This window comes from Trachypithecus francoisi, unplaced genomic scaffold, assembly GCF_009764315.1.
Source record: "Trachypithecus francoisi isolate TF-2019V2 unplaced genomic scaffold, Tfra_2.0 Lachesis_group0, whole genome shotgun sequence".
Classification (NCBI taxonomy): domain Eukaryota; kingdom Metazoa; phylum Chordata; class Mammalia; order Primates; family Cercopithecidae; genus Trachypithecus; species Trachypithecus francoisi.
The window spans coordinates 38,558,166-38,630,254 of record NW_022681453.1 but is presented as its reverse complement, the minus strand read 5'-3'; the positions used below and the strand labels follow the sequence as shown (position 1 = coordinate 38,630,254).

Genomic DNA, 72,089 nt, shown 5'->3' with positions numbered 1-72,089 from the left:
TGCTGTGATCTGCAGCTGTAAAATATCCTTAACACAATTTTTTAATAATATGATTTTATTTAAAATTGCTTGCTTCCTCTATACATGTATTTCTATTAAAAAACAAACTTATGTTTAAAAATTTTAGACTTATTTTAGAGAGATTGAGAAACAGTTCACTTATGTACTCAAAGTCAAAAATTCTAGAGCTTCAAGTTTAAAATGACAATAAAAGCAGAAAGTAAATAAAACTGAATGATTATGTAAAAAAAGAAAAACAACCCATTTACATGATAAGATGATGGTACTATAAGCAATTTTTGTCTTACATTTATCTTATTTGAATACTGTATTTTGAAGTAAAAAAATGCTAAAATGTATCAGTGTTTTATCATTTACCAAGTGTTTTAACATTTCTTTATTTTCCCAAGACACCATCAAGAGGGGTAGTGCAAAGACTATTGGTTCTGTTTTATGGTTAAGGATAATGTTCTTAGAGACTGAGGCAAAGAAAGGTGGAAAACATAGCCTTATAGCATCTCAACTTGAAGGATGACAAATACACATAAATCAACAGAAATCCAGATGGGATTGTAACTCATAATAATAGAGCTCTTTATGCTGGCAGTAGCAAAGAATCATTTCTAGCATCCAGCTTTGTTCAGCACTCCCAGAACCAGCCTCATGGAGCAGAACCCAAAAGTACTTCCACCAGCTGAACACCCCCACACCATCCTCAGAGGTCTGAGCTCCAGCACCAAGGAGTCTCTTCCCAACTTCCTGGTGTGATAACCCCAACTTCTTCCCTTTTTTCTTCTACTCTTAGGCATGATAGCTGCTTCCTGCAGTCATTAGCTTTTCATTACCTCAGTTTTCTCCTTTTGCTTTTTGAGACTTCTCATACCTGTTTAATGAGTTCTCTCCATTAAATTCTCCCTGTTGAAATAAAGTGGGTCTGTTTTCCTGTCTGGACGCTAATAGAAACATGAAAACAATATATTTTTAAAAACATTTATTTTTGTGTATATCTCTATATAGATATATACAGTTCTGTTAATCTGATAACCCAGAATGTCACATTTTTTAGTATAGCCTGACTCAAAAAATTGAACATTTATTCACACAATACTGCATTCCTGGATATTTGTTATTTGTAGCCTTTAAGGGGATGGCAGCTAGCCAATTGTTTTCCCTCCACATTTCCCAGGCTCCAGTGTTAAATGGGCACATGGCTTCTCTTCGTATGTACATTTTAGAAAATGAGGCATCCTCATCACTGAAGCTAAAACAATGGTATTACATGTAGTTTATTGTCACTCATGTAATCTTACAGTTACCTCTAATAATACTCTGCATGTGATTACATCCAGGGTACAAAGTAAATAGCTATATTTTTTTTCTAGAATAATAGAATGAATTCTGCTCATCTATTTCAAATTTAAACATATGGCATTTGGGGCCAAATTCAGAAACAAAGCCAACTATGGTTCAACTCCTTTAAGCTTCAGCTTGGTCTGTATTTTGCAGTATTTTAACTAACATCATATTTCTAAAGATTTCAAGAGGTACGTGATACTTGGATAAGACCTAGTTCTAGCAAAATAATATTCTGATGAGTTAAGTGTAAATGAATCAGAAACATACGAACTGTATTTCTCTTGAAACACACAGGGATTTAAAAGTTAATGGAAAAAGTGCTGGCAACTCACATTTAGAGCTTTTATTGAAACCAGGATGTTTGAATAAACATTAGACATTCAACTAACTGAAACTGAAAAAGGGTTCACCAATCCTTAATTATAACAGTGCTTTAAATGATGAGGAAACATGTCACATTCAAGTTTCAGACAGAAAGCTTTACTTGGCAGACATACTTCTGGTTCGAAAAACCTCTACAGTCATATTATGGCAACCAACTGAGATATTAAAACAGACAGTGAAGTTTTAAACTCAGTCTGGCAAGCACCACGAGACAATAACTACCAATTGGAAATTTAAAAAAGGAAAAAAGGAGTGGTGAGAGTGTAATGATTAAGTTTGGAAAGAAAGAGCTGGACATACAATTTAGAGAGTATGCCTTCTTAAATGGGCTAATAATGAGCCAATCACATAAGAAGCTGAAGAGTAGTGTATGTTTGGTTTCTTCTTTCTGATCAGGGGTTGTAATTTGGAGCTGCAAACCAAGAGAGCTTGTAAGTAGGAAATGGACGGACTTGTGATGGAATTTTGATTTCTCTGATGCCTAATGTTGAAGTAAGCCAGTAGTGGGACAAGTGGAACTTCTATGACAAGACAGCTTGGGACAGCATAATGCAAATTCCCAGTGGCTTAAAAATCACCTGTGGGTGCTTGTCCAGCACCCTGCTTGAAATAAATCAAAAACAAAGTTAACTGCATGATAGTTGTCAAATCTTAGCATCCATCAGCCAAACCTTAGCTTGCATCAGAATCATCTAGAAAGCTTATTAAAACATGGATCTCTGCCTGCCCCACCTGCTACCCCCTGCCAAGTTTCTGATTCAGTAGGTCTGGGGTGGGTCTTGAGAATTTGCATCTTTAATGAGCTCCCAGCTGAAGCTGATGCTGCTGTTCTGAGACATCAAGTAAGAACCACTGGTTCAAACTCATGGTTAAGGACTGTTCTAAGCCACTGCTAACTGTAGAAGCAGGTGTGCGTCTTTACATTAGCAAACTAGAAAAGGGCTTCAGGGTTACTAGGTCTGCTTTGTCCCCTAATAGACCAGACAAGCTTAAGGAATTTTCTGGAATGTAAAGAGACTAACAGCTTTACATCAAAATCAATATAAATGCTTTGTAAACTAAACACCTATTAGAAATAGCTATAAGAAAGATTTTAAAAATAAATAAACTGGGAGTCATTCTTTTCACCACATTTGACCTTCTGCTGAGGAACAATTTTCAGACAGAAGTTACTAGCCTAATGGATCAAGGTCCAAAACTGGTGTCTTTAGAATAATTTTGATGGAACTTGTTCCTTGTGAGAGACCCAGTGTACTGCACAACTTAGCCAAGCAGCATTCTTCCTCGCCTTCCATAATAGATGCATTCACATCCCTCTGGCTCCTGGTATTTCACCAAATCTCAGATCGCGTAATCTCAGAAATCCAATCCAAAACATCAAGCTTTCTGCAGGAATCATGTTATCATTTGGATATTTGTTCCCCCGTCCTCAAGTTGAAATTTGATACCCAGTGTTGGAGGTGGGTTCTAGTGGGAGGTGTTTGGGTCAGGGAAATGAATCCCTCATGAATGGCTTGGTGCTGCCCTCCAGGTAGTGAGTGAGTTTTTGCTTTACTAGGTCCCTTGAGAGCTGGTTGTTAAGAAGAGGTTAGTACCTCTCCCTTCTCTGTCTCTTGATTCCTCTCTGGCCATGCGATCTGTGCACACACCAGCTCCCCTTGACCTTCTGCCATGAGTGGAAGCAGCCTGAGGCCTTCACAAGATACCAGCACTATGCTTCTTGCACAGTCTGCAGAACAGTGAGCCAAATAAATCTCTTTTCTTTATAAATTACTCAGTCTCAGGTATTCCTTTACAGGAAGACAAACAGGCTAAGACAAATTACTTCTACAAGCTATTGCACAAGTTTTTTAATTCTGTAATTGAGTATCTGCAAGAATAAGAAACCAATTACCTTTCATGACAAAACATACTTTCATTCTGAGGGTAATAATTCATGTATAGTATTTTTGTGTGAACTTCTTTTTATTCCTCTAAGGTAAATACCTACTAAGGAATAGCTAGGTTATGTAAGTGTATATTTAACTTTACTGGAAACCACTGAACTATTTTCCAGAGTGGCTATGTAATTTGGCATTCACATCAGTAATGTTTGAAAATTCCAGTTGCTCCACATTCTCACCAGTGCTTGGTATAATTAGTATATTTAATTATAGTCTTTCCAAAAAGTGTATATTGGCATCTGACCTTGGGTTTGATTTGCATTTCCTTAATGATATTGAGCCTCTTTCATTGTGCTTATCTGCCTTCTCTGTATCCTCTTTGGTAAATTGTCCAAATTTTGCCCATTTTAAAATTTCTCACTATTGAGTTTTGAGGGGTTTTTTTAACGTTTCTTTTTTTCTTATTATACTTTATGTTCTAGGGTACATGTGCACAATGTGCAGGTTTGTTACATATGTATACATGTCCCATGTTGGTGTGCTGCATCCATTAACTCATCATTTACATTAGGTATATCTCCTAATGCTATCCCTCCCCTCTCCCCACACCCCACAATAGGCCCTGGTGTATGATGTTCCCCTTCCTGTGTCCAGGTGTTCTTATTGTTCAATTCCCACCTATGAGTGAGAACATGCAGTGTTTGGTTTTCTGTTCTTGCAATAGTTTGCTGAGAATGATGGTTTCCAGCTGCATCCATGTCCTTACAAAGGACATGAACTCATCCTTTTTTATGGCTGCATAGTATTCCATGGTGTACGTGTGCCACATTGTCTTAATCCAGTCTGTCATTGATGGACATTTGGGTTGGTTCCAAGTCTTTGCTATTGTGAATAGTGCCACAGTAAATATACGTGTACATGTGTCTTTATAACAGCATGATTCATAATCCTTTGGGTATATACCCAGTAATGGGATGGCTGGGTCAAATGGTATTTCTAGTTCTAGATCCTTGAGGAATTGCCACACTGTCTTCCACAGTGGTTGAACTAGTTTACAGTCCCACCAACAGTGTAAAAGTGTTCCTATTTCTCCACATTCTCTCCAGCACCTGTTGTTTCCTGACTTTTTAATGATTGCCATTCTAACTGGTGTGAGATGGTATCTCATTGTGGTTTTGATTTGCATTTCTCTGATGGCGAGTCATGATGAGCATTTTTTCATGTGTCTGTTGGCTGCATAAATGTCTTCTTTTGAGACGTGTCTGTTCATATACTTTGCCCACTTCTTGATGGGGTTGTTTTTTTCTTGTAAATTTGATTGAGTTCTTTGTACGTTCTGGATATTAGCCCTTTGTCAGATGAGTAGATTGCAAAAATTTTCTCCCATTCTGTAGGTTGCCTGTTCACTCTGATGGTAGTTTCTTTTGCTGTGCAAAAGCTCTTCAGTTTAATTAGAACCCATTTGTCAATTTTGGCTTTTGTTGCCATTGCTTTTGGTGTTTTAGACATGAAGTCCTTGCCCATGCCTATGTCCTGAATGGTATTGCCTAGGTTTTCTTCAAGGGTTTTTATGGTTTTAGGTCTAACATTTAAGTCTCTAATCCATCTTGAATTAATTTTTGTATAAGGTGTAAGGAAGGGATACATTTTCAGCTTTCTACTTACAGCTAGCCAGTTTTCCCAGCACCATTTATTAAATAGGGAATCCTTTCCCCATTTCTTGTTTTTGTCAGGTTTGTCAAAGATCAGATGGTTGTAGATGTGTGGTATTATTTCTGAGGGCTCTGTTCTATTCCGTTGGTCTACATCTCTGTTTTGGTACCAGTACCATGCTGTTTTGGTTACTGTAGCCTTGTAGTACAGTTTGAAGTCAGGTAGCGTGATGCCTCCAGGTTTGTTCTTTTGGCTTAGGATTGTCTTGGCAATGCGGGCTCTTTTTTGGTTCCATATGAACTTTAAAGTAGTTTTTTCCAATTATGTGAAGAAAGTCATTGGTAGCTTAATGGGGATGGCATTGAATCTATAAACTACCTTGGGCAGTATGGCCATTTTAACGATATTGATTCTTCTTATCCATGAGCATGGACTGTTCTTCCATTTGTTTGTGTCCTCTTTTATTTCATTGAGCAGTGGTTTGTAGTTCTTGAAGAGGTCCTTTACATCCCTTGTAAGTTGGAGTCCTAGGTATTTTACTCTCTTTGAAGCAATTGTGAATGGGAGTTCATTCATGATTTGGCTCTCTGCTTGTCTGTTATTGGTGTATAAGAATGCTTGTGATTTTTGCATATTGATTTTGTATCCTGAGACTTTGCTGAAGTTGCTTATCAGCTTAAGGAGATTTGGGGCTGAGACGATGGGATTTTATAAATATACAATCATGTCATCTGCAAACAGGGACAATTTGACTTCCTCTTTTCCTAATTGAATAGCCTTTATTTCTTTCTCTTGTCTGATTGCCCTGGCCAGAACTTCCAACACTATGATAAATAGGAGTGGTGAGAAAGGGCATCCCTGTCTTGTGCCAGTTTTCAAGGGAAATGTTTCCAGTTTTTGCCCATTCAGTATGATATTGGCTGTGGGTTTGTCATAAATAGCTCTTATTATTTTGAGATATGTTCCATCAATACCGAATTTATTGAGAGTTTTTAGCATGAAGTTCTGTTGAATTTTGTCAAAGGCCTTTTCTGCATCTATTGAGATAATCATGTGGTTCTTGTCTTTGGTTCTGTTTATATGCTGGATTACATTTATTGATTTGTGCATGTTGAACCAGCCTTGCATCCCAGGGATGAAGCCCACTTGATCATGGTGGATAAGCTTTTTGATGTGCTGCTGGATTCAGTTTGCCAGTATTTTATTGAGGACTTTTGCATCGATGTTCATCAGGGATATTGGTCTAAAATTCTTTTTTGTTGTATCTCTGCCAGGCTTTGGTATCAGGATGATGTTGGCCTCATAAAATGAGTTAGGGAGGATTCCTTCTTTTTCTATTGATTAGAATAATTTCAGAAGGAATGGTACCAGCTCCTCCTTGTACCTCTGGTAGAATTCGGCTGTGAATCCATCTGGTCCTGGACTTTTTTTTGGTTGGTAGGCTATTAATTATTGCCTCAATTTCAGAGCCTGTTATTGGTCTATTCAAGGATTCAAGTTCTTCCTGGTTTAGTCTTGGGAGAGCGTACGTGTCCAGGAATTTATCCATTTCTTCAAGGTTTTCTAGTTTATTTGTGCAGAGGTGTTTATAGTATTCTCTGATGGTAGTTTGTATTTCTGTCGGGTCGCTGGTGATATCCCCTTTCTCATTTTTTATTGCATCTGCTTGATTCTTCTCCCTTTTCTTCTTTATTAATCTGGCTAGTGGTCTATCAATTTTGTTGATCTTTTCAAAAAACCAGCTTCTGGATTCATTGATTTTTTGAAGGGTTTTTTGTGTCTCTATCTTCTTCAGTTCTGCTCTGATCTTAGTTATTTCTTGCCTTCTGCTAGTTTTTGAATGTGTTTGCTCTTGCTTCTCTAGTTCTTTTAATTGTGATGTTAGGGTGTCAATTTTAGATCTTTCCTGCTTTCTGTTGTGGGCATTTAGTGCTATAAATTTCCCTCTACACACTGCTTTCAATGTGTCCCAGAGATTCTGGTATGTTGTATCTTCATTCTCATTGGTTTCAAAAAACATCTTTATTTCTGCCTTCATTTCGTTATGTACCCAGTAGTCATTCAGGAGCAGGTTGTTCAGTTTCCATGTAGTTGAGTAGCTTTGAGTGAGTTTCTTAATCCTGAGTTCTAGTTTGATTGCACTGTGGTCTGAGAGACAGTTTGTTATAATTTCTGTTCTTTTACATTTGCTGAGGAGTGCTTTACTTCCAAGTATGTGGTCAGTTTTGGAATAAGTGTGATGTGGTGCTGAGAAGAATGTATATTCTGTTGATTTGGGGTGGAGAGTTCTGTAGATGTCTATTAGATCAACTTGGTGCAGAGTTGAGTTCAATTCCTGGATATCCTTGTTAACTTTCTGTCTCGTTGATCTGTCTAATGTTGACAGTGGGGTATTAAAGTCTCCCATTATCATTTTGTGGGAGTCTAAGTCTCTTTGTAAGTCTCTAAGGACTTGCTTTTTGAATCTGGATGTTCCTGTATTGGGTGCATATATATTTAGAATAGTTAGCTCTTCTTGCTGAATTGATTCCTTTACCATTATGTAATGGCCTTCTTTGTCTCTTTTGATCTTTGTTGGTTTAAAGTCTGTTTTATCAGAGAGTAGGATTGTAACCCCTGCCTTTTTTTGTTTTCCACTTGCTTGGTAGATCTGCCTCCATCCCTTTATTTTGAGCCTATGTGTGTCTCTGCACATGAGATGGGTCTCCTGAATACAGCAAAGTGATGCATCTTGACTCTTTATCCAATTTGCCAGTCTGTGTCTTTTAATTGGAGCATTTAGCCCATTTACATTTAAGGTTAATATTGTTATGTGTGAACTTGATCCCGTCATTATGATGTAAGCTGATTATTTTGCTCATTAGTCAATGCAGTTTCTTCCTAGCACCGATGGTCTTTACATTTTGGCATGTTTTTGCAGTAGCTGGTACCAGTTGTTCCTTTCCATGTTTAGTGCTGCCTTCAGGAGCTCTTGTAGGGCAGGCGTGGTGGTGACAAAATCTCTCAGCATTTGCTTGTCTGTAAAGGATTTTATTTCTCCTTCACTTATGAAACTTAGTTTCGCTGGATATGAAATTCTGGGTTGAGAATTCTTTTCCTTTAGAATGTTGAATATTGGCCCCCACTCTCTTCTGGCTTATAGAGTTCCTGCCCAGAGATCCACTGTTAGTCTGATGGGCTTCCCTTTGTGGGTAACCCGACCTTTCTCTCTGGCTACCCTTAACATTTTTTCCTTCATTTCAACTTTGGTGAATCTGACAATTACGTGTCTTGGAGTTGCTCTTCTCGAGGAGTATCTTTATGGCATTCTCTGTATTTTCTGAATTTGAATGTTGGCCTGCCTTGCTAGGTTGGGGAAGTTCTCCTGGATAATATCCCGCGGAGTGTTTTCCAACTTGGTTCCATTCTCTCCGTCACTTTCAGGTACACCAATCAGATGTAGATTTGGCCTTTTCACATAGTCCCATGTTTCTTGGAGGCTTTGTTCATTTCTTTTTACTCTTTTTTTCCTCTAAACTTCTCTTCTCACTTCATTTCATTCATTTGATCTTCAGTCACTGATACCCTTTCTTCCAGTTGATCAAGTTGGTTACTGAAGCTTGTGCATTTGTCATGTAGTTCTTGTGTCATGGTTTTTATCTCTATCAAGTCATTTAAGGACTTCTCTACCTTGGTTATTCTAGTTAGCCATTCATCAAATCTTTTTTCAAGATTTTTAGTTTCTTTGCGCTGGGTTCGTAGTTCCTCCTTTAGCTCAGAGAAATTTGATTGTCTGAAGCCTTCTTCTCTCAACTTGTCAAAGTCATTCTCCATCCAGCTTTGTTCTGCTGCTGACGAGAAGCTGCGTTCTTTTGGAGGGGGAGAGGCGCTCTGATTTTTAGAATTTCCAGCTTCTCTGCACTGCTTTTTCCCCATCTTTGTGGTTTTACCTACCTTTGGTCTTTGATAATGGTGACATACAGATGGGGTTTTGGTGTGGATGTCCTTTCTGTATGCTATTTTTCCTTCTACCAGTCAGGACCCTCAGCTGCAGGTCTGTTGGAGTTTGCTGGAGGTCCACTCCAGACTCTGTTTGCCTGGGTATCAGCAACGGAGGCTGCAGAAGAGTGAATATTACTGAACAGCAAATGTTGTCTGATTGTTCCTCTGGAAGCTTCATCTCAGAGGTGTACCTGGCCGTGTGAGGTGTGAGGTGTCAGTCTGTCCCTAGTGGGGGATGTGTCCCAGTTAGGCTACTCAGGAGTCAGGGACCCACTTGAGCAGACAGTCTGTCCGTTCTCAGATCTCAAACTCTGTGCTGGGAGAACCACCACTCTCTTCAAAGCTGTCAGACAGGGACATTTACATCTGTAGAGGTTTCTGCTGCCTTTTCTTTGGCTATGCCCTGTCCCCAGAGGTGGAGTCTACAGAGGCAGGCAGGCCTCCTTGAGCTGTGGTGGGCTCCACCCAGTTCGAGCTTCCCGACTGCTTTATTTACCTACGTAAGCCTCAGCAATGGCGGGCGCCCCTCCCCCAGCCTTGCTGCCACCTTGCAGTTAAATCTCAGACTGCTGTGCTAGCAATGAGGGAGGCTCCGTGGGCGTAGGACCCTCCAAGCCAGGCGTGGGATATAATCTCCTGATGTGCCGTTTGCTAAGACCCTTGGTAAAGCGCAGTATTAGGGTGGGAGTGACCTGATTTTCCAGGTGTTGTGTGTCATGGTTTCCCTTGGCTAGGAAAGAGAATTCCCTTCCCCCTTGCACTTCCCTGGTGAGGCGATGCCTCGCCCTGCTTCGGCTCTCACTCATTGGGCTGCACCCAATGTCCTGTGCCCACTGTTCAACACGCCCCAGTGAGATGAACCCGGTACCTCAGTTGGAAATGCAGAAATCACCCGTCTTCTGTGTCTCTCACGCTGGGAGCTGGAGACCTGTTCCTATTCGGCCATCTTGGTGCCACACTGAGGGTTTTTTATAAATTCAGGTTATAAGTCCTTTGTTGGAAATGCAATTTTTAATTATTTTTATCCCAGGCTGCAGTTTGATTTTCATTTTCTTAACAATGTGTTTTGAAGAGCATAAGATTTTAATTTTGATGATGCTCAATATAAAATTATTTTCTTTTAGGGACTGATTATCTGTTGGTGCCATACCTAAGAATTCTTCACTTAACCACAGATCACAAAGTTTTCCTCCATGTTTTCTTCTAAAAGTTTTATAATTTTATGCTTAGATGAAAGATCTGTTTTGAGTTAATGTTTATATAAGGTGTGAGACTAGGTCAAGGTTTATTTTCTTGCATATGGATGTTCCATTGTTCCAAGACTATTTGTTGAAAAGACTATCCTTTCTCCAAATAATTGCTTCATCTATTAAAAAACTCAGTTGGTATACTCATGTGGGTCTATTTCTGGACCGTATTCCAGTCATCTACGAGTGATCCCTTGACAATAACACACAGTCTTGACGACTGTAGCTATACAGTAAGTCCAAAAATTGAGTAGAGCGATTCTTCTCGATTTATTCATTTTTCAAAATTGATTTTGACCATTGTAAACCTCGTCTTTTCATAAAAATTTTAGAATCAGATATTCTATTCTTAAAAAAAAAAATTATTCTTGAATTTCAAATGAAATTGTATTAAATCTATAGATCAATTAGGAAAGAACTGGTATCTTCCCTATGTATAGATCTTCCAATTCATGAACACCAGATGTATCTCCATTTATTTAGTTCATTTTTTATTTCTTTCATCAGTGTTTTATAATTTTCAGCAAATAGATTTCAAGGATGTTTTGTCAGATTTGTAACCAAGTACTTCATTTTGCAGCAGCTATCGTAAATAGTAATTTTTCAAATTTTGGTTTCCTATTTTTCAATGATAGTATCTAGAAATACTATTAATTTTTGTGTTGATTGTGGATCCTGTCTTTGATAGACTCATTCATTTCTGAGAATATCTTAAATATTCCTTGGGATTTTGTACATAAATAATTATATCATCTATGAATAGGTGACGGTTTTATTTCTTCTTTTCCAATATGAGTGCCTTTTATTTCTTTTTTCTAGCTTGGTTTTACTGGCTTTTCCTAGCTTGGTTTGCAGTGTGATGTTGAATAAGAGTGAGGAAAGTGTACATCTTTGCTTTGTCCCCCGTCTTAAACGGACAACATTCCTCTATAAGACCACCTGTTAAGTATGTTTTTAGCTGTAGGTTTTTTAAAAAATAGATTTTCTTTATCAGGTTGAAGAAATTTTCTCACATTTCTAGTTTGCTGGGAGATTTTGTCATTAATAGTTTTGAAATTTGTGGAATCATTTGTCTGCATCAATTGATATATTCATGTGGATTTTCTTATTTAGGCTATTAATTTAGTGGATTACATTGATTGGCTTTTAAATATTGAACCAGCCTTGCAGTACTAGAATAAATCCCACTTGGTCATGGTGTATTAATTTTTATAAACTGCTGGATATGATTAGCTAGTATTTTCTGAGGATTTTTGTGTCTATGTTCATGACAGATATTTGCCTATTGTTTTCTATTTTTGTACTGTCTTTGATTTTAACATTGGGGTATTCTGGTGTCACAAAACATGTTGGGAGGTATTTTCTCCTCTTCTCAAGATTAGGTATAATTAGGATTATTTCTCCTCTAAATGTTTAGTGGAATTATCCAGTGAAATTATTTGGGTCTGAAGAGTTCTTTTTCAGAAAGTTTTTAGCTATCAATTCAATATCTTTAATAGTAGAAGATTATTGAAATTACTCACTTTGTACTGGGTGAGCTTTGGCAGTTTATAGTTTTTGGGGAAAAGGTAAATTATTTTGCTGAATTGGTATGCTTTGTTTGTAGTAATCCTTTATTATCCTTTTAATGTCTATAGTGATGCTCTCTATTTTACTCCTGGTGTTAAGAATTTGTGTCTTTTCTCTTTTTTTGTCAATTTTGTTACAGGATTATCAATTTTATTGATAGTTTCAAGGAATCCACTTTTAGTTTCATTTGATATTTTTATTTTTAAATTTTATTTCTTTTTTAAAATTTCATTGATTTCTCATATCTTTATTATTTCCTTATTCGTGCTTATTTTGGTTAACATTTCTCTTTTTTTTTTTTCTAGTTTCTTAAGGTGGAAGGTAAGATAACTTCTTTGAGATCTTTCTTCTTTTCTAACATAGCAGCTAATGCTATAAATTTTCATTTAAGTACTGTTTTAACTACAACTCACAAATTTTGTTATGTTTTGTTTTTATTTTTGTTTAGTTCATAATATATTCCAAATTCCCCGAGATTTCCTCTTTGGCCCATGGATTATCTGGAAGTGTGTTGCTTAATTTCCAAGCGTTTGGAGTTTTTTCTGTTATCTTTCTCTTATTGATTTCTGGTTTTATACATTGTATTCAGAGAGCATTTTTAATGATTTCAACTATTTTAAATGTGCTAAGATTTGTTTTATGTCCCAGGATATGATCTGTCCTGAAGATGCTCTACATACTTTGAAAAGGCTATTATTCCATTGGTTTTTGATGGAGGGTTTTAAAAACATCAATATGTTTCCAGTTGGTTAATGGTGTTGTTCAGTTCTGCAGCCTTACTGATTTGCTGTCTGCTAGGTCTGCCAATTACTTAAAGAGGAGATTTAAAATCTCCAGCTACAATTGTGGACTTGTCTGTCACCTTTCATTTCTGTCAGTTTTTGTTTCAGGAATTTTGAAATTCTGTTGTTAAGTGAATTCAGCATGTGAGGGCATCTGGAGGATAATAAGAGCACTGGATTTTCTGTGACCTGAGATTTTCTATGGCTGTAGCAGTCCTGGGTAAGAATGAAGAAGAAGGGAGCAAAGCAGGAGGTAAAGGGAGAAAGATAGGTAACAGATTCTAAACATACTTGTGTGGCCCCAAGAATTAGTTGGTGGGCAACAGGGAGCAAAAAGAGACATTTAAGCAGACAGTAACTGTATTAGTCTGTTTTCATACTGCTGATAAAGACTTACCCGAGACTGGGCAATTTACAAAAGAAAGAGGTTAAGTGGACTTACAGTTCCACATAGCTGGGGAGGTCTCACAATCATGGCTGAGGCAAGAAGGAGCAAGTCACATCTTACATGGATGGCAGCAGGCGAAGAGAGAGCTTGTACATGGAAACTCCCATTTTAAAAACCATTTAGATCTTGTGAGACCCATTCATTATCACAGGAACAGCAGGGGAAAGACCTATCCCCGTGATTCAGTCATCTCCCACTGTGTCCCTCCCACAACACATGGGAATTATGGGAGCTACAAGATGAGATTTGGGTGGGGACACAGAGCCAAACCATATCAGTAACATAATCAGAATTTTATTTCTTAAGTATATTTTGGAGGACATTGTAGATAAAGTTCAGGATTCCACAGGGGGAGACATGAACTTGAAATACATAAATACATAATTCTAATGAATGGACTTGGGAATCTGATGACAGCAGCATTGGAAGGGGTGAATTTTATTAATTTAGATGAGAAAAGCATCCAGAAAGAAATATACCTTATATATACACACTAGCACTGGGACCTACTGTAGTTTTTCTTTGTATGGGTAAAGAGGGGAGAGAGAATTATTTTATATATAGCAGTTCAGCATACTCATTATAAAGTTAACATTAAAAGTTTGATGGAAAGGCCAATTTGCCAATTTGCTGCCTGTCCCTGTGAATGGCCTTATTAATAAATAATGCATATTGTTTAATGAAAAAAAAGTCAAGGTAAAAATATAAAACATTTAAATGGGATGTCTTTACAAAAGGTCATTGCCCTTTCCAAATATTTTTTGATGAGTTCTTCTACCAAGGAAAGCTGTTTTTAAATGCATAGTTAGCATACAATGCATACTCCAGCAGCTTAAGAATATCTAAGTGTACTTTGATAGGAATCCAATGTTGTCTTCAAAAATGTTTTCCAAGAGTCATAATGATGGTCTGCCACTTGTGTACTTATAAAGGTCTACAAATAATAATAAACAATAACTTCTCACAAAATAAGAGATTTATCATATGCTGTCCTGACAGGACAGCAGAAAGCAGTTGCTACATCAAAGGAATGTTGAGAGGAGTTGAAAAGAAATTATTTACAAAGATGTGGTCAGGATTCAGGGAAATCAACAAAGAACGGTGAGACACACCAATGCTAGTAACTGCAGGGAGCACACTCTTGGACTTGAAGGACTACAGGGAAGGAATGATTTCCAAAGTAGCTGTAGTTGAAGAAGAGAACACCCTCTACTCTCTCACCCAGCAAACTTCTGGGGTGTTACTTCACTCTCCTTCCACCCTCTTACTCTCTGCTGGCAACCCCCACTGGCCAAACCCAACAGGATGAGATGCATTGACCCACAAAGGTGAACCTCCTGGAGCCAGGAACAGGGTAGAGAAGAATAGAGAGTAGATTGGCAGGGTGAGGGATGGCCAGACAACTGAAAGCATTGAGAATGGGTACATGAAAAAAACCATTCTTACTGGGCATTTCATAATTGAAATAATTCCACCTCCACTGCCCATCACACACACATATACCCTGATTCTTCTTGTGGAGAAGATGGTTATAAGTCTCATGTGTGCTTTTTTTTTTTTTTTTTTTTTTTTTACTAAAATTCAAGCCTTTGATTCTCCTAGTGCCAGTTGAAAGACTGATGTTGTACATTATAATTCCAAGCCCAGATGTTTCATCATATGGAGAAATTATGTTACCTTCTAACAAGTATAGTTACAAGAACTATACTTGCATTTGACCATTATTTTAACTGATTGGGCTTGGAGTTGGGAAAGCAAATGGTCAAGCAACAAGTCTAAAATTCTGAAATCCCATAAATACATCTGACCATGCATCCCTGAAATAAGCTAAATGTCTCAATGATTTAAAGTGCTTCAGGCTTTAAGTGGTTCATTCAGAAGGCAAACTGAGATCATTCTGAGTCCTTGTCTTTTTTTTATCATCACTTGATCACAATCCCTCTAATGAGATGAAAGGCTTCTTCTCTGTGAAATAGGGACTCAAGTATGCTTAGAGCAATTGAATTATGTTTCTTTTGTACAGGTGCTTCACAGATTTGCCACCTTTTATATCCCTCAGGATTTGGCTGGGGCAGGAGCTCACTGGTCTTATTCACTCTGAAACCCTGAGAATGAGCACAGTGCTTCCCACACAACAGATACCAAGAAGAAATTTTTTGATTGATGAAATTAATACATTTATTTTTTAATCAGATTTTTTCCCATAGGTTATTGGGGAACTGGTGGTGTTTGGTTACACGAGTAAGTTCTTTAGTGGTGATTTGTGAGATTTTAGTGCACCCATCACCCAAGCAGTATACACTGCACCCAATTTGTAGTCTTTTATCCTTCACCCCTTTCCCACCCTTTTTCCCTGAGTCCCCAAAGTCCATTGTGTCATTCTTATGCTTTTGCATCCTCATAGTTTAGCTCCCACTTATGAATGAGAACGTATGATATTTGGTTTTCCATTCCTGAGTTACTTCACTTAGAATGATAGTCTCCAGTCTCATCCAGGTCACTGCAAATGCCGTTAATTCATTCCTTTTTATGTCTGAGTAGTATTCCATCATATATATATACACCACAGTTTCTTTATCCACTCGTTGATTGATGGCCATTTGGGTTGGTTCCACGTTTTTGCAATTGTGAATTGTGCTGCTACAAACATGCATATGCAAGTATCTTTTTCGTATAATGACTTCTTTTCTTCTGGGTAGATGCCCAGTAGTGGGATTGCTGGATCAAATGGTATTTCTACTTTTAGTTCTTTAGGGAACCTCCACACTGTTTTCCATAGTGGTTGTACTGGTTTACATTCCCGCTAGCAGTGTAGAAGTGTTGCCTATTCACAGCATCCACACCAACATCTATTATTTTTTCATTTTTTTATTATGGCCATTCTTGCAGGAGTAAGGTGGTATCACCTTGTGGTTTTGATTTGCATTTCCCTGATCATTAGTGATGTTGAGCATTTTTTCATATGTTTACTTTTTTAATAGTTTAACAAATAAACTAGACAGGCAACATATCACTAGGAAGGACATCTTACTCTAATGCAGAACTTATCCTGTGTCCTGGCTCTATCTTTTTAGCTGTGTATTGTCTTCAGGGAGGTCACTTAACATCTCTGAGTTTCAGTGTCTTCAGCTATGAAATAAGGGGAAAAAAACAGAAAACAATCCTACACAAGGTTGACAAAAGATCATGGGAAATAATATGTTTGAAACTGTTTGGGAAACATAAGGCATTTAAAAACATACACTATTTTTACTACTGAAATTGGTTACTGTGATGGTTAACTTTATGTGTCAACTTGACTGAACTAATAAGGGATGAATGGTGGCAGGTAAGCATTATTTCTGGGGGTATCTATGAGAGTGTTTTCAGAAGAGATTAGCATTTGAATCACTAGAATGAGTAAAGATCACTTATCAACATGGGTGGGCATCATCCAATCTGTTGAGGGCCCAAATAGAACACAAAGCTGGGGGAAAGGCAAATTTGCTGTCTTTGTTAGAGCTGGGACATTCATCTTCTCCTGCCCTTGGACATTGGTACTCTGGGACCTCAGACCCTCAGGCTCAAACTGGGACTTATACCATTGACTTCCTTGGGCCTACAGCTTGCAGATGGCAGGTCATGGGACTCCTCAGCCTCATGATTGTGTGAGCCAATTTTCATAATAAATATTTTATATATACATATATCTTATTAGTTCTTTTTCTCTGAAGAACCCTAATACAGATTTTTGTATCAAGAAGTGGGCATGTTGCTGTAACAAATGCCTAGAAATGTGGAAGCAGCTTTGGAATTGGGTAATGAGTATAGGCTGGAAGAGTTTCAAGGTTCATGCTAGAAAAAAAATTAAAAATAAAAAAATTTTAAAAAGCCTACATTGCCATGAATGTCCCATGAAAGGCAATTCTGATGAGGTCCCAGAGAGAAAGGAGGAAAGTTTGCTGTAGAGAAAACCTCAGTCTTCTTAGAGAATTCCCAAGTAGTCATGAACAGAACGTTGGTTGAAATACGGACAATAAAGGCCATTCCGATGAGGACTCAGATGGAAATGAGGAATGTGTTATTGGGCAATGGAGGAAAGGCAATTCTCATTATAAACTGGAAGACAACTTGGTTGAATTGTGTTCATGTTCTAGTGTTTTGTGGAAGGTAGAATTTGTGAGCAATGAAATTGTACATTTGGTTGAGGAAATCTTGTTTTTGTAGATCACAGAACTTTATTAAGATAGAATCACTGCTAATTACATAGAAGTTACTTGTCTAAGCCAAAATCCATGAGGTTCATATAAACTTACAGTTACACAAATTAGAAGCAAATGGCATATTCAAAACCATAAGGAAAGATCCTTATGCTGAGGTGATGAAGGCTGAAGTAAATATGTCTGCACATTTATTTCAAGCTATTAAAGGGTTTGTGGGTCACTCAGTGGTCCCTTGCATGCAAAAAGTCCAAGAGCTCCTCCATACCATCCTCTTCTTTGTGACTGAAAGGATACACACTCATCACAGAGCTCAAGCCACTCCTGGCTTTTACACATTTCTCCAGCTGCTTGCATTGCTCTCTTTCTGTTGTTAGGGGATTCAGTAATTCCTCCTCTTGCTCTTCCTCCTCCATGAGATCTTCGGACCTGGTCAGCATCTTTCACTCATCTTCCAGTTCCACGTCTGGCTATGGTTTTGAATTCAACACACTCAACCTGCAACAGCGGCACCTAATCCACTTCAGAATCAAGAAGGACTTGTCAGCTGAGGAAAGTTTTAAGCAGTGTTGAAAGTGCAGTTGGCTTCTCTTGACTGCTTCTTGTGAAGTGTGAGCAGAGAGAAATGACTTACAGAACAATTATTAATCAAAAGGGAAGCAGAACTTAAAGATTTAGACAATTCTCAGCCTATCCATATTAGAAAAAAAATGAGAAAGCCTGTATGGAAAAGAACACAAAGGGTGTGACCAAATCTGATAAAGAAATTAGCACGGATCGGCGATCTCAATGGGAACCAGGTGCTATTCATCACGACAACGGGGAGATTAGTCAGTCATCTAAATAGAAGTCCAAATAAGATGTATTGCACACTCTATCGTCCAATACAATGGAAGAATGACCGCAAAGACATTTTGGAGAACATCAAGGCTATACTTACAATCACAGGACAAGAATTCAAATGCACAGGGGGGCGAGCAATTTCAAATGAGGGGCCACTACTGTTTAGCACATCACATCACGGGCTTCCTTATCCCAAACTCCATAACCATGCTCCTCAATCACTCCATGTGCTGCACCCAGCAAAGCTGTAGAGGCATGGCTGCTTCCACCTAGATTTCAAATTATGCCCCAAACAGCCACAGGACCCAGACAGAGGGCTGTCTGTGGGGAAAAGCCATTGCAAGGAGCCCCAACAAGGACAATGCCCAGCAAAGCCACAGGGTAGGTATACTCAGAGTCATGGGCATAGGGCTGCAACCACAGTGGGTCCTGAAGACAGTACCACTGTCCCAGTGGTTCTGGAGTGCAGAGTATTAAGCCAAAGAAAATTATTCTCAAGACTTAAGGTTTGGTTGGGTGTGGTAGCTCATACCTATAATCCCAACACCTTAGGAGGCCAAGGTGGGAGGATAACTTGAGGCCAGGAGTTCAAGACCAGCCTGGACAATATAGCAACACTCTATCTCTACAAAAAATTTAAAAGTTAGTGGTGTCATGTGTCTGTAGTCCTAGCTACTCAGATTTTATTTTTCTTACTAAGTCTCTGATATCCAGCATAGATTTTATACTTATAGAACATCTGGAATAGCACATTTCAAGTGTGGTAGTGACTACTGTATTGAACAGCGTAGTTCTGTAATGAAGATATATCAAAATGCATTAATATACACAATTTCAAATAAGGCAGGAGGGTCACTTGAGCCTAGGAATTTGAAGTTATAGTGAGCTATGATTGCACCACTTCACTCCAGCCTGGGTGACAGTGTGAGACCCTGTCTCTAAAAAATTTTTTCAATTAAAAAGACTCTAGGTTTAATGTTGTTTGCTCTCTCACCATTATATTTTGGAAGCACATCATATGTTTGATTTCACAGATTCACAGCCAAAGAGCAATATGATTCAGAATGAGACTTACCTTGAGTCTCACTCATATCTAATTTAGATGATATTTAGATAAGACTTTGGACTTTAAACATTTAAGTTGATGCTAGAATAAGATAAGACTTTGGGGGCTATTGATATGACCTGAATGTATCTTGTGTGTGAGAAAGACATGTATTTGGGGGGAACAAGAGCAGAATGCAATGAACTAAATTTTTATTTCCCCCTGTGATTTCATATATTAAAATTCTAGCCACCTAGGTGATAGTATTAAAACGTAGGGCCTTTGCTAAGTGATTAGAACATAAGATCAAAGCCCTCATGAATGGGATTACAAAAAAGACTCTAGAGACATCTCTCACCCCTTCTGCCATGTGAGGTTACAGGGAAAAAACAGCTACCTAAGAAGTGGGTCTCTGAATCTGCCAGTGCCTTGATCTTGGACTTCCCAGCCTGCAGAACTGTGAGAAACCAATTTCTGTTGTTTATACATTACCCAGTTTTATGACATCTTTGTTATAGCAGCCAGCACAGACTAAGATAGTTACCAAACAAACAAACAAAAAATGGGGATTTCATTTAATACAGATTTTAAAGTGCCAATGAAAATGTTATTTCTCCTATAGAGAACACAAAACAAACAACTTTTTGTGACAAACTACAGCCAGCATGCTTTTGCATTTGAATCTCATTCCCAAAACAAATGTCTTGTATCTATTAAAATTAATAGTGCATGTCTTTTATTCAGTAACTCCTCTTCTGAGACTCTATATTTCTTAGAAATAAATATTTATAAGGATAGCCATGCTTATAATGATAATAGCAACTCAGAACAACATGAATGTATATTAGCAAGCTATATATTAAAAAGTTGTGACATATCTGCACTACAGAACTACAGTGCCCAATACAGTAGTCACTAGTCACATCTGAAATGTAGCTATCCCAGATGTGCTAGAAGTGCAAAATCTATACTGGAGATTAGAGACTTATGGTAAAAAAAAAAGTGTGCAAAAAAATTTCAATAATATTTTATATTAAGCACATGCTGAAATGATAATGCTCTAGTTAACTAAAACAAAAATGTTAAAATTAAAATTAATTATTCCTATTTATTTTACTTTTTTAAAACTGTGGCCATTAGCAAACTTAGAATTACACTTGTGGTTTGCATTGTATTTCTATTGGACAGTGCAAGTGTAGACTGGGAATTGGCAAATGTTTTCTGTAAAGAGCCAGAAAGGAAATATTTTAGGTTTTGCAATATTCCTGTTGCAGCTACTCGAGTCAGTTGAGACAGTATGTAAAAAAATGAGCATGATTGTGTCCCAATAAGACTTTTTGTATGGACACTGTGATTTCAATTTCATATAATTTTCACATCAAGAAATACTATTCTTCTAATTTTCCCCCAATCATTCAAAAATGTAAACACCATTCTTAGGTCATAATATACAAAAATAGGCAACAGGACAAACTCAGTCCATAAGCCATAGTTTGCTAACCCCTGCTATAAACTATCAAGGAGTTATTTTAAAATAAATTAGACCTATCTGTACTATACATACTTTCTCTAAACAATATATTGCTGAGTAGTATGTAGAGCATTATTTTGCATTTGTAAAAAAGGCAAAATTATTAAGTTTATATGTTTACCTAATTCTATATGACCAAAGGGCTATGGAAGGATACACACCAAACTGTTTATCTAACCTGTTACCAATGGACATAAGATGGGAGACAAAAAATAAAAATTTGTAGCTTTTGTTTTTTTGTCTATGGGTTTCCTGGATCACAGCAATTATGTATGGCTCATAATACTGTGATGAAATAAAAGGTACATAAATTTCAAAAAAGCTGTATCATGTACACATAAAGACTTACTGAAATATTGATATTATTGTTTATTTCCTTTGAATATGATTTTTGTGATCATAACTATAAAAACTAATGAGAAAAACTTAGATCAAAACAAAATTTCAATGACATAAAATGTCTTAAGTTGAAGATATTTTTTGTTACCCTTCAAATTCTACACTTTGCATTAGTAAGCATAAATAGTTAAACCTTATCTGAGCTCTTGATAAAATACAATATTCTCCTAAGCTATTTTTATTTCAGAAAATACTTAATACATGTCTCTACTTTCAGTTTATACCAGCTGTCTATTACTGCATGGCCAATTACTCCCCCAAAATTTAAAGGCCTGAAGCAAAAAGTAAACATTTACTATCTCACACAATTTCTGTACATCAAGAATTCAGGAGCCGTTCAGCTGTTGGTTCTGGCTCACAGTCTCTCAAGAGGCACAGACAAGCTGTCAGCCAGGGCTGCAATCATTTGAAGGCTTGACTGGGGCCAGAGGATTCATTTCCAAGTAGTTCACTCAGATGGCTATTGGCAAAGGCCTCAGTTCCTTGACACATGGACCCCTCCATAGATCCACTCAGTGTACTCATGTCATAGCAGCTGGCTTCCCCCACGATGAGGGTACAAAAGAGAGGAAGGTAGAAGCAAGCTATAATGCCTTTCATAGCCTAGACTTGGGAGTCACACATCCACAATAACTTTCTGGTGAACAGCTCAGTTCTATTCAGCGTGGGAGGGGACTACGCGAGGGTGTGAATACCAGGAAGCAAGAATCATTGGGCACCATCTTGGAAGCTGGCTACTGCACACGTTCCCCAGACATATTCACCAAGATAGCTATGGGCATGGCCTTAAATCTAACAATTAACCATATTTTACAAATAAAAATCTGATTAAAATATTCCAATTTGGTGTGGAGATGTATTGCAGGAAAAAACCTTTACATTATATTGAAAGTATATTTAAACTACAACTCAACTATAACAACTGACAAATCAGTGCAAAAACAAAAAACAAAACACTTAGAGAACACAGGGTATTTTATAAAAGCAAATTACCTAGCTGCATAAGCCACATGCTCAAGTGATTAAACACAAGAAGCAAAGCATTAGATGGAGAAAAATGGTATAGTAAAAATGAACTGTTTTAACTTATTAGTTTCTTGACAAAGTGTATACATAACATAGAAAGTACAGAACTTCATTTGGTAAAATATCAGGTTATTACATAACATATAGAATCTATTTTTGGAAAAGGAATTTTAGGTATGGAAAAAAGACTAGAAGGATATGCACTGATACTAACCGTGGGTGTCTCTGGACATTTAGATTGAACAGGATTGCTTTCCTTTGGCTTATGTATTTTTATCTGGGATGTCCACAGCAAATATGAATCAGTCACTTTAATGAGAAAAAGACTTATGCAAAAATGCCCATTGTCTGTTTTCTTCTGGCTTGCATTAAGGTATTTCTGTTCCCTAAATTGCCTTTCGAAGAATTTTGAGATTCATAAGTCATTCTTACAAACCCAAAAAGGGTAAGTAACCCATTCTAATGTTTATTCCTGAGGCATAAGAAGCTAATTGTGAATAGGTGAAATAATAGATAAATTTCATTTACATTAACTTACTTTTATGCTCAATAAGGTCAAAGGTACAGATTTTGTCTCTTTCTGGTCCATAAAATATAGATTGCTATTTTCAAAGTACATCAACAGTGGTAATAGCTATTCCCATTAGTCAGTCATATAATCTTATGAAATACTGACATGATAAAACAATGCAACTGAGAAAAAACCAATAGAGCACACATTTTATTGACAAATAAATGCACAGGCTTAAACACCACCTTTATACCTGATTGACATGTTATCAGAAAAATAAAGATTTAAGCTGGCCAAGATCAATGATTTCAAAATGATTCTTTAGTGCAGATAAAAATACAAATTCAATTCAATTCTAATTCATATTTGGGTTCATGCCACTTTGACAGTTACATTTTATGGCAAAATGTACTTTAATTTTATTCAAACCTTTTTCCAGCATTTCTTAGAGATTCACTTTTTAATTTATGATACTTCCTTGCCCAATTCAAGCTTCATTCACTTTTAGATACTTTGGAAAGATAAATAACTGACACACACTGCCATTCATGAGTAATGTACCGCCTGTATCCTAAGAAAATAAAATAGGTGGCCAAAGAGATATATTTGTTTTAGAAATAAATATGTATCATATGTATAAGTAATAAAATAACAAGGAATTAGAAATATGTCATAAAAATGCTTTTCTATTTTATTGAGATTAAATTATACACTGTCATATATTGTTAGGTCATATACATTTAAAGAATGAAATACCTTATTATGTCTTAAGCTAAATATAACTATGCTTGTATGTAAAGCATGCAAGTTAAGTCATATGTTTACATTTTATTAGTTTGTTACTTTCAGTATATATCCATTGGGAAATATTTTATTTGGTTGGCAAATATTGTATCATTGCAACTGCAGTCAACAAAAACACTTGAAATGCAAGGACACCTCCATGTAGTACTTAAAACTTTTTTCCAATTCATAGGTAATGATGAGTACTTTTTATTAAAAAAAAAAAAGTAAAAAAATTTATTTATTGAGTATTTTCTACATATCAGGAACACTACTGGGCACACACTTCTTCACATACATCATTTTTAATCTTTTTTTTTTTTGAGATGGAGTCTCGCCCTGTCACCCAGGCTGGAGTGCAATGGCACAATCTCAGTTCACTGCAACCTCCGCCTCCCGGATTCAAACAATTCTCCTGCCTCAGCCTCCCAAGTAGCTGGGATTACAGGCACCCGCCACCATGCCCAGCTAATTGTGTGTGTGTGTGTGTGTGTGTGTGTTTGTGTGTATTTTTAGTAGAGACGAGGTTTCACCATGTTGGCCAGACTGTTCTTGAACTCCTGGCCTCGTGATCGGCCCACCTCAGCCTCACAAAGTGCTGGGTGTGAGCCCCTGCACCTGGCCCATTTCATTTAATCTTACAACCACCTAGCAAGGTAGGAAAATACTATCTTCACTTTACAGATGAGGAAACTCACATTGGTCTGAACCCAAAGCCTGGATTCCTACCTGCTATATCTCAGAAAATCAATTAACATGTGGATCATATATTTATGACTGAGTAAGGAAAAAACAACTGTTTTTCCTCTCTTTACTCACACTCCCTCAGTACACATCAATTCTTTGACAGACACCAACTGCCTAAAATTTAACTCAATTGTGCCCTACAACTTAAGTCAATTTTGAGACTATCTATATGGAGACAGTGTCAGACCCCACAGGTTAAAAGCTCAGTCCCACAAGACTGCCCTCACTTCAGATACCAGTCACAAGCTCCAGACTGTGACCTGTGCTTCTAACTGGTCAGCTATAAATTGAAGGATTCCCAAAACCTCCCCTTGGGCTCAATCATTTGTCAGAATGGCTCATTGAACTCTGGGAAACATGTTACTTACATTTATGATCTATTATAAAAGGATGCAACTCAGAAACAGCCAAACAGAAGGGATACTTAGGGCAAGACATGGCAGACGGGGGCAGAGTGTCCATACCTTCTCCAGCAGGTCATTCTGCATGTGTTCAGCAGCTCGGAAGCTCTCTGAACCCTGTCAATTCTTCCTTATGCAGGTGCGATTGATTAAATCATCAGCCATTGGTAATCAACTCAACCTTCAGTCAGGAAGTGGGGCTGAAAGTTACAACTTTCTTTTTTTTTTTTTTTTGAGACGGAGTCTCGCTCTGTCGCCCAGGCTGGAGTGCAGTGGCCGGATCTCAGCTCACTGCAAGCTCCGCCTCCCGGGTTTATGCCATTCTCTCGCCTCAGCCTCCCGAGTAGCTGGGACTACAGGCGCCCGCCATCTCGCCCGGCTAATTTTTTGTATATTTTTTTTTTTAGTAGAGACGGGGTTTCACCGTGTTAGCCAGGATGGTCTCGATCTACTGACCTCGTGATCCGCCCGTCTCGGCCTCCCAAAGTGCTGGGATTACAGGCTTGAGCCACCGCGCCTGGCCACAACTTTCTAATCACATGATTGGTTCCCCTAGAAACCAGCCTCTACTTTGAGGCTATCTAGGGGCCACCGGTCATTAGTCATCTCATCAGCACGTAAAAGGACATATCACTTCAGAGATTCCAGAGGTTGTAGAAGCTGTGTACTAGAAAATGGGGGTTGGGAGGATATATTTCTTATAATATAATATTATAATCACAATATCACAGTGCCCTATATACTTGTTTCTCTCACTTATTCACAGGTGAGACCATTAACAGACACCATTCACCTGGTAGCAAACTCTCATGCCTAAGTCAGCGACGGGAATGTACATTTGCCTTTATAAGATCTGCCTTACAAAGCTCATCTTTAAAGAAATTTCAAACATTGCACATTGTCAACTGAAGAATGACAAGGTTCATACATTGTTGTTTTTCTTTGTTTGTTTGTTTTAGAGACAGGGTCTCATCATGTTGCCCAGGCTGATCTCGAACTCCTGAGCTCAAGGGATCCACCTGCCTTGGCCTCTGAAAGTGCTGGGATTATAGGCATGAGCCACCACACCCAACCCAAGGTTCCTATATTTGGAAAGAAGAGTTTTATTTCTCATAAAGGGTTGCAGCCTGCAGGATGACCATTCTGACAGGCTGGAAAATGTAGCTTCCCACCAGAAGCCAAAAACACGCACCTTGAGGTTGGGAAGAATAAGACAAGGATATATGTTGATAGGAGTGGCCAAATACACATATCCCACAGATTATAGGAGGAGCTGTGAACATTTGTGAAGGGGAGGCATGGGCATGTGTAGTAGGCTAACATGTACATAACATGTAGCTCATGTTCACTTTGGGGTGGAGACTTAACATTTAAATGTATTACAATTAGGCCCTATAAAGCCAAATGTGAAGCAGAGGACACAAAGGCCCTCTGTGCATAGCCTTCAAAGACTGTCCAGAACCACCCCATGGTCAACGGTCTTTTATCGGGAAGAAATGCTGGTTGGCTGCTGTATTGAAGTCACAAAAAGGAGGGGCAGCATCAGGCAGTTGGTTGATATCAGTGTAGGACCCAGTCTTTCAAAAGGACTGGTTTTGTTTAACCCTTAGGGAAGAAAGCCTAATGGTGTTTAGTGAGGGAGGGGATATAATGAGGTGTGTCTGACTTCCCACCCTGCCATGGCTAAGAACTCAGTTTTTAAGATTTCTCTAGGGTCCCCTTGGCCAAGAGAGGGTCCTTTCAGTTCGCTGGGAAGCTCGGAATTTTATTTTTATTTCTCAATGTCATCTCCTATTTATTCTCTAGATCTGATTATAGGTAGGCTACTTGTAAGCATGGTCAAGAATTACAAATCCTGTTTTTGTCAGGTTTGTCAAAGATCAGATGGCTGTAGATGTGTGGTATTATTTCTGAGGACTCTGTTCTGTTCCACTGGTCTATTTCTCTGTTGTGGTACCAGTACCATGCTGTTTTGGTTACTGTAGCCTTGTAGGATAGTTTGAAGTCAGGTAGCGTGACGCCTCCAGCTTTGTCCTTTTGACCTAGGATTGTCTTGGCAATGCGGGCTCTTTTTTGGTTCCATATGAACTTTAAAGCAGTTTTTTCCAATTCTGTGAAGAAACTCATTGGTAGCTTGATGGGGATGGCATTGAATCTATAAATCACCTGGGCAGTATGGCCATTTTCACGATATTGATTCTTCCTATCCATGAGCATGGTATGTTCTTCCATTTGTTTGTGTCCTCTTTGATTTCACTGAGCAGTGGTTTGTAGTTCTCCTTGAAGAGGTCCTTTACATCCCTTGTAAGCTGGATTCCTAGGTATTTTATTCTCTTTGAAGCAATGTGAGTGGAAGTTCATTCCTGACTTGGCTCTCTGCTTGTCTGTTACTGGTGTATAAGAATGCTTGTGATTTTTGCACATTAATTTTGTATCCTGAGACTTTGCTGAAGTTGCTTATCAGCTTAAGGAGATTTTGGGCTGAGACGATGGGTTTTTCTAAATATACAATCATGTCATCTGCAAACAGGGACATGGTGCTGGGAAAATTGGCTAGCCACAAGTAGAAAGCTGAAACTGGATCCTTTCCTTACCCCTTATACGAAAATTAATTCAAGATGGATTAGAGACTTAAATGTTAGACCTAATACCATAAAAACCCTAGAAGAAAATCTAGGTAGTACCATTCAGGACATAGGCATGGGCAAGGACTTCATGTCTAAAACACCAAAAGCAACGGCAGCAAAAGCCAAAATTGACAAATGGGATCTCATTAAACTAAAGAGCTTTTGCACAGCAAAAGAAACTACCATCAGAGTGAACAGGCAACCTACAGAATGGGAGAAATTTTTGCAACCTACTCATCTGACAAAGGGCTAATATCCAGAATCTACAAAGAACTCAAACAAATAACAAGAAAAAACAAAAACCCCATCAAAAAGTGGGGAAAGGATATGAACAGACATTTCTCAAAAGAAGACATCCATACAGCCAACAGACACATGAAAAAATGCTCGTCATCACTCGCCATCAGAGAAATGCAAATCAAAACCACAATGAGATACCATCTCACACCACTTAGAATGGCAATCATTAAGAAGTCAGGAAACAATAGATGTTGGAGAGGATGTGGAGAAATAGGAACACTTTTACACTGTTGGTGGGATTGTAAACTAGTTCAACCATTATGGAAAACAGTATGGCGATTCCTCAAGGATCTAGAACTAGATGTACCATATGACCCAGCCATCCCACTACTGGGTTATACCCAAAGGATTATAATTACTCTACTACAAAGACACATGCACACGTATGTTTATTGCGGCACTATTCACAATAGCAAAGACTTGGAATCAACCCAAATGTCCATCTGTGACAGACTGGATTAAGAAAATGTGGCACATATACACCATGGAATACTATGCAGCCATCAAAAAGGATGAGTTTGCGTCCTTTGTAGGGACATGGATGCAGCTGGAACCATCATTCTTAGCAAACTATCACAAGAAGAGAAAACCAAACACCGCATGTTCTCACTCATAGGGGGAACTAAACAATGAGATCACTTGGACTCGGGAAGGGGAACATCACACACTGGGGCCTATCATGGGGAGGGGGGAGGAGGGAGGGATTGCATTGGGGAGTTATACATGATATAAACGTTATGCACATGTACCCTAGAACTTAAAGTATAATAAAAAATAAAAAAAAAATAAAAAAAATAAAAAAAAAAAAAAGAATTACAAATCCTGACCGTGCATAGCGTCTCATGCCTGTAATCCCAACACTTCGGGAGGCTGAGGTGGGTGGATCAATTGGGCTCAGGAGTTTGAGACCAGCAATTTAGTGAGACCCTACCTCTACTAAAAATAAAATCAAAAAACTTAGCTGGGTGTGGTGGGGTATGCCTATAGTCCCAGGTCCTCGGGAGGCAGAGGTGGGAGAATCATTTTGAGGAGGTTGAGGCTGCAATGAGCCATGATCATGCCACTGTGCTCCAGCAACAGAGCGAGACCCTCTCTCTAATTTTTTTAATTGCAAATTCTATTGCCTTGCATTAACCAAACCCCGTTCTTCCTGTTCATGATTGGAGTAAGATAAATAAGAGAAGGAAATAATGGATATGAAGGTGACTTCCCAGTATTCACCCTGCCCCAGACAACTGGTTGAGCTAATCATGTTCATTTCATAGTCTAGTAAATAAGAATTTTCAGCTGACAATGAGATAGCAGGGAAAACCTCATGGGGTGGGGGGTTGCTTCTAAGCAAATTTCCTACTCCTAAGAGAGAACCACAGAAGACTCTTTCTTCTAGACATAATTGTGACTGTATAGGAAACTTGCAACTTTCAAAAGCATCCTGCTTTTAGACTAAAATAATGCTATCCTGAGAATGCTCTATGAATTCAGAGTCTGATTTCCTCAATGGTATCGCTGAGCCACTCAGAATACCAGACATAAAGCTCGTCTGACTTCTGGGCTGTTAAGTGAGATAATATATCTTCTATCTTTAAAATTGCCTTGAGTTAAGTTTCTGTTACTTGCAGTCAAAAGACCCTATTTTATACCAGTGGTAACCAAACAATGGTTATATACTTACTTGGGCAGTCAATATCATTCTTAACTGACCAGAGTTTCATTTAATATAGTTGAGTAATAAACTATCCCCAAACCTAGTGGCATAAAACAACCAGTTATTGTACTCACAGGTTCTGTAGGTCAGGAACTTGGACAGAGCACAGAGAGAATAGCATGTCTATGCTCCATGATATCTGAGGTCTGAGATGGAGGCCTAAAAATCTTTGAAGTCTTTAGAGTCCTTGAAGACTGAGGGTTCGATCATCTAAAAGTTCATCTACCCACATGGTTTTGTTAGCTATTGGCTGAGAACCTAGTTGAAGGTGTTGGCTAGAACATGTTCACCTAGCTTCTCCATGTGGCCTGGGCTTCCTCAAAACATGATAACTGGGTTTGGTTCCACAGGTCTACATCCCAAGAGGGAGTGAGAGCCAAGCAGAAGCCACATCACCTTTGATGTGCTAACTTCAGAAGTCACCCAGTGCCACCTCCATTGCATTCTATAGTTCAGGACGGTTACCAAGTTACATCCAGTTTCAAGCAGAGGGAACAAAGAAATGTCATTATCACGTTGTAAGAATAGCATACAGCATGGGATGTATATTTGTATGGCCAACTTTGGAAATGCCATCTGCCACAGTTTGCTTCTGGCCACAGTAATTCACAACCCTAGCACATGCAAAATATACCATTCCTCTCTTGAAACCCTCAAGTCTTATTGCAGAATCAGCTCAAAGTCCACGATCTTGTTGCCACAATCACCTCAGGTTCAGGTACAGATGTGGCTCTTCAGATGCAATTCTTTGACTTATAGCTGCTCAACTATATTCCTCTCCATCTTAAGACTGTTAATCAATGAGACAATTTATCTATTCCAGAAACATTCAACATTTAATGGTGGGATGGCCATAGACTCCCTGCTAAGAACAGCCCTCCTCATAAAGAGGGGGCATGGGAGACAGACTGTCATCACTGTTTCACCACAGTTCTAAAATTCAAACAGGTGTATACTGCCATTCCATTGATTAGAGGGGCTCTTACCACACACACACAAAGGGTTACTTCTCTGTAACATAATGGATGTGTTAATTTGCTAGAGTATAGTAACCATTTCTCTATGTATAAAGTATATCAAAACATCATGTTGTCCAGCTTAAATATGTAACATTAAATAAATAATGTTTTAAAGTAAAATAAAATAAAGTCTAATCATTTTCAAAGTGGCAGAACAAAGACCCCATCTCTTGATGGAACAGTGTCCATATCATATTTTAAAAAGAGAATGTGGGATGGAATATATAGCTATAGCTATAGATTCATTCATTATGGAAAATACAATCTGCTGCAACTAGCTCAGAGATATGTTTAATTAGGGTGAGTTTCATATCTATAGACTATAATCTATAAGCAGTCCTAGGATCATTGCATAAAATGCACTCGCTGGATGAAAGATCTGAGTCTGACCACCAACTGGGTCATCAAGAATAAGATTCAATCCCTTTGTAGGCCTCATTACTCCTATTTATGAAAGATACATTTAAAACAGGCCATCCCTAAGGTTGTTTCCATGTCAAAAATATACTATCACTCATTGATTTTAAAAGATGCTCAGATGTTTTCCACCAATTGCTGTTTATCTGATGTTTACTTAATTTTGCTTAAACATCAGTATCCTCATCTGGGAAATGAATACAATCATAACAATGTTTATGTTTTAAGGTCATTATGGAAATGAAATGATATATGTCAAAAAGCTTAAAATGAAACCTGGAACACAGTAAGTACTTAATAAATGTCCATTATTTAACAGAAAATTCAGTCACATTTGATAACCACACAGTTTGACCACTTGGAAAGCTTATCAGTTACAAAAGAGGTTACTTTTATCAAAATGTTAAATCAGTAGATAGAGACACAGGCCAGATACATATAATCCCAGTATCCAATAAATGTGAAAAGAAATTGCTCTTTTCTGTTATTTTTAATAGAAAATATTTATTGGTGCCAGACCGGGTGTTACAGATTTATATGCATTTGATGCTTACATAAACCTTATAAGGCAGTTTTTAGAATTGAAAATTACTATATTTACCTACCCCATGAAATATTACTTTCTACACTGCTATAAATTCTCTACATTTTTAATACTTTTCACTTTCCTGCACTACCAGATATACCAGGCGAAAATATTTGAGAGATACTGAGGGTTATTAATAGACGGCCGGGCGCGGTGGCTCAAGCCTGTAATCCCAGCACTTTGGGAGGCCGAGACGGGCGGATCACGAGGTCAGGAGATCGAGACCATCCTGGCTAACACAGTGAAACCCCGTCTCTACTAAAAATACAAAAAACTAGCCGGGCGAGGTGGCGGGCGCCTGTAGTCCCAGCTACTCGGGAGGCTGAGGCAGGAGAATGGTGTAAACCCGGGAGGCGAAGCTTGCAGTGAGCTGAGATCCGGCCACTGCACTCCAGTCCGGGCGACAGAGCGAGACTCCGCCTCAAAAAAAAAAAAAAAATAAATAAATAAATAAATAAATAAATAGACATCATTAGTAATAAACCACAATGTTAATTTCATGTCCCAAATGCTTCTTATCTTGCTCCTAATTGAAAAGAATTCCTTGTCTGGACCTCTCAGCCTCATGTCACCCCCAAAGCATAGCCAAGGATTGACTGGTTCCCTTTCTTAAAGAGTCAGACAATCGAAAGATGAATAAGAAAGGGCAACCTTTCAAATAAGAGTTTCTAAAATAAGAGAAAAAAATTCCTGAAAGAGGAGAGATAGGGAAATCTCCCCTAATCATATGATGTCTTTATTCCAATCATGAGAGTCCCTATTTCAATTGTTGTCTTTTGAATTATCAGGCTACCTTTTAAAATATGAAATGGTTTAAAATACTCAACTTGCCCTGGTACTTTTCAGAGCTAATATTTGTTGGGAATCTCCAAGAAGGGTCTGTGAAGTATATATTTAACCTTGAAACTCATTTTTATTTTTCTTATTGGACTAGTATTTATTGGAACATTCAGGGACTTTCAAGATGAACTTATCAGCAGTATACACATTCTTGGCAGTTATTCCGACGGAGAAATGGTAGTTTTGGTTTGGGAGAGGAATAAGGGGAATTGAGGCACTTCTTGGGTAGACAGTCTTAGATGGAGTGACTCACTGCAGCACTCCAAATGTCAGGATCAGCAGGAAGGCAAGAATGCCTAGAAACTGGGAACAGGAAGAGGGATGTTACCCCAGATACATTTAAATCACTTTACGCTATTTCCTTTAATCTTACCAACTTCTGCGGGCTATTCCATTCATTCAACATGTGAACTGTAAAATGATGCCTGACCCAGGAACGTTATCCTTATTCTGGTCCTTACTAATCCTTGTACTCCAGAGTATGAACTATCATTTACAAAATATGGGGCATGGTTGGGCACAGTGGCTCATGAGGTAATCCCAGCACTTTGGGAGGCCAAGGCAGGCGGATTACTTTAGGTCAGGCGTTAGCCACCAGTTTGGCCAACATGGTGAAATCTCATCTCTACTAAAAATACAAAAATTAGCCGAGCATGCCAGCATGTGCCTGTAGTCCCAGCTACTTGGGAGGCTGAGGAACAAGAATAGCTTTAACCCGGGAGGCAGAGGTTGCAGTGAGCCAAGATCACACCGCTGCACTCCAGCCTGGGCGACAGAGCAAGACTTTGCCTCAAAAAAATAAAACAAAATGTGGAGCATGGACTAATTTAGTTATGGCAAATAGGAGTCATTCCACTTACAGGTGCTGATCAGTCCTAGTAGCTTCCATCCATATTTGTTAATAAAAATAATTTTTTCGAAGACATGAGATCCTATATCTCATTGGTAGTAGGATAGGAAATGGAGCCATTATCAACTTCCCTGGTCTGCCTAGAGTTTAGGTGTGGAGAATGAAAACATATGGCCTCTTGTCTGCCATCCAGCACCAGGGACTCATTAAGTTCTGACAGTTTATGATCCTGACCCCGATAAGCAACCCTTGGGCTGCTGTTTCCTGGGGATTGTACCGATGTCTTCCCTAGAAGGAAGAATGTAGTAAGAGGATCCTGAAAGTTGAAAATAATAATAGTGATGATAAAGTATGGATATAAACATGTTATTCTTCCTTTTGGAGTAAAAATAAATGACATCTTATATCATTATTTGGGAAGCTTTGCATTAGATATCAATTTCTCTGAAACACAGAAGCCCACACTCTTAAGTGGTACAGCCTTTGTCATAATTTAAAACATTCATTCACATAAGTATAATATACGCTATCCATCTTGGACAGTTCAAAATGTTACACTTAATTTTATTTGATTAAAAGCCTAATTTTGGCCAGGCACAGTGGCTAACTTCTATAATCCCAGTACTTTGGAAGGCTGAGGCAGGTGGATCAGGTGAAGTCAGGAGTTCAAGACCAGCCTGGCCAACATGGTGAAACCTCGTCTCTACTAAAAATACAAAAATTAGTCAGCATTCTGGCACATGCTTGTAATCCCAGCTACTAGGGAGGCTGAGGCGGGAGGATCACTTGAACCCAGGAGGCAGAGGTTGCTGTGAGCAGAGACTGTGCCACTGCATTCCAGCCTAGGCAACAGAGCAAGATTCCATCTCAAAAAAAAAAAAAAAAACCTAACTTTTTAGCTTTGCCCAGCTTTCTGCAATTAATCTTGACATATAAAACAGTGAGTCCCACACACCTCTGGGCCAATTTTTGCTTGAAAATGGCAGCCTTCTAGCAGCTGTTTGCAATATCAAGGGGATGCACAAGCTCCTCCTCACTTTCCCTGCCTCGGGGCGACCAAACCCTTCTGGTGAGGCACCTGCCAGCTGAGCTGACCACTGAGGAGAAAGAGGACTTGCTGAAGTACTTCAAGGCACAGTTGGTGCATGTCCTGTCAGATGAGGGGCAGCTGAAACATGCAGCTTTTGCCACATTCTCTAAAAAGCAGCTATAAAGGCATTGACAAGACTCCATCAGTCATTGAATTTGCAAAAGAGAAAGATCAAGCTCACTCCCCATGTCCCACTTCAGTCTCAAAAAAAAAAAAAAATTCTGATGACCCTGTCAAAGATGAACTTGGTTTTTTAACAGTAGAAAATGGAATTGCACCAAACCATGGGCTGACTTTTCCTAATTCATGCCTCAGATATATGTATCCACTACCTTCCAGCACAATCCTAGCAAACAGAGTAAATGCTTTGGCAAGCATGCCTAAGTTCTATGTACAGGTCCTTCATCTTATGAATAAAATGAATTTGCCCACACCTTTGAGATCAATTACTGTGCGACCTCCCATGTATGAAGACCATATGCCATTGCATGCACCTCTTCCACCCACATCTCCTCAGCCACCTGAGGAACCTCCTTGGCCAGATGATGATAAGGAATTATCTAGAGAAGAATTAGAAGATGAAAGCAGTGATGATGAGGACTGACAGAGAATGAACAAACCAATGGAACTAGCAAATCTTCAGCCCAAAAGACCCAAAACAATAAAGCAGCACCATGTGAGAAAAAAAGAGAAAATTAAAGGATATGTTGAGCACACTTTTGTGCCTTCACACAGCAGTTTACATCTAGTGCTGTTACCTTCAGATGTATTTGACCAACCACAACCTGCAGGTAATAAAAGAATTGAATTCCATATATCTACCAACATGCCAGCTGCATTTAAGAAAGATTTAGAGAAGAAACAAAATTGTGAGAAAAAAACCATGATTTACCTGCTGAAGTTGATGCATCCAATATAGGATTTGGAAAAATCTTTCCCAAACCTAATTTGAACATCACAGAGGAGATTAAAGAAGACTCCGATGAAATGCCATCAGAATGTGTTTCTAGAAGGGAATTGGAAAAGGACAGAATTTCTAGAGAAGAAATGAAAACACTTTCAGTTTCCAGAAGTTATGAACCTGGTGAACCAAACTGTAGAATTTATGTAAAGAATTTAGCTAAACATGTTCAAGAAAAGGACCTTAAGTATATTTTTGGAAGATATGTTGACTTTTCATCAGAAACACAGTGGATCACATTTGATATACGTTTGATGAAAGAAGATCATATGAAAGGACAAGCTTTCACTGGACTTCCTAAGGAAAAAGCAGCAGCAAAAGCCTTAAAGGAAGGTAATGGATATATGCTTTTTGGAAAACCCATGGTGGTTCAATTTGCTCAATCTCCTAGGCCAAAACAAGATCCTAAGGAAGGAAAAAGAAAGTGTTAAAAATTAATAAACGTTTCTTTTGAATCCTGTATCTTTCAAGTGCTTTCCAACTTGGATAGGAAGAAATTGACTACCTGGACTATGGAACTGTGCATACCAGCTTTGAAAGTATATTTAAAAATTAAATATATATGCCTTTAAATCAGTGTATTGGAACTATATTACATGTATTTTAATGACTTTCCTCAAATATAATCAATTATTTTCTTTTTCTTTTTCTTTTTTTTTTTGGTGGGATGGAGTCTTGCTCTGTTGCCCAGACTGGGGTGCAGTGGCACCATCTCAGCTCACTGCAAGCTTCGCCTCCTGAGTTTATGCCATTTTCCTGCCCCAGCCTCCCAAGTAGCTGGGACTACAGGCATCCACCACCAGGCCTGGCTAATTTTTTTTCTGTATTTTTAGTAGAGACAGGGTTTCACCGTGTTAGCCAGGATGGTCGTGATCTCTTGACCTCATGATATGCCCACCTCAGCCTCCCAAAGTGCTAGGATTACAGGTGTGAGCCACTGGGCCCAGCCGCGGGTACAGTATTTTAAGTCTAATAATGAAAGAATGCTTACATGTCAGATAAAAATGTTATCAACTAACAATTAGAACATCTGGAAATTTTTTGTATATGTGATTCCCTAGTACCTAATTACTGGACACGCTTTTAAAAAATACACGCTTTCCCCACAAATGATTTAAAAAACCTGTGATTAGTCACACCTATAACTTGTAAGTTTATTCATTAGTTCATTCGGTAGTTACTTATAGAATACCTACTCTGAGCCAAGTACTCTCATAGAACGTTGAAGGGAAACATATTCATTAACTTCACTCATTCATCTAATAAATTCTGTGAGGTAGGCTCTGTGCTACATGCTAGAGATATGGTAGTGGATAAGACAAAGTACAACCTGGGAGATAGACAATCAAATAGTCACAGTGACCAATTCAAGAGGCAAGAAAATGTTCAGGAAACCAAGGCCAGGAGAGATTGTGACTTTCCCAGGGTACCCAGTTAGTCAGAGAGGAAGCTGGACCTAGAATCTGTCTTCCAGGCATCCTCCCAATCTGTTCAGAGGTGACAACATTGACAATGGCTGTCACTCCCTGCATTCCCGCTATGCTACTTCCTGTGCTGGGTGCTCATTTATCCTCACACATGATGACTCCATTTCATTCTGATACCTTAAAACGATTCTGGAAAGGGAATCCTCAAAGGCCCTGCAAAAGCCTGAAGGCTTTACCTTCCTGCATTCTCCCTGCCCCCAACACATCTGTACATCTCTGAGAGGGGATCTACTCCTCCCTACAAACTTGAAAGCGCCTTAAAGGCTTTCTGCTCCCTGGCTCAGTTCCCTGCCCAGGTGACATGTGAGCAGTTACAAAGCCATGGAAACTATTCCCAGAACACTGGTTTTCAAGCATGGCTGAATGCCATAATAACCTGGTCAGGGGTGGGGGGTGGGGGGAGAGGGAATGTGCTTTAAAACTAGCTTACCAGGCTGGGCATGGGGGCTGACGCCTGTAATCCCAGCACTTTGGGAGGCTGAGGCAAGTGGATCACTTAAGCTCAAGAGTTCGAGACCAGCCTGGTCAACATGGCAAAACCTCGTCTTCACAAAAATACAAAAATTAGCCAGGTGTGGTGGCAGGCATCTGTAATCCCCGCTACTTGGGAGACTGAGGCACAAGAATCAGTCGCTTGAGCTCAGGAGGCAGAGGTTTCAGTGAGCCAAGATCAAACCACTGTACTCTAGCCTAGGCAACAGAGCAAGACTTCATCTCAAAAAACACAAAACAAAACAAACTAGCTTACCAGCAAGGCATGATCTAATATAGAGGTTACCAAAGTATGCCCCCAGTCCAGCAGCATCAGTAGAATCTTTGAACTTGGTAGAAATGCAGAGTCTTGGGCCCCCTCCCCAACCCCACTGAATGAGAAGTCTGTGGGTAGCCCCACCATCTGTGCTCTAACAAGCCCTCTGAATGGTTCTGAGGCTGTAACTATTTATCTAGGAGTTATCAGGTAAGGGCTAGAGACTATTTTTAAGTATTTCAGGTAATTTAGAAGTCTAGAGAGTTGGGAACCACAAGGAGAGCATTCCTCACAGCAAAAAAAAAAAAAAAACACACTTTGGAATGTCCTAGGGCAGTGTGGTAAATGCTATACAAAAGAAAACATTGGAGAAAACTTTCAAGAACAGTAAGGTTGGAAAACTTTGGCAGACAATTTAAAAATTGAAAAGCGATGCTATTAATTACAGTACATGCAAAAGTTACACTATAGGATAAAAAACTTATTTTGCAAAACAATCCTATTTTGAGACCTAGAAAACTAATCTTTCAAAGTTATCTACTCTAGAAACAATTTAAGGAACACATTCCTGAAATAGAGAAAAATGTTCTGTTTCACAGTTTTTATCTTGAATAAAAAACATGGTATTTTTTTCACTATTTGTTTTCCTATTGACAGTTAATGTTAGTTTCAATTATTGCTGTTTTAAACGTTCATAATGTTATTTTATATTTGCTAATAAGCATATCTAGGCCGGGCGCAGTGGCTCAAGCCTGTAATCCCAGCACTTTGGGAGGCCGAGACAGGCGGATCACGAGGTCAGGAGATCGAGACCATCCTGGCTAACACAGTGAAACCCTGTCTCTACTAAAAATACAAAAAACTAGCCCGGCGAGGTGGCGGACACCTGTTGTCCCAGCTACTCCGGAGGCTGAGGCAGGAGAATGGCATAAACCCGGGAGGCGGAGCTTGCAGTGAGCTGAGATCCGGCCACTGCACTCCAGCCCGGGCGACAGAGCAAGACTCTGTCTCAAAAAAAAAAAAAAAAAAAGCATATCTATATTCTTTATGTTCTTTAATAATTGAAAATTGGGCTGAGTGCAATGGCACAGGCCTGTAATCCTAACAATTTGGGAGGGCGAGGCAGGTAGATTGCTGGAGCCCAGGAGTTTGAGACCAGCCTGGGCAACATGGTGAAACCCCAAACCCCATCTCCAGACACACAAAGAAAATATATAATAATTAGCTGGGCTTAGTGGACACGCCTGTAGTTCCAGCTACTCAGGAGGCTGAGGTAGGAGGATTGCTTGAACCCAGGAGGTAAAGGCTGCAGTGAGCCAGGCTTACACCACTACACTCCAGTCTGGGTGACAGAGAGAGATTTTGTCTTATAAAGAAGAAAAAAGGAAAATTAATAGGAAAGAGATAAAATGATAAAGACCATCACATTCCTGATTATAGACTGCATAGTATTAGTGAAAATAAAATTCTCAACAACTAAAACTTTTTTTCTCTTATTATTAATTCCAAAGTAAATGTCCCACACAAACACTGTAATAGGATAATTTTTGGCACCAAATCAATACTTGTTATCATATCCCAGGTCTGTCGAGACCCTGGCCAATGGTGTTGTCCCTCTGAGTCTCTTACGAGATTCATGCCAAGTGCCTGGACTGTGCCAAGTAACACCCTCCTTCAAACACAACAACAGCATTGTGCAGGTGGGAACCTTAGAATCCACACTTTCAAATGGGAGAATGCAAGCGTAAAGTAGTTAAGCCATGTAGCTGACTCGGCTGACTCCAGGCAATCGGCCACCAGTCTTCGTTCCTGCCCTGTCACTGTCCTGTCTCCATCACACCTAAGGCAGCACTAGAAACACAGTGGATGCTCAGGAAATGCAGCACTATTTTATTTGTTTGCTGTGTGTATTGGCTTTTGCTTGGGCCAGCTTAAGACTTTCAAAGCCCCGAGTTACTGAAAAGCTCACATAATTCAAATTTTAAAACCATGCTCAACTATAAAGGAAGCTGAAGAAAGTCCAACAAAGTCTTTTTCTCATGATGACTCTTCTGATGCTTTATTAAAAGGTCAAATGTAAAAATTCTTTAAAGTAAATGTGTATTTTTTTTTTTTTTTGGCCTTGCTTGGTGCACTATAAACATACATATGATACAATACAGTGTGGGCCAATTTCAAATGATGGAGGGTTCTTTCTAGACATCCCCCTACTCAGAGCTTATGCTAAGTATGACTGAGAGGAGGAGACGAAAGGTTGCCTTCTACATCAGGGGTCCTCAACCCGCGGGCCAGGACCAGTACTGATCTGTGACCTGTTAGGAATTGGGCTGCACAGCAGGAGGTAAGCTGGCAAGGGAAGCTTCATCTGTGTTTACAGCTGCTCCCCACGGCTTGCATCACCACCTGAGCTCCGCCTCCTGTCGGATCAGCAGTGGCATTAGATTCTTATAGGAGTGTGAACCCTACTGTGACTGCACATGCAAGGGATCTAGATTGCGTGCATTAGATAAGAATCTAATGCCTGATGATCTGTCACTGTCTCTCATCACCCCCACATGGGGCCAACCATTCAGTTGCAGGAAAACAAGCTTAGAGTACCCTCTGATTCTACATAACAGAGAGTTGCATAATTATTTCATTGTGTATTACAGTGAAATAATAGAAATGAATTGCACAATACATATAATGCACTTGAATCATCCCAAAACCATCCCCCCACACCGCCAGTCCGTGGAAAAATTGTCTTTCATAAAACTAGTCCCTGGTGCCAGAAAGTTTGGGGACCACTGTTCTACATGATCATTGCTTCAGTGCATCCCTGACTCAGCAGACACTTGAGAGAGCTGCAAGAGAAGACTGGGTGCTAGAGAATACTCTCCTGAGGTTTTAATATTTCACTACCAATTCAGGTTTAGTCGCCTCAGTCAAAAACAATCTTGGAGTCTCACCTCCAAGGACATTTGCTTGAGCATGCAGGCATGGTTGACTTCAGTTCTCACATGAGTGCAAGAGCTCCTCCTGCTGGCAGAGGTGAGAGCAACACTCCAGAGTACATGCGTGAAGCAGGCAGCCTCTGTCATCATGGCGTGCCATCATAGTATGGCAAGAAGAAACCAACCTTTGACATGAATTGAATATAAAAACCTGCATCCAATCAAATGCATGGACTTGACTGTCTTGAAAAAATTCAAATTCTTCATCCTAGATTAGCTCTAACTAATTTGGGGTTCTCTCAGCACATTGGCTGACCAACTCGCCTTCTAAAATGCTAATCACCAAATGCCATACATCCCTGGGTTCCATTCTGAACTCCTCACCTTATTCCAAAGCCCCCATATGAAATGTCTCTCGTGACAAGTGTGGGGGAAATGTGGTGAAGAGTTAAAAGTGAATCTCTTACCTCTTTGAACTGTTTTCTTCGTACTTCGTGTACACAGATACACTTTTGATGTGTTAACTAGAAAATCTGACTAGAAAAGAACAAAGCAGCTGTCACTGGAAGGAAGACACTGACAAAAAAAACCACACAGCCCTTTATTGAAGAACTGTCAAGCCCATCCTACAGTTCTGGGGTTGTCTGTGGTATTTATCAAAGACCTAGATCTGATGCAGGAAATTAAAAATAATAATAATAATAAATCTATCCACTGGGCATTTATTAAAGGAATCTAAAATTATATTACATTTAAAATAACCAAAATGGATATTTTAACAATTCAAATACAAGGTTGTTTTTATTAGTTACATATATAGATGCATATTTGTATATTCCTGTGCATGCTTTCTTACCACAAAAATACACATGTATATATAGAGAATAAAGATATATACATAATGTGTTTACCCACAAATTAAAAACATTTTTTCACTATGAGAGGAATCTTTTAATGTGTTTAAACTTTTTTCTTGACATAACCTTTATTTTAATATTACATGTAAAATGGAAGCTTTTAAATATTTCTGAAATTTGCTTAAATGGTCTGTCCAGGAAAGTGAATTCCTGCATTTCATGTTGCTCAATGGACTCACAATATTTTCCTGAATGTCATTCCCAGCTTTGAGATAACATACATGTTTTTCTTCCCTCTATGCCATTATATATTTATTATAAAATTTTCTGTTCTATGTGCTATTTCAGCCCAGTCCTAATTACTGTATTACATGGAATTCAATTATCTTTTTCTAAGTAAATATACTGTATGTAATAAGAGTAGTGGCCGGGGAGCGGTGGCTCACACTTGTAATCCCAGCACTTTGGGAGGCCAAGGCAGGTGGATCACCTGAGGTCAGGAGTTCAAGAGCAGCCTGGCTAACATGATGAAATCCTGTCTCTACTAAAATTATAAAAATTAGCCAGGTGTGGTGGTAGGCACCTGTAATCCCAACTACTCAGGAGGCTGAGGTAGGAGAATCGCTTGAACCCAAGAGGCGAAGGTTTCAGTGAGCTGTCATCGCGCCATTGCACTCCAGCTTGGGCAACAAGAGTGAAACTCCATCTCAAAAGATAAATAAATAAATAAGAGTCGTTTTCTTACAAAACCCCATGACATGAACATGAGGAGAAAAGAAATCTAGGAGGGAGTGCACAGAAAAGCAGAATCGATAAAATTGCTAAGCATAGCTGGAAATAGTCCATATATTCAAACAAATCTATCTCCTCATATTTTCCAGTCACATTGCCAGATTATAGGATAAGCTTCAGACTTGAGGCTTCACATCTTAGCTATATCATTTAAGAGTTGTACGTCTGTGGGCAGGTTATTTCTGAGCCTCAGTTTCTTCGCCTGTAAAACAGGGGTAACAGCTACCTCACAAAGATTGTTTAACTGAGACATATTTACCACAGCAAGCTCCCCACAACGTGAGTTTGAAAGGAAGCAAGTAGATGTTGGATGCCAAAAGACGGCTCCGGGTGCCACGGTTAAATCCGTTTGAGAGGTGGGACATTGAACAATGCAGAACAGATTTCTCTTTTACAGAACAGAATGCAGGGCTTCTCAGAGCCTTTCCCATGCTCACAGATCCTTCTAGTCACAAATATAATTCAGTATTCAGATTTCCACAGAATTATTTGACCTGAAACCCTTTTATGATGAGTGTTTCTGGGGATTAATGTTTCTCAGAACACATTTTGGGTGCAAAATAAAAGGTTGGGGGAAAAAACGATTCTAACAGACATCTCAGGTCAACAGAAACTTTTTAATGGTACATTTGAACTTGTTGGCATAAAGACAATGTAACAACAATGGAGAAACTATCTGGTAATTCAGGTCACTATTGCCTCAGTTGCAAAGGGCTTTTCATGGTCTAAATTGGCAACCAAGTGTATTTATCCGCACATATTAAGAAAAAAAGTATCTAGCTGGGCGCCGTGGCTCACGCCTGTAATCCCATCACTTTGGTAGGCCAAGGCGGGCGGATCACAAGGTGAGTAGATCGAGACCATCTTGGCTCACATGGTGAAACCCCCTCTCTACTAAAAATAAAAAAAAAAAAATTAGCTGGGCATGGTGGAGGGCGCCTGTAGTCCCAGCTACTTGGGAGGCTGAGGCAGAAGAAGGACGTGAACCCGGGAGGCGGAGCTTGCAGTGCGCCGAGATCGCGCCACAGGCTGGGCAACAGAGCGAGACGCGAGACTCCGTCTCAAAAAAAAAAAAAAAAGTATTAGGTAAATAAATGGCTAGAAATGTTTTTCATAGAAAGAATTTGTTAATGATTTAAATTAGATTTCATTATAAGTGGTTTAAATGTATTTATGTACCTAAACATTTATCAAGTAGGTATCTAAGTTGAGATCAGGACCAGCCCCGGGTAAGATACTGGTGGCCAATTAGGTGGGTTTTACGTTCTTTCTCGCCAGACCAACCCCAAGGAAGATTTTCAAGGGGTTATACTGAGGCCCATGATTCTTGTTTATTTTCAACTCTTAAAAGCCAAAATACTGCATGGAACAAGGGCTCTATAAATATCTCTGTATAATTTAACTTTTCAATCAATTGAAGGCAAGAAGAATTGATGATTCATTTCTCTCCTTTTTAAAATTCTCTCCTCTGAAAATTACAACATTTTCAAAGGATCTGATAAATAATATCAAGTTCATTGGCATTTCAAACAGACAAGACATTTATCTATTTTAAACTATGATGAATGTCATATTTCCATTCAAATTTGGGAAGATCACATTTTCAGCTACCAACCAACTATGGAAAAATCTTTCAGACAACAATAACCTCTTAATTGAAGATTTCTCTTAAAATTTTTAATAGAATAATGTGGGTGTTATCCTTCTGAAAAACAAAATTACTTTTAATGAAGCAGTTCAAAATCAGGGCAGAGAAAGAGCAAAGAGTTTCCTTGAGGTTCTGGTGACAGTTTACATAAAAAGATGTTTTATTTTCTCTTCCCAGGGTGTACACCATCATTTTATCTTATTATTCCTGACATTCAGTTCATCATATTAGCATCTTTGTGGGAAACAAGAAAGCAATTAAGGTTTTTGCTCTTTATTCTTCGGGAGACAGAGATTTTGCGTTTCTTCAAAACTCTTAATGATGAGGCAGACCTGGTCAAACACCAAATGCACGAGTTTTAAAATGCAATAAAGATAGAGCTTCAATAATTTTCAATTACAGTTATTCTGCAATAATGTTAGTGAATCTCATCTAAAAAGTAAATTATTCATTGAATAGGAAATAAGAAAGCTTTGGGACTGTATGAATCTCCCATTTAAAGTTTCACTAAGATTCTCCTTGATAAGGTCCTTTTAAAAGATTACATATTTTATACTTTGTTTCTATCCCCTTTCTTCATTCATGATGCTGTTTCTACTTTTTAATATACTTTTCTAACAAAACACGGTAGTTATAGAGTGGCCATTCAGCCGGGTCTATTCAGAATAGGTATTAATTCACTTGCAGCCAGAAATACTGATAGTATGATTTTTTTTATTTAGTTTTAAGAATACATTTTCATTTTAAGCAAATGAAACTTAGAACCAAATAAAAAAAAAAACTGTCATTGGCTTTCATTAGAAAATTGGTAGGAAAAAGTCTCTCGTGTTGCCTTTGCATTGCGGAATCTTGCCTTTCATGTAAATAAATAGATCATTTATTGGAAAGTGCACAGAATACAGCAAAACTATAGAAACCCAGAAAATATTTTAAATCAAAATAAAATATGACAAAATGAAAAAGGGCAATGCAGACTATTTCCTTTAAAAAAAAAAAAGAAAGCATCGCCCTTCTCCTAGAACTTGAAAATAAGTCATTAACTTAGTCATTTTCTATATCCCCTTTGCAATAATTTCCAGTATTTGTACTCAGAGAAATGCTAGATTCTTTATATCTCCCTGCTCTCTTTTCTCTTGCCATGAATTTAGTTACTTTCGTTAAATCTTCCAACCTTAAAACTGAAGAGGGTGTCACAAATTTAACCTAGTGATTAGATTTGTGCAAAACTTTTGCAATGAAACTTTTGACTGGAAGACTTTACATGTAGAATTCTGGTACATATTCCAAACTTACACAAGACTTATGGGATGTGTTCCTGAGTTCAGTAACAGATAAACTGAAAGTTCCCATCCAATAAATATCATCAACTTAACTCACAAATCAAAGCTGACATGGTTGAGATGTCAACACCATGGGCAACTTAAGACCCTGAGGGGTCAAATTCAGTCAGTGATTTCTTTTGAGTATTATTTTAGAGTCAATGTGTCTTTTTGTTTGTTTTTTCAAATGTTGTTTAAGAAAGCATTTGTTTATCCATTTCAATGAGAAACTAGGTTGGGACAAGAATAAGGGAATAAATTCCTATATCTGTAGACTTATAGAATAGAGGCAAGAAGAAAATTCTTACAAATGCCCTCATCTACTAATTTCCCTCATTCCACTTTACAAAGTACTTTGAGTTTATTACAATGACAAAGATTTTAATGACAAAACAAAAGAAAGAGAATCCACACTGGCCCTTAATCAGTATCTCTGACTCTCTAAACAAGATGTGAATGCTTGTATCCTAATTAGCTTAATTTAAGCTACATATGTAAGTATGTCTAAGACATGAATATTGGGGAAATGATCTTTTCTGTGAAAATACTCATGAAACATCTTTGAAGAGGTAACTTTTGTTTTAGAATCCTTTTTGAAAATCTCTTTACTGAGAAAATTAAAGTAGGCCTAATGTAGTGAATATACACATAGTCCTTAAGATCTAAGAGGCATGGGTTCAAATTCTGACTCAGCCAATTACTAGAAAGCTTTAACTTAACCTCTCTAGTCTTCTGCTGTTTTTCTTTCTTTATTTTTTTTTTGAAAATGGAGACAATAATAATAGCTACCTCATGGATTATTGAGATGGCCAAAGGAAATAAACATCAAAATTTTCAGACCAGGCACTTAATGAATATGTGCTGATGAATAGTGAATTATTCTAATGAATAATCTGAAGTAATAAGGTATATTCTGCAATCTTGTCAAAGTTTACCTAAGTCAAGAGAAATTGTGGTCTGATGTAAAATTTGGTCCCTTTTAAATCCAGCATCATATACATGATTCTACAATTTCCTCCAAGTGATTATAAAATGCTCAGCAAAAGAAAATGAAAATAAAGTACTTCCTGCATTGCTAAAAGAATGTCCCAACGGAAGCTATATCTTAAATAAAACTTGAATTTGTTTAGAAATCTCACTTGAATAATTGAGATCTTCATATATAGTAATACTTTGAATCCTATATTATAATTGAATCATCACGGGATATTTTTCTCAGAGATTCACTGTGTATCATCTCTACTTGGCCTTTGTTGAAGATGTTTTCTTTAAAATCTTTCCCCAAAGTCTTCATTTCTCAAAAATTCTACTTTTCCATAATTTTATTTTTTGGTCCAGAGATCACAAGAATGGACTAAAGAGAGGCACAAAGGTGCAGCAAAATATAAGCACTGTTGTGTAAAACTAAATGATTTCTACCCTACTTTAGCATAAATGAGTCTCCTGATAAATACTGTAAATAGAAAACTTACTAAAAATGCCTTTGAGTGGTGTGTTTTATTGCCTGTTTACATAAACAACTTATGTGTGTCTACTTCACTTTCAATGTTGATTTATATTTTACTCTATCGACAAAGAGATTTCGTTGAGGAAGAAACTTATCAAATATTTTCTACCAAAAGCCAAAAGAAACATCTGGCAAGAGTACAAGATCTAGACCCTTGTACACACAGGGTAATCTACTCATTGCAATGTTCCACAAAACGTAAAGTAAGATTTGGTTTTAAACATTCTCATTATAAACACACATAAGGAAACTGGCACACACCAGAGATTTAGGCTCATGTGATTCAGAGGCTACTCAAGGTCCAAACTTCCTTCTGACCTGCTCCTCTGGAGGGCACAAAACTGAGAAGAATGAATCGTGTCTCCAATTTGACCCACCTGTCAATTCCAACCTTGTCAGGGAACCCTATTGCATTAGTCAGCTCAGGCTCCTGTAACAAAATATTACAGATTGGATGGCTTAAACAACAGATATTTATATCTCACAGTTATGGAGGCTGGAAGTTCAAGATCCATGTGCCATTTGATTTGGTTCCTAGTGAGGGCCCTCTTCCTGCTTACAGACAGCTGACTTCTCCCTGTGTACTCACGTGGCTGAGAGACAGCCCTAGCCTTATCCTCTTTTTAAAATGACAGGAATCCCATCATGGGGGTCCCACTCGCAAGACCTCATCTAAACCTAATTATTTCCCAAAGGTCCCACCTCCAAATGCCATCAACTGAGGGTTACGGCTTCAATACATGAATTTGGGGCAGGAGTCAAGGCAACATAAAAATACAGTCCACAATACTTGTTTCAGTGTGTCAGTGTACCAAATATGACTTCCAAAATTCATAGCAGGAGATAAACTTGTACACATCACTTTACATTTATGAGTGTGCTGGACTAAGTCCCTTGAGGCAAGCTCTGCCTTTACTATTTAAATCAGTGGACAAATAAAATATAAATAATAGTGTCTTTAGACAAATACGTAGTGAGATTTGATTATCTAAAATTTTTAAAGCCATCTAATTTTGCCTTTGTAAATAGACTGCTTGTATATAATTATTTGTAACATTTGTTTACGTGCGGTTACATGAACATGACCCAGCCCATTATTTACTCTGGCTTTTAAAAACTATGTGCATGATCAAAATATCAATGGCCTAATAACATGGAAAAATTGATTTGGGGAAAATAAGAGAGAAAGAGATTTATATCATAGCATTACAACGCAAATTAATGCTTTCATGTCTTTTAAATTTCTATTTTATCATTAATTATGGTGTGATAAAACTTCGTAATTAAAATAACTATACCATATGTTGTTATATATGCCCATTTTATTCTGAAAGGAGATATATATATGTCCTTTCATATGTTTTATTCTCAGCCATCTGTGAAAACTAATCCTGTGGCAAACATGGATCAGCAGTTCTTCAATTTGATGTTATAAAGCGTTAAAATACTTGGGATCCTAGATCCAGACATGTTCAATTGCTATTATATCTTGTTCATAGAAAGCACTCAATATGCCAGAATATGTTCCTGTGAGTTTTGGCATCTATTGTGAGAATGGAGTTTTAGTGACCTCATTTGAAGAACTCTGGGTTCTCAAGAGATAAAAAGAAAACCAAGTCTGCTATATCAGCAAGTGTCTTTGTATTTAAAATCCGTCTTTTGAAAGAGTATGTCATTGGATTTTTGAAAATGAATTTAAATATCAGACTTCCAAGTGGCAGGTTTATTCATTCATATTTACTGTGATTATTTAAATATTTCAATTTATTTTGCATTTATTAATTGATTTTTACCATGCTTTCTCAACAATGTAAAGAAAACTTCTACATGTACCCAAGAGCACTTGCATCCTATACATCCATGGCACCAGGGTGGACTACTGCTCTTCTATCCTATTTTCTACCTTCTGCTGTTAGTCTTTTCTCCCATATCAATATCTTTTCAGGTTAACTCATATAATTTCCAATTTCTTGACTCACAATTGCTTCTTCTGTCCCATCTTTCTTTCCTTCCAAGGTTTCCATTTTTCTCCTTCCCTGAAGCCCCTCCTTTAGTGATTATTTTAGCAGGGTTCTATGACAGAAACACGCTCTCTGGCTTCACCCTTTACTGCCGCATAGTAGATTTGTAAGGTATGTAACTGTACATTGATCATTATTTCTCCCAGCGTTGTACAGATATTCCATTGTCTTCTGACACCTGCTATTACTAATGAGAATTCTACTCTTGGAGGAATTACTGCTCCTTTATATGTAATCTGTCTTTTTTCTCTAGCCGTCTTTAAGGTTTTTGCTTTATCTTTGGTGTTCTACAGTTTATTTGTGGTATTTCTAGTTGTTTATTTATTCTTGCTTACCCTGCTTTGGAGTCAATGTAATTCTTCAATCTGAAGATTCGTATCTTTCATTAATAGTTCATATTATCAACTATAATATAGCTTTTCTGTCATTCATTCTATCTTTCAGGAAAAATCTAGCAAATTATTTGGACTTTCTCATTCTACCTTTCAAGACTTTTAATGTCCCTTTCTTATTTTCCAATTCTCTATGACTCTGGGCAGCAATCGATATTATTTCTTTAGATCATCTCTCTTTCTCTTTCTCTGTCTCTCCCTTCCCTCTCTCCCCTCTATATAGCTAATCTGCTCTTTGACCTATCCATTGAGGTTTATATTACAACATTTTTTGTTTCTGGAACTCCTGACTTTGGAACCAAAATTGCCAGTTCTTTTATTTATACTCTCTTTCCTCATTTATGAAGTCTTCAGTAAATTTAAAACTACTTATGTAATATCCTCTTTATAAGCTCAAGTTCATTTCAGTATCAGTTCTCTTACTTGTAAACTTAGTTGATTCTCCCTAATAGTGAATCACTTCCTCACGTACTTTGTAATTTTTATATTGTGGACACATCATCAGCTGAGGTTATTTTTTCATATGGGAGTCCTATGCATTATGAATTATGGAAACAATTCTATTTTACAGTTTTTTATTTGGTCTGATAGGTGATCTATCCTGTGTCTTAAGTTTCCACGTCAGTGTTAAGAATTCAGTCTTTTGTCTTTAAAAACTATGCATATGTCTGCTATCCTGATAATTATTCTGCATATGATTCCCTGTATTTATAAATCACTTGGATATTTATTTTTATTTCCTTTGAACCCAACCACAAATTGGTTTTAAAAAGTGTTTTATTTGTTTCTTTCTTATCTAGTCTATCACGTGTTCTTATGCAGGGTCAGAAAGCACCTTCACTAACTGTTCATTGCATCGCAAGAGCTAGACATCCCACCACCGTGTCATTATGTGAATGTTTAAGAACAATATAACATGCTAGTCTTAGGGAAGAATCATCATTTACCAATGGATTTGGACATCATTTTTCAATGGACCAAGAGGCATGCCTTTATTGATAACCTGGCCTTCCCATCATTTGGCTAATAATTGACCTAATGAGGAACAGAGGCCCCCAGGCAAGCCTGGAGCATCTTGAGCAAATGACTTTAGATACAGGGTCTTAAATTTGATCAGAGAAACATTTCTCCCTGGTTTCTAATTTCTTGTGTCCTGGGAGAAGTGTCTTGTCATACTTAAGATCATCCTAAGGACTATCTTCTCAATTTTTCAAGTAGGTGGCATACCTTCAGGTGTCTACTCACTTCACAATAATTTACCCTTTCTCTGGAAACTGCTTTTTACCACCGCCCTCATCTCCACAACAGTGGGTCACCCACAGCCATATTTTCACTAACCCAAGTTGGGCCAATCTCATTTTCCCTTCAGGGTATTTAGAATTGAGACAGAATTCAAGTTATGGCTGGACCTACAGTATCTAAACCTGCAAGGTATAAGGTGACTGGATTCCACACCATGGAGAGAGAGAAGGATACAGCAGCTCTGAAAGAGAGATAGGGATGAAAGAGAATTCTGACATTGGACCAGTTTCTGATTCTAGTTTTCTCCTGAGGACCAGCTGCATTTCTACACTGATTTCCACACTATATCCTTATAATAAATCACCCATTTTCACTTGAGTTAGATCGAATTGGCTGCCATGTCTTGCAACAAGAAAAATCCTAAGACATTAGTCTGGGGATACAAATAGAATCTGTGGCAGATAGCAAGGGAAATACTCTGAGCTCTAGGACAACCAGCATTTGTCCAGCACTGACAATGTGCCAAACAATAGCTGGTGCTGAAAAATCAAATACTAAAAAGACAGTTCCAGCCCTGGAGTATCTTACAGAGTAAAAGAGTAGAGAGAAAGACACATGAACATATGATGCAATACAAAATAATTCACCACCTCAAAGAAAGTTTTCTGTGTTTCTCCAATTCCACACCACTAGCCAGACTAGGTTGGGTGCCTCTCCTACAGCACCCTGTGGTTATCATGATCACTAATATATCAGACACTGTATATAAGTTATCTATTCACTGGAGTACCTCTTTTGTAAACTGTGAGCTCTTTGGAAACAGAAATGGTGCTTTTCACCACAGTATTCCAAATAAATTGCAAAGTTTCTATAAAATAGCAGTTGCACAATAAATATTTGCTAAACAAATGACTACATGAAAAAACAAATGAAGGTACCTGTACACAAATAGGATAGAAGAAAGAATAAGTAATTAATTTTATCTGGAAAGGACTTAGAGGATCTTTCAAGGAGGCAGTATAATGTACAAGATAAGAGCACTGATTTTGGAGCCAGAGATGCCTGAAAGCACGGAATGGATCCCACGTATATTAGCGACACGATCTTTTCTTCATCTGAAATGTGGAGATGCTCTTCATCAATATCTCAGAGCTATTGTGAATATGATGTACAGAAGAGTATCCAAAAGGACACACACACTCATACCAGGTAGAGTCTGGTTTTCAGGGAAAGAAAAGAGGATGAAACTGCAGAACCTCAGAGGCCAAGCTCTTCTCCTGCATGTTCTCTCTGTGCCATTTTTAAATTGACTGGTGGGATTAAGAATGCAGCTTTAAGCACCTCTGTATCTGCTCTTTGCCAACTTTAGCATGCAGAACTCAAGGACTTGTAGCCGGGATGGAAGTGGGTTCCACACAATTGGGGGCTTACGGGAAATGACTAAGAGAGAGGTCTGGGAAGTCTAGGAGAGTGACTAAAGGGTCAATCAATTACCAGGACAAGTTATTTTGGTGACACAGGTAGACTTGTGTTTATGTGAGTAGGCAGTAAAGGAACATGTGATTTCAATAGCAGATGTCTCAATAAGTGACTCTGACAAATATCTGGTTGATAGAAGGGTGGTTCCAGAGGATTCAATTTAGAACTGCTACAGGGGTATGAGAATAAGATCTTACCCTAAGAGAAAGAGAGGCTGCAAAACTCTTGTTCATGCATCATCAATGGGGCCAATATCACTCCAAGGGGACAAAAATTGTTCCTTAAGGGTTTAAAATCTTAGATACTATAATGATTTTTAGCCATCCAATTGGCCACAGAACGTAAGCAGATACATAGTATATCTGTGGTATATTATTCAATTCAGGCTGCCATAACAAACATCCATAGCAAGGATGGCTTAAACAGCAAAAAATTGCTTTTCATTGGTCTGGAAACTGAAAAGTTCAAGATCAAAATGCCAGCAATGTGGGTTTCATTCTGGAGCATCTTCTCTTGGCTTGTGGGCAGCCATCATCTCACTGCGTGCTGACAGGATGTCTTCTTTGTGTGCATGCAGGGAGGGCGTGAGCAAGCTCTCCAGTGTCCTTTCTTACAAAAGCACTAATCTCATTGTGAAAGCCCCACCCTCAAGACCTCATCTAACCCCAATTATATCCCAAAGGCCCCATCTCCAACTATCATCACATTGGAGCTTCAACATATGAATTTGGGTGGTGGAGGGGAACAGAAACATTCAGCCTGTACGATGTGGTTTTAAAATATAATAGGTGAAAAGCAGCAATTAGGGAAAAACAAGTCTAAATCAGCTTCTTAGGTGAGTTATGATAAAAAAAAAAAAACCCGTAAGAGTTGTGAAACACTAACATGGATAAGCTATGCCAGGCTGGCTATTGGCTGACCTCATTTGTAGCACTTATATTGCCTGCCTGCGTAAATCCAGCCTTCCACAATTCATCCTTTTCCCCATGTTCTTATACCTGCAATTCCAGAGGCGGCCACCAGGGTGCCTTGTTGCTATTAGAGCCATGTGGCTTGAGCAGCTGGGCTTCCCATTAACAGAGAGATGATTTTTACATTTCATTATAGCTCTTTAAAAAAAATGAGAAAGAGCTCTTCAAGAAACCAGTCTCACAATCAGCATTGGTTAAACACTCATGTTTAAAGAACAAGGGGAAAACACAACTAAATCCAAAATGGTACCTCTGACTGACTTTAGATGATTATTAATTACTGTGTAAATTAACTCGAAGATTAAATATAATTGTTTCTAATTATATTTTTAAAGTCTTTAAATTATACACCATAGAGTGAAACTATGATTGAATGAGACTGATGATCTAGGAAGATGTACCAGGTGTATCCTTCCCATCTCACCTAACACATTGCAGGATGACTTCAACTTAAGAAGCATGAATCCAAATACATGGTAGGTAAAATTCTCCATGTATCTGGGTCCCTTCATTGCAATTTGTAAGACAGAATCACCTTTCAGAGGTTGGTATGTAGAATCCTCTTTCCCCCTCATTCTCTATATCCTATTAATTCATGTGACAAATACATTTTCCTTTTATGATCTCTTTTATAGACTACCAAAAGAAATTTGAGAAGGATTAAAATGTCAATTTACACATAAATAATTCAAATTAAAAAAAAAAAAAACTAAGGAAGAAATTCTGAAAGTAGAACTGAGAACAACAGGGTTGAGTAAAGAACAGCTCCCTGCTCTCTACTAAATTAAGTCCCAACACCTTTCCCCAGCTCTTGACGTCATTCCTGTTGTAATCCCAACTTTCCTTTCTAGGGTTATTGGCAACCATTTCCCTGTATGAAATCTTCATTTCAGCCAAATCGAGACCACTCCCAATTTCTGACACATAAGCTAGTTTTCCTATTTCATATATTTTCTCAAACCTTCCCTCCCTTTTATATTTTCTTACCTTGTTCCATACCCTACAGCCTCATTTCTACATGCCCAATCCTGGTAATTAATTCAAGGCCTAATTCAAATGCTGTCTTCTCTGTTAAGACTCTCTTTGCGCTCTGCCATCAAATGAGCTTTCCCTTCCTTTCTTTTGAATCCAAATAACATTTAATTTGGTTCTGTCTTTTATCACTTCAGTCTCCATTTTACCCGGTCCCCCTCTATGTAGTTTAAACTTCTTGATGGCATATCTATGCCTTATTCAACATTCTATTTCCACATAGCTCTCAAGACAATGCATTACATACACTGGGTGTCCAATACTTGCAGAAGCTGCTCTGTCCCCAGCTCCAGCAATGTAAGTGAGTTGTGGATGTCACTCAAATTGGAAGTAATATTTGCAATTCAATGTGAGCTCTTCAGAAAATAGCTCTTATTAGGCAGTGGCTTTTATGAATCATTAACAGGCAGCAGCAGTACTGGGGATTAATTTTAATAATATTTCTGTTACAAAATTCAAAGGCTATCTTAACCAAAACATGTATATCCCAGACAAGTGCACCTGTTGATGATTGCAATGACCACAGCTGAATTTTAAGAATCGTCCCTTAGTTTAAAAGCTTTGTAAAGCCTTGCCTCCCCAAGTGTGGTCCAGAGACTGTCAGCATGGGGTCCACCTGGGAGCTTGTTAGAAATGCAAAATCTGGCTAGGCACTGTGGCTCACACTTGTAATCCAATACTTTGGGAGGCTGAGGTGGGAGGATAGGTTGAGGCCAGGAGTTCGAGACCAGCCTGGGTAACATACCAACACCCTATCTCTAGAAAAAAAAAAAAAAAAAAAGCCAGGTGTGGTGGCGTGTGCCTGTGGTCCCAGCTACTCAGGAGACTGGGGTGGGAGGAATGCTTGAGCCCAGGAGTTTGAAACTACAGTGTGCTATGATCATGCCACTGTACTCCAGCCTGGGAAACAGAGCTAGACCCTCTCTCTTTAAAAAAAAAAAAAAAAAAAAGCAGATTCTCAGGCTGCCCTCCAGACCTGTGGGATTAGGCCTGCATTTTAACAAATACACACAAAGTTTAGAAGCTCTGGTTTAAGTGTTTAAAAGGAAATTTACTAAATTTTTAGTGTCCATTTATTTGGGCATATATTTAGGTCCAAATATATTCTGTCCATATATTTTATTCAGTGGATATATCAGAAGAGCTTGTTCAGTATATTTAGTAGAATTTAAAGTCAAGAAGTTAATTGCATATAATATGAAAACAAGAATTAAAAGGAATTAAAATAACATCTCAAATCACTGTTTCTTGCATTTTGCCCTCAGACTTCCAGAAAGCAGCCAAGAGAAAGTGTTAAAGAGTAGGGAGCACCAACTATATCGTTATTCCTGAAATTTCTCTTTTCATGAAAGAAATGAAAAACACTAAATATCAACATGACAGGGTTGGAATGAAGAGGTTTCCAAGGTGGGGCTCATGAAATCCAAATTGTTTGAGTCGAGTCTTCAAGGAGAAACAGAGCTTCTCTCACCTCTAAGGAGAGGCCCAAAAGACCCCTGAGAAGACTAGAAATATAGTCTCCCTGCCACGCTGACACCCTTAATTATGGCTTTTGAGCTTTTGATGTTCTGACACATAAATAGCTAAAAATTTGCTTTTTCATTTTGTGCACTTGCAAGTTGGAAATGTCATCAAGTTTCATCAAGATTGAAATGGGGTCCAATTTGCTAAAAATGCCTCATGCATAAGGAAGTTTTGTGCTCTCTTCCACATGGGAGTCAGCCTGCACAATACATTATGCACCTCGTGCTGGAAAGATCTCGACATGCCACTCAAATACTGAAACGGAGGGAGCAGTCACGCTTCAGGGTCTTTGCACTTTCAGAGGGAGGGGCCGCTAGCCCTCAAATATTCAATTCCCAAATAAAACTGTTCTATGTACTCACTGTAAAAGTACTGATGTATAAACTCCACCTCCAGCTTCTCCCCGCTCATTATTTCTGAATCACAGACGGTTATTGTGTGGCGCTATGCCCCAACACAAAGAAAAGCAGACTAATGGTGAAAAATAATTGCTATTTTACGTCTCTTTTGCTCTTAGCAAAGTATAAAACTAACAACTTTTTCTTTAACAATAGGAAAGCAAAGTGAATTAGTCAATGGAAAGATTACTTTCCTATAATTTCAGCCTGTCCTTTAAAATTGGGGTTACATTTCCCTTGATTCTGTCTGGAGACTATGGAAGGAGAAAAAAAAAAAATCTCTCCCTGAATAAGGTTCTATATCTGATGGCAATCTTTGAGAAAGGTGCTTGCGTTAGGCATGTTTGTTTCCTTTCCCAATGTTGATTTTTTTTTTTTTTACTGCTTTCCCCCTGAATTTACACATAATTACTACTTTAAATAGAATAGTTGAGGCTACTGAGAACCTACATTAGAAGGAGTCTTTCTGTTCAGAAGTTCACATTGAAAGGAACAGAATCCTAAAATTTGTCAGATTATTTCCCATGGGAGATCCATATGTGAAAAACGAAGGTCTGGAAGTAATTGAGCTTCTAACTTTCCAACATACCCATACATAGAGATACATACCCCAAGCCTTGCCACCCAGCTTACATGGACTGCCACAAAAGCAAGTTTCTGTGGAATCTCTTGAGGTGTCCTAAAAATTTGTAACAGTTTTGCATGTTCATTTGAAAGATGTTTTAAAATAGTTTTAAGCTCCTGTCACTCAGGAGTTTTAAGCTCCTGGTCTGACATGGTTTGGGGTACACCTTGATCCAGCTCCTTTTCCCTTGCGGGTGTTCGCATCCTCCTCTCCATGTTCAGAATTAAGGGTTCCAGTGACCATAATAGTTTTAAACTTTACGTATTACCTAGGGTTTTTACTTCTATTAGCATCATCAAATAGCAAATATTAATTACATATCTACTGCTTGTCAGGCAATCTGCGAATCCTTTGCATATATGAGTTCACTCACTGGTTAAAATATTCCTGGAGGCAGGAACTGGTAGCTCCATGTTACAGATATGGAAACTGAGACTTGGAGAAGTTAAGTTACTAGTTCACAGTATTGCAGCGTAGAAAAAAAATGAGGTTTTGCTCATTGCTACACTAAACTGCCTATTCGTATTTGCTTTTAACAAATATAAAAGTCCTGTGAAGACTTTATTGGATTCTCACATTCAGAAGAGGAAACCATGACTCCCAGCTTAACATCATACAATTAATAAATAGCAGAAAAAACAATCCAGGATCTTCTGACTCAAACACCGTTGGGTTTTCCGTTCTACCACAGAAGCCTAGATCATTTCCAAGTCTACATTTCTAGAAATCTATGATAGGAAAAAAAAAAAAAAAAAAGCTTATAAATGAATCAATAGAACATGCTGAAACTTGGAGACTTTATTTTCATGCAAATAGTCTCAGGATGAAGGGCAAGACATAAAGATTCAATGACCTTAATTGTAAAAGAATTAGAAATTCCATTAGTAACTATCACAATTTAATAACACTCATTTTTTGTAAGAATGGGTGATAGTTACAGGAAATTATAGCAACCTCTTAATTTCTAAGATGATTGTTTCAAGTGCATTTTCCTAGTTAAAGATTACATGCCTTTTTTAGCTGCCAATAACAAAAGAGTTGAGTAAGAATTTTCGCCAATAAGAAGTTTTCTATCTTCAGAGCTGTCGAAATTAGGAGTGGGCTATCTTGTGCAGTAGTAAGTTTCCTGCTCCCAGGAGAATTCAAGTAGAAACTAGATGACAACTTGTCAAGGATGTAACCGAAGAGATTCATAATCTTTTAGGGTGACATACTTTTTGAGAATCTAATAAAAGCCATTGACGTTTTCACCATAAAAATGTATAGATGTGCAAATTTTGCATACACTGGGATAAGACGTTCGCTCTGCCATGTCTATATGGCAGGAAACCGTTCGGCTTGGGATTAAGCTGGGCCAAAGCAAAGAGCAGAGCAGAGCAATCAAAGCCCAAGGAACAACCAAATACATTCATTAACTTTCGCTCTCTATGTCTGTTCTCTCCTAATGACTACAGAGACCCAGTTTGCATGTATTTAGAGACCAGGGACAAGATGCAATTCTTTGAACCAGGAGCTGACTCTCTAAGCTCACTGACTGTGAGCTTGAACTTGGAGCTGTTCGTACAAGATCAGTGATGAATTCTTCCTCCTTTACCCAGTTTACCTTGTAGAATAGACCTGATATCACCCCTGCCACCCAGCTCATTGGTGAAAGAGAAATGAAAAATCTGGGAAAGAAGGGGCCTGAACTAGAGACTAGAGATGCTCCTCCAATGGTCTTTCCATTCAACTACAAAGTGGGATCCTCAGAAAGATCCCAGACGTCCCTAGAAAAATTACTACAGATGGTCTTCAAATTTGATAAGAATCATACTTCAGTATGTTATATGTTCACAGTTAAAACAGTTTTTTGATGCCAAATTGAAGTATTTTTACATCAGCTGATGAACAGATATTCCTCACAGTTTCATGATGGCTTTGTTATATTTCATCTGGGTAGCAGCTTATGGGAATTTGTTTGAAAATTGTATTATTATTGCTAAGAATAGAGAAAAGGAGGAAAGGAAGAAATTGCTGATTTTAGTAAAAAAAAAAATGTGTAGAGCTTATAAACTTTATTCAGATAAGACTAAGATGGAATCTCTAAACATCCTGAAAATGGCAAGCGTGTTTCCTCAGCTGAATGCTCACTGGACTTTAGCTATATGTTAACTATGAAGGAAAAGACCTAAGTCAAGAACACAAAGGAAATGTTGAAAATATATTAAAGACAGAAACCAGTGGATATAATCAGGGAATTGATCATTTGTTTCCAATATTGGGACTCCAGCAAACCTTCATAACTAGTATTATAAAACCTCATAACTTATAATCATTGTTCAACCATCTATATTTCATCTATGTTTGCAAGAAGCCATTATCTGTGAAGTCAGGGGATTATAATTTTAGTTTTGTTATTAATTGATTTTTCAGCTATATTTAAGCCACTTAATCTTTCTGGTCTCTTTCCTTATGAGTCAAATGAGGAATTCTATCATTCCAGGGATACTGGAAGGACAAAATGCAACCATAGATATAAATATGCTTGCAAGAGGTAAAAGGCTCTCCAGATGTAAGGTATTTTAAATACATTAGCATGTAATGTAAATAGCACTTATTCTCTCATGTAAAATCATAATTCACAATGAAAGAAGTTACTTTGTTTTCTCAAAAACACTACAAAATTAAAAGACATGTTTATTTTCTCACTCTTTAATCTATACAATTAATGTACTTGGGATGGCCTCATCCAGCATCAAAATAAACCTATATGTAAACAACGAGGTAAATTATCAAATAATAATTATGCCTCTTATAATACAATTCTTCTAAGTTTTTTTTTCATAAAGAATGTCCTTAATATTTTCCCAGGTAAAATAATCAACATAAAATTTAGAAAATAAGTAATTATAAGTACCTAAATATGTGTTTACTTCTTCCATCCTGTCATTTGTTATTATAACATGTGTGGTTTTAAATATTGGACCCATCTTATTTATAACAACATTGGATAGCGCTACTCATTTATCTGTTGAAGAAAGGCAATTTGGAGGAGGGGGTAGCTACAGTGATAGCAATTTGTCATTAACAGCAGTTGTAATTATATAGCCTCATCTACACATTACTACACCATCTTGTGCATTTTCCCTGTCTAAGACTAAATATCTTCTAAACCATAATAATCCACCAGATCAAAAATTCAGCTGCTTATGAAAGTGAGAAAATAGTGATTTACATGTTACACTTTAAAAGCTTCATCAAAGCTGTAATAATTTTGTTGGATAAACAATGTGATTCTTGAGATTAATAAGAATTTCTAAATATGAACAATATGTACCCTGAGGAGAATATTATCTAACAAGGAACTGATAAATTATGTTGGGCAAATAATCTGCATACTAAAATATGTGTAATGGAGACAGGAAATTAAATATTGAAATGTGTAAATAATACACAGTTTGGTATGTTGATTTTTTCCCCCCTTAGTTGGGCTAGATCCCAGCTTCAAAATAATAGATGTCCCAATGCATGTCCTTGTCACTCACACGAGAGAACAGAGTAAATTAACATATCGCTCAGATTCACATTCACTCTAGGCAGGAAATTGGAAGTTCTTCGATGAGTTCCATTTGGAAGAGATTCTTGGGAAAGAATTAGGGAAAAATTTCTATGAAATTTTTTTCTAGACTTCAGAAAACTACATTTGGTGTCTTTTTTTCTTTCACTCTCTCAAGTGGATAACTGCCTTTGAAAACTGGAATAGGCCGGGCGCGGTGGCTCAAGCCTGTAATCCCAGCCCTTTGGGAGGCCGAGACGGGTGGATCACGAGGTCAGGAGATCGAGACCATCCTGGCTAATACGGTGAAACCCTGTCTCTACTTAAAAATACAAAAAACTAGCCGGGCGACGAGGCGGGCGCCTGTAGTCCCAGCTACTAGGGAGGCTGAGGCAGGAGAATGGCGTAAACCCGGGAGGCGGAGCTTGCAGTGAGCTGAGATCCGGCCACTGCACTCCAGCCTGGGTGGCAGAGCAAGACTCCGTCTCAAAAAAAAAAAAAAGAAAAAGAAAACTGGAATAAAATGCTGCTGGTTTGAAAGACGATGATGGGCCAGGTGTGGTGGCTCAGGCCCGCAATCCCAGCACTTTGGGAGGCCAAGATAAGCATATTGCTCAAGCTCAAGAGTTTGAGACCAGCCTGAGCAATATGGTGAAACCTTGTCTCTACAAAAAAATACAAAAATCAGCCAGACGTTATGGCTTGTATCTGTAGTTCCAGTTACTCAGAGGGCTGAGGTGGGAGGATTGCTTGAGCCCGGGAGGTCGAGGCTGCAGTGAGCTGTGATGGTGCCACTGCACTCCAGCCTGAGTGATAGAGCAAGACCGTGTCTCAAAAAAATAAAGAGGATGACAATATGCACTCCCGATGAAAATACTGCCAAAACTAAATTAATCAGAGTGTTGATATAGGACCTGGACTTTGTAGCTGAGCCTTGGCTGAAAATTTCCTTAGAAGACCATTTCACCAGCCATTTCTGGTAGGCCATTCGGGAAGGCTTCACCAAAGCCATATGTGAAGTTGGCAAAACTCATGTGGTACTATGTTCTTCTTCAGGACAGTTACTTCTGGGAGGAGATAAGCTGAGAGGTCTTCACAGGTGTGCACAATGAGCACGCAAATACAGAGAGAGGGATGGTGCGGGGGAGCAAAAACTCCCCAGAAGATTGGGTTGTGAAAGAGTAATCTATGTTAACCAGGCAAAGAGCAGGTAACTGCAGAGGGGACCATGTGAGCAAGAACTTGGAGGAATGAGACGTATTTGCCAAAACTTAAGTAGGAGATGGAGAATGTTTAGAAACAAGACTGCAAGAGAAATCAAGGCCAAACTGAAGGCAACAAAGCACAAGCTTTAAGAAAATATTAATAATTTTGGCAAAACATATAATTGACAAACAATTTATATCCAGAATATATAAACAACAATTATAAATCAATAAAAAGCCTATCCAGTTGAAAAACGGATGAAAAATTTTAGACAAATTTCTAGAACACAAACCCTAAATGACCACAGAAACATTTTAGAAGATGTATACTTGTGGTAAGAATGGGAAAAATGGAACTCAAAACACAATGAGGTGTCATTTAAAACCCATCAGATACACAAATCTGACAATACTGAGTGCAATCAAAATGTGGAACAACCAGAACTACTATACACTGTTAATGGGAGAGCAAATTGGTATAATCACTCAAGAGAACTATGTGGCAATGGTCAATTAAAGTTTAAAATGCCAATACCTTTGACCCAACAATTCACCTTTTTGTAATAGACCTTGGAAATAACTATAATATGTGTGTGTAAATATACGTGTGCAAAAATCTTAATAGAAGTAGTGTTTATATTTGAAATATATATAAATAACGTAAATGTCTAACAAAAGGAAATAGCACAAAGAAGCGTGATCTAATCATACAGCGAAACATTAAATTGCATTAAAAATAAACTAGAGCTGCACATACCAAAGGTGAATCTCTTAAATTTAATATTAAGTGATATAGAGAAAAAACTAGCTGCAGAAAGCTATAAACCTTATCATGCCAGTCATATAAAGTCTGAAAACAGGGGGTGTAATAATCTATATTGCTTCAAGACACACATAGATATAGTAAAACGTAAAGAAAAGCAAGGTAAATGAAAACAACAATCGCCACACGTAAGTGAAGGGTTTTTTTACTACAGAGGCACAAAAACCCTGGGAGTTTCTCCTCATTCTGATAATATTTCATTTCTTAAGCAGGGTGAGAGGGACATAGGAATACATTGTACTATCCTTTGTACCTTTTTGTACACTTTACACTTCAAAGTATAATTTTAGAAATGAAAAGGAGACCGGGCACGGTAGCTCATGCTTGTAATCCCAGCAGTTTGGGAGGCCGAGGTGGGTGGATCACAAGGTCAGGAGTTTAAGACCAGCCTGGCCAAGATGGTGAAAACCCATCTCTACTAAAAATACACAAATTAACCTGGCCTGGTGGTGGGCGCATGTAGTCCCAGCTACTCGGGAGACTGAGGCAGGAGAAGTGCTTGAACCCGGGAGGCGGAGGTTGCAGTGAGCCAAGATCGTGCTACTGCACTCCAGCCTGGGCGACGAGCAAGACTCCATCTCAAAAAAAAAAAAAAAAGAAAAGAAAAGAAAGAAAGAAAAAGAAAAAGACAGCTCACTCAGGTGGCAGTAGGGAGAATGGAACAGGATGGGAGGGAAGAGAGAGAGGCAAGATGTGTGAGACCACTTTCAATTTGCAGGGATTCCTGCCATTGATGAAACCACACACAAACTCTGTATTTCCCAAGAAGGTTTGGACAAGATGCTGACTTTATCTGGACTCTAGTCTCAAAAAACCCTGGACTCTAGAGGCAAAACTGCCCTGCAGTAATTTCTGTATCTCCCCCAAAAACCCACAAGTGGGTAAATTTGGCAAAGGCAGCACAAACTTAAAGCTGGAGAACACAAATGACTTAATTCTAATTCAAAAGTAATATCACATTCCCCAAGGAGGGGGGAACAAGCTAATTTAACCTTTCAGCCCCTTGCTCCCTATTTATTATGTGGTGAGAATAATATGAAGAATGTTGTGAGGATTAATACATTCATTTCTCAAACTTTGTAGATAAAAATATGCGCCATAAGTGCTTTATTTTAAGAACTATGAAATGGTTTGTTTATTCCAGTATCCCATTCAGCCATTTCTCAAACCTTATCTCCCAGTTCTGGGTTTGAGATGAATATAGGGTCTTTTAAATGATTGTGAGTAACCTTTGAGGATTATGCATTTTAAGCACTGATTCACAATGAATATGTGACCAGATACATGTCACATAGGAGAAAGTCAAAAATATAATCCCTAAAAGGTTAATGATACAAATTGTATTTGGAGTTTCAATTTGCCATAATAATTCTGAGCCCTTTAGAGTCAGTGACTTCAGTCTTGGCACCCAATGTCTGCCAATACAAAGACATACTGATTTGGGGCCTCTTAGGAATAAGCTAGGGTTTGGGCTAGAAGGCAACATATCAAATTATAAAATTTAATGGAAATATGTAGACTATAGGCTTTATGAAAATAGCAAAAGAAATTTATTCAAGTAGTTTTCCTAATAGCAGGTAATGGTTTATACCGGTTCATCCACAATTTTGTGCCTCACCTCCTTTGGAGAAAGAACCAACACTTGCAATAAGGATGTCCTGCTTTCAAAGGCCAGTAGGCCTCATGGCCAAGAAACAGAATCATGAGTGCCATCTAGGGCCCACATCTCTCCTGACCTTGGCTTTGTTTTTTCTTTGTTTGAACAACAATTCTGACTATTTTGTGTAAACTCCAAATTCATTCATTCATCTCACAATTATCTACCAGAGTTATGGCTTTTCACAGTTCTCTTTCACCAGCTGTTAAAACAAGTATTTGGGGTGGCACCCGATACTCATTCGTGCCTGGGTCAGCATTTCCCAGATTATGTTATGAGATGCTTATATGTGATCTGCAAGGGGAGAAAAACAACTCTTATGATTCATTAGTCATATGATCATGTCTTCTTCCAGGAAGATCACAGGTCGTATTTGTATTTTCAATTCAGAAAATCTCACAAGCTAGTTTTACATGGTTCAATACAGTGTTTCTCAAATTCACCAGGCCATAGACATCTCTCAACATCTCATAGCACTTTAGGGTTACACAGAACAGGGTTTGATCAACACTGTTCTAGACATACATTCTGTGACCTTCTTACCAGAAAGAGGAGCTACATGGACAATAACAACATGTTGCTGTTAATTAACTGATTCTGTGGGCAGCTTCTAAAATGATCCCCCAATGGTCTTCATCTCTTGGTATTTATGGCCTTGTGTAGTCTCCTTCCTTTGAGTATAAATAGGGCCTGTAACCTACTTGTAACCAAAAAGTCATAGTATGTCACTTCCAGGATTACTCATAGATGTGACTTTTGTCTTGTTAGCAGGCTCTCTCTCTCTCTCTGAGAGAAGGGCTTACTCTGTGGTCCAGGCTGGAGTGCAGTGGTGCAATCATAGCTCACTGCAGCTTCAACCTCCTGGGCTCAACAATCCTCTCATCTCAGTCTCCTGAGTAGCTGGAACTACAGGTATGCACTACCGCACCAAGCTAACTTTTGTAATTTGTATAGAGAGGAGGTCCCACTATGTTGCCCAGGCTGATCTCAAACTCCTGGCCTCAAGCTATCCTTCCACCTTGGCCTCCCAAAGTGCTGGGATTACTGGCATGAGATAATTAACAGAATCAGTTAATTAACAGCAACATGTTGTTACTGTCCATGTAGCTCTTCATTCTGGTAACAAGGTCACTTATCAGAGACCCTAAGGCAGAAAGCTCAGCTCAGTCATGCTGGACTCATGTCCACAGAAACTGTGGAATAATAAACATGTGTTAGATTCAGACTCTAAGTTTGTGGTAATGCAACAACAGATAACTAGTGCAATTAAGTAGTTAATTATTGATTAATAATCTTATATGTGTCAGTGATATGCATTGAGATGCAACCATATGTCAAATTAGTTACTTTCTCTGACCCCACAGAACTTCTAGTGCAGTGGGGTAGATAAGCACTGACATATTATAGTTAACAAGAATATTATAGTTAATACTTATATAGCACTTATCTGTGGCACATATTAAATAGTCTAAGCGCTTTCTATGTATTTTCTTATTTAACCCTCAAAACAACTCCTAAGAACCATTACTGTCTATATTTTATAGGTGATGAAACTGAGGCCAAGAGAAATTGAGTGCTCAGGTTCCCCTTCCTGGCAATTAGCAGAGCTGGGTGCTGAGCCTACTTTTTAAACATAATGCTAAAATCATGCTAACAAATGTGAAATATACACTGTGATGAGTCCTACAAAGAAAAGTTTACGATTCCACAAGAGTCTCTTATAGAGGATTTGAGATGGAGCAGGGACCTCTCTTAGGAGCCTGTCAGGCACCTCCCTCTCCCATCAAGCATGGAAATAAAGGTAATTCTCGAGTTTCTTTAAGGGAAATTCCACGAGCCCTGAGAAGCAAATGAGCAACTTGATAAGCAAGAAGGCAATAGTAGCTTAAAAACACAGCCAAGGAAGTTTGAGTAAAGAGATGGTTTGCTCCCTACAGGAACTAAAGATAACCTCTTAACGTATATCCTCGTGTGGTTTTTCAGAAACCCGGACCTCCACTAAATGGATCCACTGGCACATAGACCTAAGATAAGGGAAAACTGAGGACTGAACGCTGACCTCCATTCTTTGCTCTAAATCTCTTCCTGAGGGGCCTGGAGATGATGATGCTTACCAGCCAGAGTTAACATTGTTTTCTGCTGATCCAAAATTTTAAACAAAGTTTCACCTCCTTAACCAATTGCATAGTAGAAAATCTTTGAATCCACCTGTGACTCCTGTGGGATCCTGCTTTAAGATGCCCTGCCTTTTTAGGTGAAATAAATGTACAGCCTCTATGTATTGATGTATGACTTTGCCTGTAACCTCTCACTCCCCACCTTTAAAAACCCTTTAAAAAGCTCAAGACTTCAGCATTAGCTGCCTGATTCTCCTTGGTTGGCACCCTGCAATAAATGCCTCACTCTTTCTGCCATCTCAATGTCAGTGTCTGGCTTTGCTGCACAGGATAGGTGGACCCACCTTCAGTTCGGTAACATTTAGCCAACTAGGGAGTAAGGGCCACTTCAGCTGAAATATGAAATTTAAGTAAAACTTTATTAAAGAGAGATAGGCATTGCAGACTGTGAGAATAGCAAACACAAAGGCTCTGTGGCAGGAAGGGACAATTTAAATCAGACAGGATGGGAAAAGGCCATTTAGGGTGGGACTGAGACACTGGGGAGAGGTGAGAGAGATCAGAAGAGCCAGACAATGCAGAGAATTTTAGAGCATATTAAGTAATTTTGTCTTTATCTTAAGAGCAATGGAGTGGAATGTCATCAAAGGTATTCAGTGAGGATGGGGGAGTGGGAGGCTCACATGATCATATTTACATTTTGAGAACATCACTCAGAACTCTGGAGTAGAATACACTGTAAGGAGTCAATAACAGATGTCTGAGGCTATTAATGAGTTCAGAACAGATGTCATGAGGCTATTAGATGAGATCCTGGTGGTGGCCTAAACGGTGGAGCCGATAGGGATGGAGAGCAGCAGGCATGATCAAGAGATATTTTGGAGATGAAATCAGTGATTGGGTAAGGGAAGGTGAGGAGAGAGTTCAAGGAGGATTCAAAGATTTCAGCCGTGCACAATCTGAATTTTATATAATTTGCACCAATTTCAGGCTGATGGTTCCTGATTTCCAAAGTCAAAGGCAGCGCCTCAGGAAAGTTGGCCCCCAGAGTCAGGTTTGTGGTTTCCCATATATCACAACATAAAACATTGAAAACTTACTACAGAAGGTTAGGGGTTGCAAAACATCCCCCAAAGGCACCTAAGGGCTTTGACTGAGGACTTCAATCGCCCATTTAAGAATCAAAAAGCTTTGGTTTTAGAAAACAGATTTTTTTTAATGAACGGGCCAATATGGTTTTGCTCCAGGCATCATTTCAAACACTTTCTTCAGAAGTATTTCTGAGTCTCAGTTTGTATCTGTAAACTAAAGAACCAAAGAGATCTGCCCACTCTGCCCCGCCACATGGGACACATGGAATTTCACAATCTCGACTCCTTTGCAAAGCTATTCAGGGATCTCTGTGCACCATACCCAAACCCCACCCTTGCATCCAGCTGGAAGGACATTACTAAATGTAAGGCTCCAAAGAGGAGCCCTGTGTGTACCATGTAAATAAGAAATTATCTTAAAGACAGTTTTTTAAATTCAGAAGATGGTTATGGCAGAGGTCTAACACAGAGCAAGTCATTCAGTCATCTACAACCAACCAAGTTGCCTTTTCTTGAGGCAGAAAGATCTACAATCCAAGCCATTGACAATCTAAGATAGCATCATCCTCAAAAGTCTTAACAGCTGGTCCAGATCATTTCTCCAGCTCTTGTTTAGTTTTTGGTAGCCTCAATTTTCTTATCTACAAAATGGGCATAACAACAGTTGCCGATAAACTTGCTGTGGGAATTAAGTCAACTTATCATGAAAGATGTTTGACACACTGCCTGACATAGAGTGTGCTCTCTGTCAGTGCTCATTATTCTGATTATGCCCTGTCCCATGCTATTCAGAGAAGAAGGCAAGAACATTGAAGGCAGAGAAAAGACAACCCTTTAGCTATGGAAGCTCACAATGCTGTGGAAGAGACATGAAACAAGCAAGGGCTTGTAATATGAGGATCAGCAAAGATACCCAGCCATGCCTCAGATCACTCCACTCCCTTGCTCCTCCCATGGTTCTCACTACTCCCACCCCAGGAGAGCCCCCTGAGGATCTCTGGCACTGATCTGCAGGAGAAAATATGGAGAATATTAATCTGGTGGGAAAAAGCAACAACAACAAAAACAAAACAAAACAAAAACAAAACACACTAGACAACACATCTGGAGACCCTCCCTTAGAACTTTATCAAGCAAATCACTAAACTTGTCTGTCTCAGGTACCTCTTCCACAAATAAAAGGAATCATGGTCACACACATCTATACACAAAAGTATATTTCCATTTATGACAGGATAAAATGAGATGCCAAGTGAAGAGGTAAGTAAAAAATTAAGCATCCAGTGTCTATTAAGCTCTGACTATGTGCTGAGCAATGTAATGAGTGTTGAACAGAATACAGAACGAGTTTATGCACCACTCCAGCTTGGGAACAAAGAAGAAAGGTTCTTCTTTGGGTGGCACAAAGAATAGCAGTTTGAAATTAAACAGTACAAAGCAGGATATAATAAAATGATAGATGATGTAGGAGAGATGATCATGTCATATGATTCTAGAATGGTGAGGAAACAATGAGAGGAAAGCTTTATATAAAAAAAAAGCATGAGTTTGATCAAGAAAGATGATGAAATGGAATGTAGAAGTTATTCCAGGTGAAAAATGATGCAACTGATGACCCACAGGTGGGAATGAGTATGGCATATTTGGAGGAAACAGAAGTGTCCATCATGTATATTCTCATGTACCCCATAAATACATATATATCTACCATGTGCCCATAAAACTTAAAAATAAAAAAAAACTAAAACTATATATAGCTTCAGAAGCATAATCTTTGAAAACCTCATCTAATTCCACTCTCATTTCATTGCTTAATTTCAAAGCAAGTATCACTTTGCATACAGGCAAACTGAGACCAGAGAGGTTCATTTCCAAGTCAAAGTTAACCAGCATGGTGGAAACCCAGGCCTAGAGCCTAGATCTTCACTTCCTTATTCCTAGATGCCTCTTGGATATTAGTGGTTTCAGGCTCAATGAGGAGAAAGTAAAAAACAAAACAAAATATTTTTTTAAAAAAACCCTTTAACTTCTTTTACGTCATGTATGACCTAAAAGAAGGCAGACAGGGGTTCCAAAATGTAGTCATGTGGAGTTCAACCGAATATTTGAGATTATAATATCATTCCTTCTGAGAACCCTGCCTGTCCACTATCATTAGCTATCTTCTTGAGTTCATACCTCTCGACTTTTAGAAAAATACAGTTTAAAGGAATGAAGGCTCCTCCAGCATCTATTGTGTGCCTGTCCTGTGGGTTTCTAGTTTATGGAGACATCACCAAATATTTGCCTGTCACTCCCAGCTTATGATGTTGCCACACTTGTTTATTAGGCTGTCCACATATGTCAGCACTCTTTGATATTGGAAATGATTACTTTCAAGATGCCTTATCAACAGATTTGGAAGGGAATTGCTCAAGGTGACTACGATCGGGATTTTGTAAAATCAGTGAACAACAGGAAGTCAGTCCCTACTGATAAAGTTTTACTTCAAATTATCAATGTGCCATAAAGTTGACAAAAATTATTTTGGTTGTAGCAGGCAGATGTGCCCAGATAGTCCCCAGTCTCGGGACAGAGCCTGAAAACCACACGAATCCTACCAACCCAAAGCCGTTGCGAGCTTGTTTCAGTGGAAAACTCTATGGTTGAGCCAGGAGAGATCCGGGAAATACAAATGCATTACTGTGAAAGGCGGCTGTGACCTATGCCTGAGGGCTTCACACACACAATCATTTAGGATCCTCGTCTCCCAAGTGCCTTGAAATGGTTGGAAATTATGCAGACTGTGCCATGTTGCAGCCTAATCAAAAATAGACTTGTGCATTTTTTCCCCTTGGGTCACGTGTTAGGTCACCCAGCACAAAGTACAATACGCTAAGCCATCCAAAGTGTCGATTCACCCCATTTGTATGTGGTCTATGATGGATGGATGAGCAGAGATTAAATGAGACCCCTTTCTCAGAGGCTAACATAAGTTACAGTCCCACTTACATGTCAAGCCTAAGTATAATATTAACATATACATTGATCCTGCGTTTTTAGAAGGAGGAGGAAGAAAGGATTTCTAATAATATGCTACTGCATACAAAATTTATCTAAGTAAATAATTATTTTTAAGCCTCAGATTCAGGCAGCTTTAGTATTCCACATTATGCTAATGTTTGACAATTACTAAGTGTGGGTATCAGCCAGTGGTTTTTTTTTTTTTTAAGTTTAATTTAAAGCAATTTGACATGGAAAGGTTATTACTTTAGTTGCCAATAAAAGCTGTACTTTTAACATAAGTGTACAGTAGGCCCTAGGGTATGTGACTATTATCTTTTCTGCAATTATGTGGTGTTCTACATAAATGTTTAAAAAAAACTTGGAAATATCAAAAGTACTAACTTAGATACAATATGAAAGTTGAATAGAGAGAACGAAAACCCGATTATTTTAGACACAACATGGGTTGAGGTTTCCTCCTAGAGGTTATACTGGGAACAACACCAGCTGGCTTTGAATAAATTAATTCAAACTATATCTTAAAAACACGCACTTAGCAACCAGAATATCGATTTTATGAACATTCTGTCTTGAGATACAGTTGTTCAATTTCACAAGCTAAATGCCATTAACAGTAAGAGCAAGTCTCTGAACCAATTAACCTATTTTCTGGAGTTGCTGTGGTACCAAAATAAAAAGAACATTTCTCAGATGGTATTTGCCATCCTAAGATTTCATATGTCCTAGAGAAAAGAAAATAATTTATTACCAGTAATTGGGTAAACTTTTTCTCTTTCCTTGATCTTTTAGGAAGATTGGACTTGAACAAAACAAAATACTATTTTTTTCTTAAAAAGGAAGAAAGCAGCCCTATCCCAGCTAACCTCCCTTCACCTTTTTACATTTGTCTCTGAGGTGTTCATATTTAATGAATGGGGGAAAGTCAAGGAAAAGAGGGTAGGAAAGAATTTAATCAATAGCTACTGCCAATTTTTCATTATTATGGGATACTCCCTTCCTATAATAGGAAATCACTCAAGAAAAGTAAGGCCAGCAAAATGGGGACATTTACCCAGCCATCTGCTTAATAGGAGCATTTAATCCATCAAAGGAGATGCAGGGCTGGCAAAAGCAGAGTCCCACACTCTGCCTGTAAAGACTGACCCATGGGAATCAAAGTTGCTCCTGGACAAAGACTTTTTTTAAACCTTGCAAAAATTATCATCATTATTATATTTTTTGAAAACATCAAATTTATATTTTTTGAAAACATCAAAAAATGGCCCCTAGCAAAACACCTTGAAAGCATCACCTTATTATTCCTCAAAATAACCCAAAGAGGTAGGTGCTGTTCTGACACGCATTTCCCAATGGAGAAACACAAGCTATCACTTGTAATAATTAATGGTGATTGGTCATGCTGGGAGTCCAACACTCATCACCCTCATCCCCACCCCCAACCCCCGTCCGTCTGCCTACACAATGCACCATGTTATAACAGTGAAGCAGTTAGCAGCACAGGCTTTCTGAGTTTGAATCCTAAATTCATTATGTCCAAGCTGAATAACCTTGGCTAATTTACTTCTCTGTTTGACTCAGTTTTCCTGTGCATTAATTGGGGATAATAATTGCACTTACCTCATAAAACTACTGTGAAGATTGCATGTGTTAATGCCTATTAAGCAGAGAAAACCTGTACTCATAGTGTACATTCATTAATAAATGTTAATCAGTATATTATGATTGCTTTTCAACATATATGTATTAGCTTGCTTTAGTAAAACTCTTCTATTCTTGTCTGGGCATTTAGAGAGATCCTCAAAAAAACCCATCTTCTTGGGAAAAGTCAGGATATAGCAAATTATAGCAAGAAATATAACAAGCAGTTTGTTTTTTCAAGCGTCCTCTTTTATTGCCCCATTTTAGTGCAGAGGAAACATATTTTTAAGTTTAGCAACTTCTATTTTGACTCTCAGTGACCCTGAGCAGACCCTGGTCTGCTCATCATTTTGCTGAGGCATAAACCTGAAATGAAACAGAAATTTTCTGAGTGAAAATACACAATATGCCTAGTCACTTGCCCAGTACCCATCTCACAGTTCACTGTTATCAACATAACTCTGATCTGAGATCTTTTTTTTTTTTTTTTTTTTTTTGAGACGGAGTCTCGCTCTGCCGCCCAGGCTGATCTGAGATCTTGAGGGATAACATATTTTCTTATCATCTCTACCTTATTGTATAGAGAAAATCATAACCAAAAGAGAGGCTTGCAAGTTTCTGAATCCAAGGAACTACTATAATACCTTTGACTTAATCTCTACCCCTTGAATTATCTCTTTTGATAATTCCCAACAAAACTATTATAGAAATATTATCACAGTTTCAAAAAAGAGGAAACTGAGGCTCAGTAACTGAACAACAATAGCTCATCCATATCAAAGATACATCTCAGCTACTGTCTCACCTTCTCTAAAAACATCTCAAATTTAACAGAGAAGGGCTTAGCCAATTTATACAT

At 38.3% G+C, this 72,089-nt stretch overlaps 1 pseudogene; it reads left to right on the top strand.

The window, feature by feature from the left end:
- The first annotated feature begins 34,111 nt into the window (after positions 1-34,111).
- Positions 34,112-35,700, top strand: LOC117076453 (annotated as a pseudogene).
- The last annotated feature ends 36,389 nt before the right edge of the window (positions 35,701-72,089 follow it).